Below are 72,089 nucleotides of genomic sequence, written 5' to 3'. Positions count from 1 at the left end.
ATGCACATTAATACAAATTTTTACCTGGGGTGCCCAAACTTCCGATCACCACTGTATATTACCAACATTAAATATTACCTAGTTGCCGACTGCCCATTGCAGATATACCGCGGCAGGCTAGCTCGGCTGCGCGAACCGCCGTACTTGTACGGCGGTTCACGGCAGCGCTCCTGGGGGCGCGCACGTGCCGACGGAGGCACGCTCGCACTCCCATTAGCCAACGTGAAAGCTGATTGCGATCGTGCCCCATGGAGAAAGAACGATGGTCTGTTGTTGTAAACACAGCAGACCGTTGTTCTCTCAGGAATCAGCACAGAGCTTCTGTGATTCTCCTATTTAGGATCACAGGTCCCTGTGTTGATTCCACAAGACCATCTCCCTCACAGTTAGAAAACACCCTCTAGGCATACACTTAACCCTTTGATTGCCCCTGAGTTAACCCCTTCCCTGCCAGTGTCATTATTACAGTAACAGTGCATATTTTTAGCACTGATTATTGTAGTAATGTCAATGGTCCCTCCAAAAATGTAAAAAATGTCAGTTAGGGGTCCGATCTGTCCGCCGCAATGTCGCAGTCCCGCTAAAAATTGCTGATCGCCGCCATTACTAGTTAAAAAAAATTAAATTAATAAAAATGACATAAATCTTTTCCCTAGTTTGCAGACGCAAACCAATCAAAATACGCCTATTGGGATTTTTTTTTACCAAAAATATGTAGCAGAATACATATTGGCCTAAAATGATGAAAAACTTGATTTTTACATTTTTTTTATTGGGAATGTTATATAGCAGAATGTGAAAAATATTGGGTTTTTTTTTTTTTTTTTTCAGAATTGTCGATCTTTTTTTGTTTATAGTGTAAAAAATAAAAATCGCAGAGGTGATCAAATACCACCAAAAGAAAGCTCTATTTGTGGGGAAAAAGGGGACATCAATTGTATTTGGGTACAGCATCGCACGACCGTGCAATTGTTTGTTAAAATAACGCATTGCCGAATTACAAAAAATGGCCTGGTCATTAAGGGGGTAAAACCTTCTGGGGCTGAAGTGGTTAAGAAAATATATAAGAAAAGCATTTTTCTTATTTTTTTTTTTTTCTCTTTTAGTAGCTTACTAGATGCCCCTTACGTATGTGTTAGTGCAATACATGTTTACATTTTATTGTGCTATGCACGCAAGGCCGTTGTTCTCCGGTGGAAATCTCCCATGGCACCATCAATTCATTTTTGGAAGAATTTGGTCAATTTGGCTCTGCCACTGTATAAGGCCACTTATCTATCTAGCGGCTGTGCCAAAAGATTCCATAAAGTGTGGGACACATATGGGTGGAAGCCTCTTCTAGAAATGCAGATGCATTAGAGCAGTGATGGCAGATATTGGCACTCCAGATGTTTTGGAACTATATTTCCCATGATGCCTAACTGCAGTGCAGAGTGCATGAGCATGATGGGAAATGTAGTTCCAAAACATCTGGGGTGCCAAGGTTCACCATCACTGCTATAGAGGAATAACCAGTACAATGTCCTATATTTGAATACAAGTGTAATAATGGCTTTGTTCCTATATACTCTGGTAGGAGGTAATCCCCTAGGTGCCCGGGTCCTGGGAGAATGTGTATTTCATCATTTTCTTGTGCTTCAGCCCTAAGCATTCCTTGCATTATCCTTATGAGCCGACCTGCCTATGTGGTCTGAGCGTACCGACATATAGGTTGTTTTCTTTTTAGTTACGGTATTTTATTTTATTTATTTATTTATTTTTTTGGTGTTTGATTTCTGTTTTGTGTACAAGCCTGGGTATGTCCGATAGGCTCTGTTTTGTACTTCCTTTTGAAAAACGACAATCAATAAAAACAATAATAATAATAATAATAATCGTTTTATTATTATTACAGGCTCTGGATGGAATTGTGTTGCCAACTTAGAAATGGCCAGCAGAGTAGTGTTAAGGCCCCTTTCACACTTGTGCGACCTAAAAGTCGCGCAATTTTACCACTATTTTTTTGCCGCGACTTTGACGCGGCTTGAAACAATGCCTATGTCTTTGGATCTCAAAACGCATTAAAATCGGCCAAAGGTAGTGCAGGGACTGCTTTGAAGTTGTTGCGACTTGAAGTCGTACAGATATGAACGGTAGTCATTGGAAATCATGGAGAACGACTTGTCATGCGACTTTGCATTCCCAAATCGCAGAACAAGTCGCACAAGTGTGAAAGGGGCCTAATTTTGATGTCAATGTTTCAATTTAGTTTTAGTCATAGTCTTTTGAATAAAATGTAATTTTAGTTTTATTCGTGTTTTAGTCTTATGACTAAAATGCTTTTTTTTTTAGTTTTAGTCGTATTTTAGTCATCTGAATTGTTTTAGTTTTAATCATATTTTAGTCGACTAAAACGTCCAGTACATTTTAGTTAACTAAAATCTCATACATTTTAGTCAACTACAAATGGAATGGGTTTAGGTTAATTGTAATGCATTATTTAAACCTTTCCCTAGAATTTCCAAACTAATTATAGACTCCTGGAGTAAAAATCTAATAACCTACTATTATTTATGGCATTAAGGGTTGAACACGCACTACAGACACTGATTTAGTCATTGTGATATATAACGTCTTTAGAAATAAAACCAAGTTTCATAAACAAAAAAAAATAATGCTTTAAGAGCCCGTTCACACTGGGGCGAGTCGCCTGACAGGTCGCCGTAGGTCGCCTGCCATAGAGTAGCTGTGGACCCGTTCTAATAGGAGCGACACAAGTCGCTCCAACATAGAAAAAGGGTCCGGAGCTTCTTTGGGGCGACCCGGAGTGACCTGCATTGACTTCAATGTTATGTAGTCCGTGCCGGCCGCTCTGAGGTCGCGGTGCGAGCTGCGCACCGCGACCTGTGAGGTCGCCCCGGCAAGTAGCGTCCCCCCAGTGTGAACGGGGTCTTAGACAAACAGAAGTGCAACTTTAAAATACAAAAAAAAAAAAAACAATAAACTGTAATCTCTATTGGCTGTAATGTCATTGCACAGATTACCTGAATATATTGCCAATATTAAATATTATAAAAAATATATAAGAAAAGCCTTTTTTTTTTTTTTTTTTTTTCAGCAGCTTAGTAGATGCCCCCTACTATGCTTTTGCAGTAGTGCAATACATGTTTAAACTTTATTGTGCTATTATTACAGGCTCTGGATGGAATTGATGACCAGGGACCATCTGGCTCTTGGTCAGCTCTATGGTAAACTTCCGCCACCGGCAGATTCCTTCTCCGGCTCTCCGATTGCAAGAGCAAGCCGTTAGAAGCATCGGGAGGGGGGAGAACCTTCCCTCCTGCCACCTGTAAAAACAATCAAGTGGCTGAACAGCCGCTATGATTGATTTTAATCTGCAGGGAATTGTCAGCAGAAAAAAAAAAGATATCTGAATGGTGCCTGCATCTGTGGGCATCATTGAGATATCTCCACTGAAAGCCCAGGACGTCATATGACGTTCAGCGATATGGAAGTGGTTAAGATGCCTTCCAAAAAGACTTTTAAAACTATCAATACTCCCCGCTGACACCACCGATTGTGGAAGAGAGTTCCACATCCTTATCGCCCTGACAGTGAAAAACCTCTACATAGCTTAAAGTTTACCTAAAGGCGAAGCTATTTTTTTAGTTTTGGATAGAGTGAAGAGGGATTAGAGGGATTAGAATTTTTCTTGCTGTCTGTGATTAACCCTCTCCATTTGTCCTGCTCATCATTATCATTGAAAGTCAAAATAAAAGAAAACCACAAATTTTGTGTTTCCCCAAAAAAGTAATAGAAGGGAAATATTCCAAAGGACACTAGTTCTGGTGACCTGGGGGTCCCCAAGGAATTCCCCTAATTTGCAGAGATTTCCGCTCAGTTCCTGTTTGGCTATGGGACAGGAAGTGAAGGGAAATCTCCCCAATGGGAAGCAGATGGCTAAAAAAAAATCTGACAAGCGTTAAACCCCTCTTTTGCTCTATCCAAACTGAAAAAAAAGCCTATAGAACTACTTTAAGGTTAAACCACTTCTCCTCCTATCTCTGTGGCCCTGTGTCCTCTTACACTCCCTGAGACTGAAACGTTTTCTTCCTACGCTGGGATCACCATTGAGATATTTGTATAACGCTATCATATCTCCTCTCAGGCGTCTCTTCTCCAGGGAGAATAAATTTAGTGCCTGTAGTCGTTCCTCTTAATTGAGGTCCTCCAGTTCCCTTTTTAATTTAGTTGTCATTCTCTGGACTCTCTCCAGCTCAAGCATATCCTTCTTGAGGATTGATGACCAGAACTGGACGGAGTACTCCAGATGTGGCTGAACCAGAGTTTTATAAAGTTTATAAATCCCCTTTTTTTATGCATGCCAATATTCTGCCAGCTTTTCTTAGTGCAGCTTGGCATTGCCTGCTATTGCTCAGTTTTCTACTAGGACCCCCAGATCTTTCTCCATCCTTGATTTCCCCAGAGGTTCCCCCCCTAGTGAGTAGTTTGCGTTTATGTTTTTAGCCCCCGAGTGCATTACTTTACATTTCTCCACATTAAACCTCATTTGCCATGTAGTTGCCCACCCCATTATTTTATTTAGGTCCTACTGTAAAATTTCTATATCCTGATGTAAAATTATTCACCTGCTTATTTATGTGTCCTCCACAAAAACTGAGATTGAGCTATTTATCCCATCCTCTATATCATTTATGAATAAATTAAACAGAATTGGTCTCAAAACAGAGCCTTGGGGTATCCCACTTACCACTACAGACCAGTCTGAGTACAGATTGTTTATCACCACTCTTTGGACACGCAGTGCCATCTTAAGAGCATTATAGGCCCCCGGGCAATGCGGTGCACTGGGGCCCCACCTACACAATCACCCTCGAGAATAAAAATGCAAATTATCGATAAGGCGATTTTTATTGGTACAGCAGTGCAAGGCTAATGACAGCTTCCAAGTTCGGCGGCTGGGTCCGGTGAACACACAAACGGATGGGAGTCAGACTCAACTGTCCTATGAGTGCCTGTTCCTGTGGAGGCGGATAGGCAGGCATTCCTACAGTTGTGGGCTCCAAGTGGCCTGACAGCAGCGCAGGGCCGACAGGCGCTTGCCCACCTGCTGAGTTTGGCGTCGGGATGCACACGGGAATCGGACTAATGCTTGGCTGGGGCTGGGTCGCGGGGCAGGTGGGGCCCCCTGGGCAAGTGGGGCCCCCGGGCAACTGCCCAGTGTGCCCATTCGGTAAGATGGCCCAGTGGACACGCCTCTGTAACCAGTTTTCTATCCAAGATGAGATATTTTGGTCCATGCCTTTAGACCTCAGTTTGTAGATTAGGCTTTTTTTGGACACAGGGTGACTTACACATAAGAGGGGCCGAGGGAGCTGAAACAGGGATTTCCCAACCTCTCTAAGATAAGCTGGGTTCCATGGGCCCCCCCCAACCAGGGGACATGTGTTAGTATAATTGTACATTGCATCCCAACTACTTTGTATTTATACCGCATTATTTTCAGGGCTTTCATTTAGTGGTAAATGGTAATGGATATCTCCTGATTTTTTTTAATATCAAAGGAAAAACTGGCTTAAAATAGTAAAAAAATATATATTGTTTTAAATTTAGCTGTATATTTCATGCTACTACCATAACTTTTCACCAAAGAACAACCCAAAATAAATTCTCCTGCTCCTGACAATCGTGGTGATACCACATACTGTATGTATATGTTAGTTTTTGTCTGTACCCGTAGTACAGCCAAGAAACAATAGTGCACATTTTGCTTTCTTTTTATCCTACCTAAAACACGCTGACACTGATACTAATTTGAAAATAAAAAACCCTGCCCCAAAAAATACTGACCCTGACCTTGACCCAAACACTAATCCTAGCACTGACCTAGATCAAACCTTGATATAGTTTTATTTTTTATTATTATTATTATTTAAAAAAAAAAATTTTAACAATTTTTCTTTGTTCTTTCTGCAAGGAGAGATAGAGATAAGATGTATCTCTCTCCTCCATTCAGAGAGAGAAATCACGGGGAAGGCCAATCAGAGGCTATCACACTGATCAGGAGTTCCGGGTCTTGATTGTTAGTATAGGGCCTGGGGCTCTCGGTAAGAACCCAGCTTCTGTGCTGGGAGCGCTCCCAGCACAAACACAGGTGCGCAAATATGCGGCACCACGAAAAAAAGCCCTGTACAGTGAGGCCACATACATATTTGCGTACGCTCAGTGCTTAGGGGTTAACATGCTATTGGCAGCTGGGCTGAACGGTGCGCCTATACTTTCTCTCTCCACATGAAAACAGTGTGATCTCATACATCGGGGCCTAATGTCCAGAGTGCATGAGGCTTTAATGAATATCTTGTGTTTACAGCCTGTGTGCAGGGGCTATTTGTTTTCTTCAAGTAGGTTTTGTATTCACATACAAATCAATTGGGGGGAGAAACCTGCTTGAAAGAGGACAACTACAGGTCAAATACACCGGGAATAAATTCTAAATGATCTCAGAAGTATCTCAAACGAATGCCATCAACACAAGCCAAAAGCTTGCTGCCATAGGCCTTTATATTGTTTCAAGCAGATGATAACCTTGTTGTCACTTACCTGATAAAGTTAAGCATCGCCTACCTTGCAATAGCTCACCTTTCCGGTGCATGGCACGTTGAAACTTTGCTCATTGTTATCCGATTCTTCCCCTAACCCCAGATTTTGTGTCCTCCCACCACTGTGGTTACCACCCGCCAACCCCTATGTGACTTCTGTGGCCTGTAATAATTAAAGTGTGTTGGTGGGGGGAACCACACCAGCCATCTTAAAGCTGAACTCCAGGTATGATCTCAATTGCATAGTTACATTGGTCCAGCTTGGCACAATGGAAGTATGTATATCTTAAACCTGAGGGATCCCTGGGAAAACTGACAATCATTGTAGTAGTCGGTGCTACTAAACTGAAAATTGCTGTTCTGTGCGTGGCTTCCCCTCTGCACACTGACCACAGGGGTTGCCTGCTTGACACTGCCACCATTTACAGAAAACCTTTTATTTTATTTTTTTAAGAAATACAAGGTGCTTTAGCCCTCTGGGATAGGTTGCGGGTCATAAAACTCTTATTTCTGAGTTAACTCTGCTGGCCCATATATTTAGTAACTTTAAATTCCCTCCAGGTCTGGATGCATGGCAATTTAAGTGGTGGCTTGGCAAAGGCATATATTGTATTGGACGCTATCTTACTCAAGTGGGACCTTTTACCATGTGACATTTCCTTACGAAACTTGATAGGCAACAATCAGAGATTTTGGGTTTTTTCTGATCCCTCGAAACCCCCATTCCTCACCCTCACAAATTATGAGAAATACTCATGTATTAATAACATGGGTCAATGAAGGAATATATCTATGATCTACAGGCTTCTTCTTAAAAAAATGACCAAATATGACGGATTGGGACAGAGACTCTTCAGTTGATCTGGATTTGGATATGTGGCATCAACACTTTTGATTTTCCTTTAGAGGAATTCTGAATGTGTCTCTGCTTGAGGTCAGCCTTAAAATATTGTTAAGATGGTACTTAGTCCTTTTTCTTTTAGCTAAAATGTATTATGACTCCTCTCCACTCTGTTTCAGGGGATGTTTACTATGTTCCATATTTGGTGGGAATGTCTCAAGATAAGGAAATTTTAGAATAGGATTTTTCCCTTTTGCCGTGTGACTGGATTGTCGATACAGCAACAACCTCAAATAGCTTTAATGAATGAACCAGTGCCCGAGATATTTTGTAGTCAACAGCGTCTAATTTTCTTTATCCTTCTTGCTGCCAAAATATCAATAGTGGGAGCATGGACAAAATCCTCTGTCTCCTTGAGAAGGTTAAACACAAAACCTCATGGATTATGCTTCATGAAAAGATAGTCAGCACAATAAAGGATAAGGTGAAGCAATTTGAGAAGACTTGGGATTCTTGGGCCAAATACTGTATATTCAAATCCGGATGACTCCTTCATTATCTACAGTTTCTGCATCTTTGGGAGATCGCTAAGTCTACTTTTCGTGTTCTCTCCCTTCTTGATTCTTCTCTTTCTCTCTCTTGCGTATTATATCTGTTCTTTCTATGCAAGATTATGCTTGAAGGGCTTTATTATGAATAGGGATGATTATTGTTGATTCTAAAGTCATCTAGTGGCGCTTTTCCACTGCATGGAACCGTACCGGTTCGGCACGCTTTTGTGCTTTTCCACTGCTGGTACCGCATGGTATAGGGTCGGAACGGTTCGGTACGGTACGGTATAGGTTTGCTTTTCCACTGCATGGAACCGAACGGTACGGCTCTGAAAAAAACAGTACCTACTCAATTGTGGTTCCAACAGGTACCAAAATGGTACCATATCCCACAATCCTTTGCATGCAGTCACTACTAGCCACTGATTGGTCAGAGAATCCCACCCACCCCATTGTTATCCCACCCACTTAACTTTAGTACTACTTTAGTGGAAAAGCAAACCTATACCGTACCGTACCGAACCGTTCCGACACTATACCATGCGGTACCAGCAGTGGAAAAGCAAACCGGGCCAAGCAGGTCCGAGTAGAGCCAAGCCGGTACGAGCCGGTACTTGCAGTGGAAAAGTGCCATAGATGTACCTGGAGCGTCAACTTAAAATATGTTTTGACATACTGTTGCATTTCTTTACAGAGTACTGAAATTCTCATTTGCCGCTTTGGTCCTGTCCTTCATATTTAGTACTTTGCTTATGGCTATATTTTAACAGTTTTGAATATTATACCCTCTATGGATACTGGAATTGTATTGTTTTGCTGGTGTGTGAAATAAAACTTTAAAGTGGTTGTAAAGACACAAGGTTTTTTATCCTAATGCATTCTATGCATTAAGATAAAAAAAAAACCTTCTGTGTGCAGTAGCCCCCCCTCAGCCCCCCTAAGACTTACGTGAGCCCCATCTTGATCCAGCAATGTTGCATGAGAGACTCGGCTGGCTGGCTCTCCCTTCTGCTTATTATTATACAGGATTTATATAGCGCCAACAGTTTGCGCAGCGCTTTACAATGTGAGGGAAGACAATACAGTTACAATACAGTTCAAAACAGGAGGAAGTAGAGGGCCCTGCTCGTTAGAGCTTACAATCTAGAAGCTGAGACAGCAGCAGAGCGCCATTGGCTTCCACTGCTATCAATCAAAGTCAGTGAGCTCTTGAGGAGAGAGAAGGGGCGGGGCCGGGCCATATCACTGTGTCTGAATGGACACACAGAGTAGCGACTCGTCTCGTGTGCCCCATAGCAAGCTGCATGCTGTGGGGGCACTCGGCAGGGAGGAAGGGCCAGAAGGGCCAAAGAGGGACCTAAGAAGAGGAGGATCTAGGCTGCTCTGTGCAAAACCACTGCACAGAGCAGGTAAGTATAATTTTTAATTTAAAAAAATGAGACACACTTTAAATGATAAAATATATTTTGTTTTTTTCACTGAACCTCTGTGGATGGTACTTTGAACCTCCTGATGTTGTTCTATCCCTTTTATTTATTATAAAACACGCTTTATGTTCTAATTGTGATCCCAATTCTGAAATCTGCTGTTACCCAAGGGGAAAAGGTGAGATGGTGACATCCAACAATGGAGCAGAGGGGAGATAAGGGACCCTGTGAGTTATTGCTATACTGTACTTGTCTATTTTTTAATTTTCTTTTTTATTGAACGAAGTGTAAAGCCCCATATTGCCACCTGCGAGAGACTGGGTATTCTCCATAAAATATAACCTATGGGGACCATTGTGTCAGTGCTTAGAGTACAGTTCCCCATATACTGTAATCCAGGGGTCTCAAACTGGTGGCCCTCCAGCTGTTGTGGAACTACAAGTCCCATCATGCCTCGGCCTATTGGGGTCATGCTTGTAACTGTCATCCTTGCAATGCCTTATGGGAATTGTAGTTCTGCAACAACTGGTAGGCCACCAGTTGAGACCCCTGCTGTAAACAATAACAAGACTTGGCAAGGTGGAGGTGAGACAAATCACATATGGCATTTAGGTATTTTGTGGCAAACCTCTTTGTTGAAAAATGTGTGGCTTAGGCAATGAAACGGGGGCCTGAGATAGGTCTAGAACAACCTTTCTCAACCATTTCCACACAGAGGAACCCTTGAAATAAATTTCTGGTCTCGGGGAACCCCTGCTAAAAATTATTCTACAACTCATGACACATTAGTGTGACAGTCAGTAGGAAGAATGCTCCTTACTCTTGTCATCATTGGGAAGAATTACCCCTTACAGACAGCTAAAAGGAACAATGGTGTCATTGGGAACTTATCTGAGAGGCAGAAATTGCCCATTGCTCAAGGAACCCCTAGCAACCTCAGGAGGAACCCTAGGGTTCCACAGAACCCTGGTTGAGAAACCGTGGTCTAGCAGGTAAACTGAGAGACTTTTGAAATATACATTTTGTAACATAACTCCCGTGAATTTAAAATAACTGCTACATGAGAATATCAACATCCAATGTAAAATGAGAAAGGCTTGCAAGACAATTCTCTTTAACTCAGATTGCGTAGTTATGTAATTACAAAACATATACTTCACCTAAAAGGTTTATAAAAACCCTTTTATTGGGGCATACATATAGGATTTTTGTACTCACTTTAAAATCTTTTTCTTGAGTCTGTTAAGGGAAACAGAAAGTTTTAACCTTTGGGATAAACTGTCGCCTAAAGAAGAACTGGAATCTGGAAAACAAAAAAACTGCAGCAGTGGAGAGATACTTCCTTGATACTGAATGGCGGGAAAGAGAGCAAGCACACGTGACACTTCACCCAGCAGATGATGTCCCACAGCATTAACCCTCTTCCCTGGCAAAACTGGTGGGAATGGGGAATGAGGGATCTTTGTGACCTAAGTAGCTGAGGTAGCTCCTGCTTTTCAGCCCAGCTGGCCTACTCACTGCGTCTTCAGAGACAGGGCAAGCACTGGGGCAATGCCAGTGGTTCAGGATCTGAAAAGCAGTCCACAGCTAACTTTTACCAGAGCAATGTCTGGAAGGCACCCCGTGCACAACCCAGTGCCCAAAGGTCACTTCCAAGACATCCATTCAACTTTCCAGTCTAGTGGGGGTCTGAGCACTGTACTCCAAAAGCTAAGCTTAGTATGACCGCATAAAGGAGCTGCAGCTGAAGAGATAAAGTTCCAGCGTAGTACAGAAGAGTCCTAACTGAAGAAATCATTTGAAGAACAAAAAAGGTGCTAGCAATTGTATCATTAATCATAAAGCTGAACTCTTCCCATGCAAGGGGGCTGTGGCTACACTGCACAGGTTAACTGTTCATTTTTTTCTAGGGGAGAGGAAAGCGGAGATATACTCACCTATTCCTCCGATCCTCCCCTCAAAAGACTGGTCTGGCATCCCTGCGCCCCAGCACTCTTGCAAAGTGGGCTTTTCCTGACGTCATCATGCACAGAGCAGATTCCATAGACCAGGAACAGTCCACCGCTGGACCGGCGGGGGCACCACTTTCTGGAGATATTATGAATTGGATAAGTATAAGCTTTTTTGTTCAAGTAGTTGACCCATGCAGTGAGGGCACATCTCCACTGCATGAGAAAACATTTTTTGCCCGGAGTTGGATTTTACCACAGCATAGCTGAAGAAAAGACATCTATCCCATTAGGACACTAGAAAAAACGGAGGCATGCTGATAGTCCAAGGGGTTATCCTGGGCTGGCCTCAGTTTTTATTTTGTTTGCCAGCATCCAATCTTCTTGTAGGCGGCAGTATAACCCAAGGTTAGGACTTGTTGTGTCTCTGAAAAACTGAGGTATGCTGATAGTCCAAGGGGTTATCCTGGGCTGGCCCACAGTTTTTTTTTTTGTTTGCCAGCATCCAATCTTCTTGTAGGTGGCAGTATAACCCAAGGTTAGGACTGACGACGTCAATTGGCTGACGAAACGCGTAGGAGGAGCCTGCGGCACGCCACGCTGAGATACACGAGGGGACGCGGCGGCCATCTTCTTGGTTAGGAACCAGGTCCTAGGATTGCTCCCTCGAGATATATGATGTAATATCTCCATCTAAATGTGAGTTGCCACCTATTTTTTGGTCTAAATAAATGTGTGACGGTACTTCACCATGGGAGTTGTCCCTTCTTTTTATTCATGTACTCACATCAAGTGGAGCCATTGAAATCTTCCTAGTGAGCTGGACTGTCATCTACTTGGTCTATCTGATTTCCAATACAAGCGGTCAATGATCTCTGTGGTGGGGATCATTGCGTTGCGGTAAGGGGCCATTTTTTCTACTTGGTGGTGGTCTCCATACACTGGATTTCAGGATGGTGAAAGTTTGATACGAGATTCGGGGAGCACTTCCTTCCTCCTTTCTTTTGACGGACCTATCCTTCCAACTATCTGTGTTTATTGTTCATATGGACTGTTGAGTTCAAAGAACTATTATACTAGCGCTACACCATATTTTGTTACATGCTATTTGACCTTATACTCTAATATAGGATCAGGTGTTGGCAGCTGTATATGATGCATATGGTCATTGTGACCTTTTCTAGTATTTTATGTATTTTGTGTATTTACAGTTCCCTGTGATTTTTCACTTTGATTGTAAGCATATCCTATGCTGATCATTTTTAGCGCAGCAATATCCCCAATTTTTTAAGGTTAGGACTTGTTGTGTCTCTGAAAAACTGAGGTATGCTGATAGTCCAAGGGGTTATCCTGGACTGGCCTACAGTTTTTTTTTTTTTTGTTTGCCAGCATCCAATCTTCTTGTAGGCGGCAGTATAACCCAAGGTTAGGACTTGTTGTGTCTCTCAATGGACAAGGAAAAAAATACACAATATAAATAATGGACAGTTAAAAACATAAATAAATACACAATTATGGAAATCCTAAATGTATTTGTTTTATTATTATTATACAGAATTTCATTAATTACAACAGTTTGTGCAGCATTTAACAAAATAAGAGAGGCAGTACAGTTATAATACAATTTATTACAAGAAGGCTCAGAGGGTCATGCTCATAAAAGGGAGGGTCAAGTGACACAAAAGGTAAAAAAAATGTGAGGGATGTGTTGATGGAGAAAATAAAAGAATAGTTTTCAATGAGATTTCAGTTTCATGATCTGAAAGGCTCAGAACACCTAACCAGGAAAGTCATTTTCTTTAAAGTGACACAATATCCATATTTTCCCAAATTAATCCATACAGATCTACTACGTAGTGGTCCTCTAATCTATTTTTTGCTAAATTGTTTCTGCCTCCTTGTAACATCCTTTTTGAGCTCCAGAATCTCTCTTTTCCCCCCCACTTCCCTTTGGTTGGAACGGGCAGTGCACACTAATTGCCATCATGTGCACTGCCCTGGACAGACTACGAAAGAGAGATGATCGCTATGTTTTACTGCTACAGGGCAGCACCTCTGCGCCAGATCATGTATATGTACGTGGTACGGCTCTTCCAGGTAGTGGGCACGAATGCATAGGGGTACTGCGGACTCGATGTCACCAGCCGATTCTTCAGGACACAGGCAGAGTGGCAATCTGCCTATGTCTCAGTAGGGAGGGCATGGATCCTGTGTTCCTGCACAGCAGGGACATGGATCAATGACTTCCCCTAGTAAAAACACCTCCCAAAGTACACAGAAACACTAGCTAGAAACACAGTTAACCCTTTGATCTCCCCTGATGTTAACCCCTTCACAGCCAGTGTCGTTGCAGTGCAGTGACAGTGCAGTGACAGTGCATATTTTTAGCACTGATCACTGTATTAGTGTCACTGGTCCCCAAAAAGTGTCAAAAGTGTCAGCTAGTGTCAGAATGTCCACCACAATATCGCAGTACCACTATAAGTCGCTGATCGCCACCATTACTAGTGAAAAAATAAAAATAAATAAAAATATCCCATAGTTTGTAGACACTATAACTTTTGCGCAAAACAATCAATATGTGCTTATTGGGATTTTCTTTACCAAAAATATGTAGCAGAATACATATTGACCCAAACTGATGAAGAAATATGATTTTTTCCATTTTTTTTTATTGGATATGGAAAGTAAAAAATGTTTTTTTTTTTTAATTAGTCGTTTTTTAGCACAAAAAATATAAAACACAGAGGTGATCAAAAACCACCAAAAGAAAGCTCTATTTGTGCGGGGGGGAAAAAAGGACATACATTTATTATATGGGTACGGTGTCGCACGACTGCGCAATTATCACTTTAAGTAACGCAGTGGGCTGTCCATGGAAATATGACAAAGTCTGGTCCCCCTGGACTTCTATTCGAGACGGCAATTTTAGTATGTTGTCTGTCGCTGTTGGGATAGGGTGTATTGGACAGGGTAGCAAGCTGGTTAATTGTTGACTCTTATTTCCTTCTTTCTAGCCCCTCCCGTTTCCCCAAATTATGGGGATTTAACTCGCTTGTGTCAATATAAGCCAGCTGGAGTATTCCACTTCCAAGGCTTCCGTGAGAAAACACTCCTTCCTGGTAAAGTGTGAGACTCCGTTCCCAGTCGATGCCTCTTGTGGGGAAATGCGTTGGGTGGAGCCGAATTCGGTGACGTCATCACGTATCAGCCTGCAGATGAGGTCCGCGGCTGTGTGTTTGTTTCTTGCCTTCTAACGTTTACCTTCATGTAAGTGCAATGAGTATTTTTTTAAAAAATGGTAATTTTACATAGTGCACTATGAAGTTTTCTCCTTCTTAAACCCCCTATGCTGGAAAATATATGTGGCAGGATGATCCGTGGAGCCGGGGATATTTGAGAGATATAATCGACTTAGTTAAGCTATATAACTCACTTAGTGCCGGTTCACACTAACATGGCATGACTTCGGGGGGGACCTGTGAAGTCGTGTGCACTGCGACTTCGGCGCGACTTGCACGGACTTCATATAATGAATGTCTATGCAAGTCGCTCCGATGTCGCCCCGAAGTAGTACAAGAACCTTTTTCTAAGTCGGAGCGACTTGAGTCGCTCCTATTAGAACGGTTCCTGTAGCACACAATGGACCGTGACTTGTCAGGCTGACCAGTCGCCTGGCAAGTCGCGGTAGTTTGTATAGAGTCTAAGTTAACTGAAGCTGACACTTTACCAGGAAGGAGTGTTTCTCACGGAAGCCTTGGAAGTGGAATACTCCAGCTGGCTTATATTGACCGGCTTATATTTGCCGGGAATCGATCCGCTGATCCCCGCTGAGCAGGCCGATGACAAGTCTGTCTCTGCTCATTGTGCAGAGACGGAGCTATGGGGGTGCGGACTGCCCCCGGTTGACACCTGCCAAAGGGTGACACCAGGCCTGGACTGACACTGGGCGCCTCATTGAGAGGGGTGCCGTGGCTCCCTCCTTCCCTTCCGGGATCTTTGCTAACCCCTCAGCTCCACGCGATATGTGGGGAGGGTGGCGGAGGAGGGAGTGAGGCAGAGACAGACAGTGTGCCCAGGGTCAGATTGTCCCACACACCCCCACAATTGCATTTCTCTTTGGCTGCAGGAGTTTCTCTTCATGCCGGCTGCACTCACTGCAGACCGGACTATAGCTGCCTTCTCCTCGCCTCTGACGTTCATGTACACAGGCCGGGAGGAAGAGGAGAAGGAGGAGGGACACAATGCACACGGCTGAGGTCTGTAATAACAGGAGAACATGGTGGGGACATGGTAATTAGGAAGGGGGGCATAGGCAGGTAACAATTGTGATGCCACAAGTGATTTCAGGGAGGGGGTGGGGGCTACGGGATATGGGCTAGGGGGTGCTTTGTTTTGGATTAGAGAGGACTTGTGCTAGAAAGAGGGGGGTGGATTTGAAATTTGACCCCCCCAGCACAATTACTCTCCCCTCCCAAAGCACCCTCCAGCCAATATCCTTTAACCACAACGCCCCTTAAATCAAAGATCCCATCTATTCCCCCGATCCCATCCCGGCTCCATCCATTCCCCGGATCCCATCATAGCTCTATCCATTCCCCAGATCCCATAGTGGCTCCATCCATTCCCCTGATTCCATCCTCCCCCTCGATCCCCCCCTGGCTCTATCCTTCCCCCAAATCCCATCCTGGCTCCATTCACCACCCTGATCCCATCTTGGCTCCATCCACCACCCCGATCCCATCCCGGCTCCATCCTTCTCTCCCAATCCCATCCTGCTCCATCCTTCCCCCTAATCCCATCCTGGCTCCATCCATTCCCTGATTCCATCCCAGCTTCATCCTTTACCTGATCCCATCCCGGCTCCATCCTTCACACTGATCCAATCCCAGCTCCATCCACCACCCTGATCCCATCCCGGGCTCCATCCATCCCCTGATACCATCATGGCTTCATTCATCCCCTGATCCAATTCCCGCTCCATCCCCCACCCCAATCCTATCCCAGCTCCATCTCCCACCCCGATTCTATCCCAGCTCCATCCACTGTGACAGGCTGGGGGGGGGGGGGGGCGTGCCAATGCCTGCTCAATGTCGTGAGGGGATGACACCATGTTTTACTGCACCAGGTGACACCAACTCTACTGACGTCAGTGGGGATTTGTCTTATGATGGTTCTTATATATGGACTCAATTATCTGTTGAATTTTTAGCATTGGTATATATAATTTTTTTGGGTTCCGCACTTATCTATTTAGTTGAGTATTTAGACTTTTATGAGTTGTAACATCTTCACATATGAATGTTTGATTTTTAGGTGAGTGCAAAATATATATCATTATATACAAAAATGTAAACTTTGCCAAAAATTAAAACCCATCCCCACGCTACAAACAAATGTTATGCAATAGGGCTGCAACTAACGATTAATTTGTCTGTCGACTAATCTATCGATTATTTTTACGATTAGTCGACTAATCTAACGATTATTTTTATTTTATTTTTTTTGCTTAATTGTTTTTTTGATTAGCTAATTAATCCTGTAATTAATACAGACCCCTCAGTAAGCCCCCTTCCCAGTACAGACCCCACAGCAAGCCCTCCCACCTAGTACAGACCACTTAGTAAGCCCCCCCTCCCAGTGCAGACCCCTCAGTAAGCCCTCCCACCATGTACAGACCACTTAGTAAGCCCCCCTCCCATTGCAGACCCCTCAGTAAGCCCTCCCACCTAGTACAGCTGGCAGACCCCATGAACCCCAATAACAGATCCTATACACCCCCAGCTGGCAGACCCATGAACCCCAATGACAGATCCCATGCACCCCAATGACAGATCCCATGCACCACCAGCTAGCAGACCCCATGAACCCCAATGACAGACCCCATGTACCCCAATGACAGATCCCATGTACCACCAGCTAGCAGACCCCATGAACCCCAATGACAGATCCCATGCACCCCAATGACAGATCCCATGTACCACCAGCTAGCAGACCCCAAGAACCCCAATGACAGACCCCATGTACCCCAATGACAGATCCCATGTACCACCAGCTAGCAGACCCCATGAACCCCAATGACAGACCCCATGAACCCCAATGACAGATCCTATACACCCCCAGCAGGCAGACTCCATGAATCCCCAACAACAGATCCCACACACCCCCCAGCTGGCAGACCCCCATGTACCCCCACTGACAGGTCCAATAGACTCTAATGACAGGTCCCATGTCCCCCCAGTATTAGATCCCATGTCTCCCATGCACCCCAATTCCAATCCCAGCATATGACTCTGGACACTCACTTAGTAAATGCCTCTCCCAGGTCTATGACCACCGCAGTCTTCTCTCCCCCCGTCTCCAGCCCCTCGTACGGCGGCATCTCCTCCTCCCCGGGTCCGGTGTTCTGCTGCTGCACACTGATTTCTCCCGGCCGGCAATACTTCAAGCGGCGCTGCGGCCGGCCAGGGGGCGTGTGACGTCACACATTGACGCTTCGACGCCTTTCACGCACGTCGACGATTTTTCGTAGTCGACGCGTCGTGGCAGCCCTATTATGCAGTTTTTGGCTGGAGCTGGGATTTACCTAAAAGAAGGTGTTACGGACAGGAGTTGGTGGATTAGCTATTGACTGAATATATGGCATACTGAGTCAATAGCTACCCCGCCAACTCCAGTGCCTAAGGGGGCAACACCTCGTATCTGGAAAGATGAGTAGTGTCAAAAGAAACTAAACTTCTTACGTCACAAGCACTGTTATTACCCAACCTGCCGGTCCCGATTATGAAAGGAACTGGCTTTTTCTTCTGAGGAAAACAGGTTTAGCACGTTGTACTTGAATCAGGAAGAGTCACAATATTCAAATGACTCAGTGCCACACGTGCTGACAATGGTCGGGTATAGCAGCAATGTAAATTATAGATAGAAGGATAATGATCCAAGTAACCACTAACTATACAAATGTAGAGGAACTGCGTGGATGTGCTCACTGGTGATTAATTCATTCTGGGAAAGCTAGAGAAAATTGGGATGATACTAAAATCAATCAACTGTATGGTTGTGATTTTACATATTCCAAAACTTATCGGCCTTTGATACTCCAACAACCCTCAAGAGATGAAAATTGTCAGGCGGTTTATACCACTGGCATCTACAAAAAAAAAAAAAAAAATATCAGTTTTAGGCCCCTTTCACACTTGTGTGACTTGTCCTACGACTTGAGATTGCAAAGTCACATGACAAGTCCTACCCCATGTTTTCCAATGAGTACCAATCATATTTGTGCGATTTCAAGTCGCAGCAACTTCAAAGTAGTCCCTGTACTACTTTGGTCCGAATTTGTTGCGAGTTGAGGTTCATAGACCTCAAGATTACACAGGCAATGCTTCAAGTCGCGTCAAAGTCGCGCCACTTTCAGGTCATACATGTGTGAAATGGACTTTGGATAAACTGATCCTTAACCACTTGACGCAAACTGACGTACCCCTACGTCAGCTCACTTTAAGTGGTTGTACCGGGATGATGCCTCTAGCTAAAGGCATCATCCCAGTACCGTTGTTTAGAGGCGGCGGTCGGCTTTCCGGCAGTAACGACCGATGCGGCTCGGGAGCCGCTCGAACGTTACCCCGGCGAGCGGGAGGGGACTAGCCCCCTCCCGCCGCATTCCGCGGCTCTGCCCAGGTCTCCCGTCCCACCGGGAGACCTGAGCAACCAGCCGGCGCCTCCGCCGGCTGGATGGAGTCCCGATCTAAGCCGGATGTGGCTTAGATCGGGTCTGCGATGACGTAACCCGGAGGCGGCGTCCATGACATCACATCCGGGTTACTCGGCTGCTAAAGGCGGCAGATTCAAAAAGTAACTGTATTCAAAAATGCAGTTTTTGGCGTTTTGAATACATGGAAGTGTAGTGGAGGGGTCTGGGGTCTTTTAGACCCTCGATCCCTCCATAAAGAGTACCTGTCACTGCATATTGGTGTCACAAGGGATGTTTACATTGCTTGTGACAGCAATAAAAGTGACCAGATTTTTTTTTTTTTCCAAAAACCTGTGTTAAAATTAAAAAAATAAATAAATAAATAGGAAAAAAATAAAAAATTTTAGCCGCCCCTGTCGCCGTTAAAACGTATATGGAAGTCGCGCCTCGAATGAATTTGCTGTTCAAACCACACATGTGAGGTATCGCCGTGATTGCCAGAGCATGAGCAATAATTTAGAAAAAAGAGCTACACTCTAACTCTAAACTGGTAACTGTTAAAAAATTTTAAAGCGTCGCCTCTGGAGATTTTTATTGACCGTAGTTTGTCGCCATTCCAGGGGTGTGCGCAATTTTAAACTGTAACATGCTGGGTATCTATTTACTCAGCGTGACATCATGTGCGCACGCCTATGGGCAGTTTATTGGTAAAAGTGAACTATCGTTTTAAGGCCTCTTTCACACAGGTGTACCTATCTGTACATCCGTGCAAAGGCCCATATTAACCTGTATAGGATGACGCAGACAGACTGCATTCTGATCCGTTCCTCAGACCAGCATGAATGTACACTCCAGCATACGCTTGGAGATCCATGCATGTCGTGCAGCCGGCTGCCTGTCATTGATCTGAGCATGCTGCCGCTGCCTGCATAGGTCTGCACAGAACACCAGTGCATGCTGTGCGGGTAAAGAAAGCCCTTTGCATGGGTGTAAGGATAGGCAGTGCTTTATGTCTCAGAGTATAGGTGTAGGAACTCCCCCCTTCTAAGTCACTTTGTGTCCCCACCCCCCTACCCACCTCCGAGCATCAAACCTTGGTTCCACCCCCTATCCAGCTCCCAATACAGCCCCTTTTAGAGAATATAGAGCCAAGTATAATTTTGTAGTGATACTGGAAGTAATTTGTATGGAATTGAGCATTGATGACAAGAAAAGCAATGAAATAGATCCCTCGCAGCCAGCAACAATAGACCCCCAGCAACAACAGATCCCCCAGAAGCCAGAATCAATAGACCTCTCCCTAAACAGTAGATCCCTTCCAGCAACAATTGACCCTCCAGTAACAAAAGATCCCCCACCAGCAACAATAGATCACGACGCAATAATGGATCTCCTCCAGCAACAATAGATCCCTCAGCAGCCAGTATCAAAAAACTCTCCAGCAGCCAGCAACAGCAGACCTCCCCCTAAACAGTAGATCCCTTCCAGCAACAATTGACCCTCCAGTAACAAAATATCCCCCACCAGCAACAATTGATCACCACGCACAAATAGATCCTCTCCAGCAACAATAGATTGTCCAGCAGCCAGCAACAGTACACCTCTCTCTATACAGTAGATCTCTTCCATCAACAATTGATCCTACAGTAACAAAAGAGTCCCCCACCAGCAACAATAGATCACCACACAAAAATAGATTCCCTCCAGTAACAATAGATCCTCTAGCAGCCAGGATAATAGACTCTCCTGCAGCCAGCAACAGTAGACATCTCCCTAAGTGGGAGATCCCTTCCAGCAACAATTGACCCTCCAGTAACAAAATATCCCCCACCAGCAACAATTGATCACCACGCAAAAATAGATTCCCTCCAGTAACAATAGATCCTCCAGCAGCCAGCATCAATAGACTCTCCAGCAGCCAGTAACAGTAGATCTCTCCCTAAACAGTAGATGCATTCCAGCAACAATTGACCCTTCAGTAACAAAATATCCCCCACCAGCAACAATAGATCACCATGCAAAAATAGTTCCCCTCCAGCAACAATAGATCCTCTAGCAGCCAGCATCAATAGACTCTCCAGCAGCCAGTAACAGTAGACCTCTCCCTAAATGTGAGATCCCTTCCAGCAACAATTGACTCTCCTTTAACAAAATATCCCCCACCAGCAACAATAGATCACCACGCAAAAATAGATCCTCCAGCAGCAAGCATCCGTAGACCCTCCACCATACCCCAGCACCCCTTGCCATTGCATACATTCAGTGCTGGAGGTGTCAGAACTGTGTCCCCCCACGTTCCTGCTGAAAAAAGTCCTGAGGATAGGTATGTCCATGTGAATCAAGCCTTACACTTACAGTGACTTGAAAAAGTATTCATACCCCTTGAAATTTTACACATTTTGTCATGTTACACTCAAAATCATAAATGTATTTTATTGGGATTTATGTGATAGACCAAAACAAAGTGGCACATAATTGTGAAGTGGAAGGAAAATGATAAATGGTTTTCAAAATCTTATACAAATAAATATGTGAAAAGTGTGGTGTGCATTTGTATTCAGCCCCCCTGAGTCAATACTTTGTAGAACCGCCATCAGTTACAATTACAGCTGCGAGTCTTTTTGGGGATGTCTCTGCCAGCTTTGCACATCTAGACAGTGACATTTTTGCCCATTTTTCTTTGCAAAATAGCTCTCCAATAATTTATAAGAGGGTTATTGTCAGAGCATTACCTTCCTATGCATTGTAGAGGATCGCACCACACAGCAAAGCACTAAATTACACAGTAGAGGAAAAGAACAGAAGAAAAAAGCCAGCATTGGAATGTGTTATAAGAATGCATTTCAGAACATGGCAATTCCCAATCATACAGCTATTTCTTAAAGCAGAGTTCCGGGCACAGAAGTCATTTTTTAATAAACATACCCCCGGGACAGTCAGGGCTAGCACATTCCACAATGGCTAGCCTCTGATCTGTCCCGGTTCGCACTTACCTTTTAGAAGAAATACTTACTTATAAAATTTCTTCCACAGCGTTTCCATCTCTCTTGTGGGCAGCTGAAGCCGGCGCGGTCCTCTTCTGCGTCTTCTTCCGCGTCTTCTTGTCCCAGAATGCGCCTGCACCGGCCCCTGAAGCTGTTTAGCAGGGAATGCGGCGTCACCCCGGAAGTGACGAGCGGGGCCGGTGCAGTCGCATTGATTCCTGGGAGCGATGACGTTCAGCTCCCAGGAATCATAGCGAGACAGGAAGTGACAGCTGAGCCGCGGCTCCGAGGGAGGAAGTACTCTGAGGTATTTACAATCTTCAATTAAAAGGTGAGTAAACAAAAAAAAAAAAAAAAAATAACTATCCAATTCCTTTTCAGGTGATCTCGAACTAGCGGAGGGGCACAAAAAAAAATATTGTTTTTGTGCCCGGACCTCCGCTTTAAGGTTTTACTCTCACCTCCTGTTCTGGCTATGGGACAGAAAGAGAAGGGAAACCTCCAAAATGGGAAACAGATGGAAAAATAAAAACCTGACAGGGGTTATAATCTTCCGTTACTCTATCCAAAATGCAAAAACATAAAGTGTTACCTATAGTTCTGCTTTAATTGTGAGTTTCTATGAGGTCTCTGTTAAGGAGAGCAGAAAGTGGAGCCATTGTGAAGGTCAAATATAATTTCCTGGGAACAAAACATCTGTTGGTGAGAAATAAAGGTTTGCAATGGTTAGGTAACTATTGCAAGAAAAATACAATGCCTCATCTTTGCAATCATTTTGTGTACAAATTGAACTCTATAATGAGAAAATGATTGAAGGATAAAACAACGCATGAAGCAAAGAATAAATAAAAAAATCCACGCATGTTAGAAAATGAACCCTTGTTTCCTGGCATGCTGGTATATGAGGCAGCCATAAGGGAGACATGCGTTGCCAGGTGAGAGATATAAATTGTCTTGTCTTTCTCTGCTGAGATATGTAGTTCTTCAGAAGTGGGAGGGGCGAAACGCGTAAAGCTGGGAACCGATTGGTGATGTCATATCCGGTGGCTGAAAACAGCCCTTCATTGCCTGATTTTGCTTTTAATCCTGTAAGTGCCGGTTCACACTAGGGCGACCTGTGAGGCGACCTGGTCGCCTCACAGGTCGCCGCAGGTCGCCTCCCATAGGGAAGCTGCGGACCCGTTCTAATAGGAGCAACACAAGTCGCTCCGACCTAGAAAAAGGGTCCGGAGCTTCTTTGGGGCGACCCGGAGGCGACCGCCATAGACTTCAATGTTATGAAGTCCGTGGCGGCCGCTCCAAGGTCGCGGCGCGCTGCTCGCACCGCGACCTCGGAGGTCCCGGTGCGAAGTAGCGTCGCTGCAATGTGAACCGGCGCTAAGTGTAATTGATTTTAAATTTTAAATAAACAGAACGGTTTTTACACTATGAGAATTCTCTTCTCATTTCCACTATACATGCTGCTGAGAGCCGAATAATGGAGAAAAGAGGAGCGTTACTCTAATCAAATACCTTATTATGTGAAACGGCACTATTTTCTTTACTGCACAATCAAGCCCAGGAATAAAAAGGAGGAGGAGGATTATTTCCACCATCTGCAGCGCTTATATAGCACTGTATGCTGGTTTTTCTCATACTGTTGGTGAGTAGGGACCCAAGGGGGAGCACTGAGTGATTCACCTATATATCTATCAAGCACTGGCACTTTTAAAGCACGGAAGGACTATTTATTTATTCATGAATTCAAGCACTGTCACTTTATAACCACAAAGGACTATCTAACACATTGCACTTTCATTGCTGATGAATTGATTGTATAATATTTATTTATTGCACTTTAGGATATATTGTTTAACCACTTAAGCCCCGGAGGATTTGGTTGCTCAAAGACCAGGCCCTATTTTGCGATTCGGCACTGTGTGAATTTAACGGACAATTGCGCGGTCGTGCGATGCTGTACCCAAATGAAATTGACGTCCTGGTTGCGAGTGGCCGGCGGACATCGGAGCCACCGGTCACATGCGCGGAGATGTCAGGGTACGAGCAGGGGCGGGAGCTTGCCTCCGGCGGTGCGTGCTTGCCCCCTACAGGCTCCTGGATGAGCGACGTAGGTCTACGTCGCTTTGCCCAGGAGCCGCTGACTGCCGCAGCAAATAGTCGTGCGGCGGTCGGCAAGTGGTTAAGTATTGGTTTATTGAGATTATCTCCAGAATAAGCAGCGCTGATACGGAATATCATATCAACTATTTGCGAGGCCCATACCTCTGTAATCAGCAGCAGCTATCTCAAATATTCACCTGCGTATTAACACCTTTAATACCGCCCGCCGCAGTAAATCTGGCTCTCCTGCGCCAACCGACGTAGCCCTACGTCGGTCGAGCTCGTGGTGCTGGGGGGGGGGGGCGAGCACGCGCCGCTCGTACTAGGGGGCGATCCACGGGGCGGGCGGGCGGCCGTGATTTCCGCAGGGCACCCGCAATCGCTCCCCGCTGAGAGAGGAGAACGGTCAGCTGTTGTAAACACAACCGTGCGTTCTTCTCTCTGAAATGATCACAGAGCGCCTGTGATCCTTCTAAATAGGATCACAGGTCTCTGTGGTCATTTCACAAGCCCATCCACCATACAGTTAGAAAACAATCCCCTAGGCGCACACTTAACCCTTTGATCACCCTTAGGTGAACCCCTTCCCTGCCAATGTCATTATTACAGTAACAGGAAGAGAAGAAGAGAAAAAGGGTGGGACTTTAAATGCGGGGGACCACTGGCACCTGTAGTGACACAGATTCATAAGTAAACAGAGTAATATATAAGGACAGATATTTATTCAATCTCCACAATGATATACAAAAAGAAAACAGATGCATCATGGTAAAATCATGTCACATAAACCTTCATTTTATTTCTTATTACAGTAACAGTACATATTTTTAGCACTGATTACTGTAGTAATGTCACTGGTCCCCACAAAAGTGTCAAAAATGTCAGTTAGGGATCCGATCTGTCCGCCGCAATGTCGTAGTCCTGCTAAAAATTGCAGATCACCGCCATTACTAGTAAAAAAAAATGAATAATAAATAAGTAAAAATTACATAAATCTTTTCCCTAGTTTGTAGATGCGATAACTTTTGCGCAAACCAATCAATTACGCTTATAGGGATTTTTTTTTTTTTTTTACCCAAAAATATGTAGCAGAATACAAATTGCCCTACAAGGATGAAAAAAAAAATTTATTTTTAAATTATTATTTTTTTTTTGGGAATGTTAAATAGCAGAATGTGAAAAATATTGTTTTGTTTTTGTTTTTAAATTGTCGCTCTTTTTTTGTTTATAGTGCAAAAAAATAAAAATCGCACAGGTGATCAAATACCAGCAAAAGAAAACTCTATTTGTGGGGAAAAAAAGGACATCAATTTAATTTGGGTAAAGCGTTGCATGACCGCGCAATTTTTCATTAAAATAACGCAGTGCCGAATCGCAAAAAATGGCCTGGTCATTAAGCGGGCAAATCCTTCCGGTCCAGAAGTGGTTAATACTGATATTGAGAAGTTATTCCTAAGTACGGGTACACACACATTCAATACATTGCCAGGTGAGAGATATACATTGTCTAGTCTTTCTATGCTGAGACAGTGGCGTAACTAGAACCTTCAGGGCCCCGGTGCAAGAAACCATGAAGGGCCCCCCAGACCCCTGGCCCAGGGCCCTTCTCTTCAAGCCTGGGGCTCTTCCCACTGATCCCGGGGGGCCCTTTACTCTCATTACAGGGCCCTTTATTGCGGTCCCACAGCGGGACCCTTTCACAAGTTCTGCAGTGGGCCCCCTTCCTGCCATCTTGGTGGTGGAATGCCAGGGCCCGGTTGCAAGTGTGACCTTTGTGATCCTGGAAGTTCACCCACTGGTGTCAGTTTTTATTTTTTGGTATTTTAAAAATTGTATTATTTATCATTTTTATTTATTTATTTTTTTTACAATGTCACTGACTATGACTCTGTCCATTCAGAAAAGGAAGGAGCTGGTAAATTACATATTTACTGACCCCTTACTGGTTCTCTATTGTGACACATCCCCTGCTGCAGCCGGCAGTAGAGGGAAGGGAGCACAGTGGGGGGGGGGGGGACCAGGGGAGCACCCAGGGGCCCAGGGACAGCAGAACACAAGTGAACTGGATAGGAGGAGTGGCGGGGGCAGCATACAGATGAACCAATCTCCTCCATTTTCCTCCTGCAGCTACAGGAGGAGAGTTATTTCTCTACATGCTGCCCCTCCTATCCAGGTGTACAGGGGAGACACACAGGCCCCCTGGAGCATGGGACCCGGTTGCGATTGCAACCCCTGCAACCCCTGTAGTTACGCCCCTGTGCTGAGATATGTAGTTCTACAGCACCTGGGAACCTCCCCAGAAGGAGAGAAGTTAACCTTTTTTTTAGACTGGGTTGTTGGGATATTAAGTCCTACAGCAACAGAAAAGAATGTCAATAAGAGATATACTGTACATTGCTGGCTATGCTGGGATATGTAGTTCTACAACAGCAGGATATCGACAGGCTGCAAAATAGGAGACATATGTTGTATCTAAAGGCTGTTCTGGAATATGTAGTTCTTCAGCAGCTAGAAAGGTATATGGAAATAAACAGGTTGCTTTTTCTGAACATGCTGGGATGTGTAGTTCTACAGCACTTGGAGACTAATCATCTCTAGTGGGAGAAAAGTAAAACTTATTTAAACTGGATTGCTGGGATATGTAGTTCTACTGCACCAGGAAAAGCAAAGATTGCTAACTAGAATCTATATTGATTAGTCTGGTTATGCTGGGATATATAGTTCTACAGAAGCCAGAAATCCATGGGTTGCCTAATAAAATATATATGTTGTCTAAAAAGGTTATTCTTGGATATGTAGTTCTACAGCACTGGGAAAGGAATAGGCCGACTACTAAGGGAAATATGTGGCTTGTAAAGCCTGTTCTTCTGGGCTAGATAGTTCTACAGAAGTTTGGGAGATTTATTTTCCCAAGGAGACCTTAGCTTCCTAGTCTGATCATGCTGGGTTATGTAGTTACATCATTTGTCTAGCCTGTATGTGCTGGGATGTGTAGTTCTACAGCCCTAGGAAAGGCATAGGCTGACTATTAAGAGAAACTCATGGCTTGTAAAGGCTGCTCTTCTGGGATATGTAGTTCAGGAAGAGCATGTCTTTTAAAATACATGAATATTCTAGCCTGGATGTGCTGAGATATGTGGTTATACAGCAACAGACAAGGCATGGCTTGACTACTATAAGAAATACATTGCTCATAAAGACCATTCTTCTGGGATATGTAGTTCTTTTAGAACCTGAAGTTTAATTTTCCTAGTGAGACCTATTTTTGTTTAACTCACAGTGGGTGCACAAAAACTAAACACCAGTAAGTGAACCAAAGTCTCTGGTAAGTTTCCTAGTCTGATCATGCTGGGCTATGCAGTTACATTGATTACTAGCTTGGGTGACTATTAGGAGAAGCCCATGGCTTGTATAGGCTGTTCTTCTGGGATATGTAGTTCTTTTACCTGGAGTTCTAAATAGTAAGACCTAAGTTTTCTAGTCTGATCATGCTGGCTTATGCAGTTACATCAATCGCCTAGCCTGGATGTGCTGGGATATGTAGTTCTACAGCACCAGGAAAGCCATAGGCTGACTAATAAGAGAAGCCCATGGCTTGTATAGGCTGTTCTTCTGGGATTTGTAGTTCTTTTAGAACCTGGACGTTTGATTCATCTAGTGCAGGGATACTCAAACTACGGCCCTCCAGCTGTTACGGAACTACACATCCCATGAGGCATTGTAAAACTCTGATATTCACAGACTTGACTAGGCATGATGGGAATTGTAGTTCCTGGACAGCTGGGGGGGCCATAGTTTGAAGACCCTTGATCTAGTGAGACCTATGTTTCCTAGTCTGATCATTCTGGGTTAAGCAGTTAAATCGATTGCCTAGCCTGGATGTGCTGGGATATGTAGTTCTACAGCACCAGGAAAGGCAAAGGCTGACTAATAAGAGAAGCCCAGGCTGCTCTTCTGGGATTTGTAGTTCTTTTAGAACCTGGACGTTTGATTCATAGTGAGACCTATGTTTCATAGTCTAATCATATTGGGTTATGCAGTTAAATCGATTGCCTAGCCTGGATGTGCTGGGATATGTAGTTCTACAACACCAGGAAAGGCATAGGCTGACTATTAGGAGCAACACATGGCTTGTATAGGCTGTTCTTCTGGGCTATGTAGTTCTACAGAAGTCTGAGAGATGTAATTTTCCTAGTGAGACCTAGCTTTCCTAGTCTGATCATGCTGGGTTATTTGGTCACATAATTTGCCTAGCCTGGATGTGCTGGGATATGTAGTTCTACAGCATCAGGAAAGGCAAAGGCCGACTATTAGGAGAAACCCGTGGCTTGTATAGGCTGTTCTCCTGGGATATGTAATTCTTTTACCTGGAGTTCTAAATAGTAAGACCTAAGTTTTCTAGTCTGATCATGCTAGCTTATGCAGTTACATCGATTGTCTAGGGTGGATGTGCTGGGATATGTAGTTCTACAGCACCAGGAAAGGCAAAGGCTGACTAAGAAGAGAAGCCCATGGTTTGTATAGGTTGCTTTTCTGGGATTTGTAGTTCTTTTAGAACATGGACGTTTTAAATAGAAAGACCTATGTTTCCTAGTCTGATCATGCTAGCTTATGCAGTTACATCGATTGCCTAGCCTGGATGTGCTGGGATATGTAGTTCTACAGCACCAGAATAGGCACAAACTACTAGGAGAAACCAATGGGTTGTACAATTGTTCTTCTGGAACATGTAGTCCTTTAAGAACCTGGAGAGGTTTGATTTCCCCAGAGACCTCAGTTTCCTAGTCTGATCCTGCTGGCTGGGCTCTGTAGTCCCTCTCTAGGCTGGGCTATGCCTATCTCCGTGCACGGATTCCGGTTGCCTGGCTGCGATCTTTATTCATCATGCAATCAGTCAATGAGCAGTGAGAACCTGTCACCATCCTGAAGGAGGGACCGCCCCCTGCCATTCCTCTGCTAACTTTGAAGCGACCTCTGGCTGTGACAGTTCCTCAGGGCTCCTCCCAGGGGGCGGGCTCCTACCTGGGGACAGGTGCAGGGAGCAGACAGGAGGAAATCCCATCCAGATCTTCATCCAGCAGCTGCCTCCTCCTGCCATGTCCCATCCAGACTCAGTGCCCCAACTCTGGGTGATCACAGGCTCCAACTCCTGGACTGGCACAGGACAGATGGGCAGCCTGCACCATACAGACAAGGACACCAAGTCCCCATTTGCTGTGGAATGGATCCCTGAGGAGCAGGTGGCCACCTTATCCCTGGACTCCTCTGGGGCAGAAGAGACCATTGATCTAGGAGAGAACGCCTTTGGAGAGCCACCACCACCCTACAAGCTGCAGGTGCCAAGAGAAAAGTCCTCCAGTGCCCAGTCCTCCATGTCAGACACCTGCAGGGACCATGGGGACCAGCTGAGCCTCTTCTGCTGCCAGGAACACAAGCTGATCTGCCAGGAGTGCAAGTCCCATGGCAGCTGTCAATCACACAAGACCAAGTCAGTGGAGGAGAGGGCAGGACAGCTCAGGGTGAGTGCAGATCTGCATTGCATTGGGGGGTCCATCAGCATAGTGGGGTTACCCTGGCCTTTAAAGGGTTAAAGCATAGAACCCCCCCTCTGGACTGGAGGGAGGGTGCTGGAGCAGTGCAGCAAAGATCAGACTGCAGGGAAATCTCACTGACTCACTGCAGCAGAGAGAGGGAGAAATAAATATATCTCCTATGCATCATCATTCAAGTGTGCCAGGTTTCATTTCATTATGAGAGGCGAGGGGAGGGGGTGCCAGTCGGGGAGGGGGTGTTGATGAAGTGTGCACAATGTCTGACAAGTGGGTGTGTTTGGTACAAGCACTTTTTACCTTGTTCCGCAGATAATTGCCTTACCAGAAACGTCACACGCCTGAATGCAAACACTCAAACACGTCACTTCACCAGGAAATAGTGGCTTTGCTGTTGTCATTGGTGAACACTCGTGGTAACAGCGTTTGCCGATGTCCCTGTCTTACTGCTTGTCAATGGCTTTGAGAGCCAGGGTGCTGGCACCGCTGTGGGTGAGGATTTCGCACTGCGCTGAACCACAGGATAGGATAGAAGTACTATGAAAAGGGTCCATAAGTGATTGCGGTTAAAAGCTAAAGTGGAAATCCAGCCAATTTTTTTTCTTTTTTTTTTTGGTCTTAGAGTGTGGAGGGGTTTGAACCTTTTTTGGGTTTTGGGGAGATTTCCCTCTGTGGAGACACAAACGAAGTGAGACAAAGTCCCACCTTGACAGCTGTCACAGGAACAGGTCCGCTGATAAGGGAGTATGACCGGTCCTCTTGTTCTGAGCTCAGGACTCGTCAGCTAAACAGGGGGGCCCAAGGCAGCTTTATTGTTAATATCTGCCTAAAAGAATACAATGATTTTACTTGACCACCCCCCCCCCCTCCTCCACTTCTACTTGCTTACCAGAGCTTAAAGCATTTGTTACCCCAACACTTCATATTCCTGATAGAAATCTTGGGGCCCCTCCCCGGATCTGACCACCAATATTCCCCAGGGCCCACCTACTAAGTCATCATCCTCCAGTCCCATCCAATGTCCTCCTTCTCCTCCAGTCCCATGTCCTCCTTCATCCCATGTCCTCCTTCTCCTCCAGTTCCAGGGCCATCTTACCGAATGGGCATGCTAAGCATTTTTTTCCGATACCCTTGTGCATACTGCCGCCAAACTTAGCAAGTGCGCTGCTGTCAGGCCACTTGGGCCGTGGAGGGGGAGCCCACAACTGCAGGAATGCCTGTCCGCTTCCACGGGAACAGGCACACACAGGACAGTAGAGTCTGACTCCCGTCCGTGTGTTCACCGGGAACCAGCCACCGAACTTGGAAGCAGTCATTAGCCTGGCACTGCTGTACCAATAAATATCGCCTTATCGATAATTTGCATTTTGTGGGTGATTGTGTAGGTGGGGCCCCAGTGCACTGCATTGCCCAGGGCCTTTAATGCTCTTAAGATGGCACTGTCCAGTTCCATGTTCTCCTTCATCCCATGTCCTCCTTCTCCTCCAGTCCCATGTCCTCCTTCATCTCATATCCTCCTTCTCCTCCAGTCCCGTGTACTCCTTCATCCAATGTCTCCCTTCTTGTCCAGTCCCATGTTCTCCATCTGATGTTCTCCTCCAGTCCCATGTCCTCCTTCATCCCATGTCCTTCTTCTCCTCCAGTCCCATGTCCTCCTTCATCCAATGTCCTTCTCCTCCAGTCCCGTGTCCTCCTTCTCCTCCAGTCCTATGTCCTCCTTCATCCAATGTCTCCCTTCTCATCCAGTCCCATGTTCTCCTTCATCTGATGTTCTCCTTCTCCTCCAGTCCCATGTCCTCCTTCATCCCATGTCCTCCTTCTCCTCCAGTCCCATGTCCTCCTTCATCCCATGTCCTCCTTCTCCTCCAGTCCCATGTCCTCCTTCTCCTCCAGTCCCATGTCCTCCTTCATCCAATGTCTCCCTTCTCATCCAGTCCCATGTTCTCCTTCATCTGATGTTCTCCTTCTCCTCCAGTCCCATGTCCTCCTTCATCTCATATCCTCCTTCTCCTCCAGTCCCATGTCCTCCTTCTCCTCCAGTCCCATGTCCTCCTTCTCCTCCAGTCCTATGTCCTCCTTCTCCTCCAGTCCTATGTCCTCCTTCATCCCATGTCCTCCTTCTCCTCCAGTCCCATGTCCTCCTTCATCCCATGTCCTTCTTCTCCTCCATTCCCATGTCCTCCTTCATCCAATGTCTCCCTTCTCATCCAGTCCCATGTTCTCCTTCATCTGATGTTCTCCTTCTCCTCCAGTCCCATGTCCTCCTTCATCCCATGTCCTCCTTCCCCCATGTCCCATGTCCTCCTTCATCCCATGTCCTCCTTCTCCTCCAGTCCCATGTCCTCCTTCTCCTCCAGTCCCATGTCCTCCTTCTCCTCCAGTCCCATGTCCTCCTTCTCCTCCAGTCCCATGTCCTCTTTCTCCTCCAGTCCTATGTCCTCCTTATCCTCCAGTCCTATGTCCTCCTTCATCCCATGTCCTCCTTCTCCTCCAGTCCCATGTCCTCCTTCATCCCGTGTCCTCCTCCTCCAGTCCCATGTCCTCCTTCATCTCATATCCTCCTTCTCCTCCAGTCCCATGTCCTCCTTCATCCAATGTCTCCCTTCTCATCCAGTCCCATGTTCTCCTTCATCTGATGTTCTCCTTCTCATCCAGTCCCATGTTCTCCTTCATCTGATGTCCTCCTTCTCCTCCAGTCCCATGTCCTCCTTCATCCCATGTCCTTCTTCTCCTCCAGTCCCATGTCCTCCTTCATCTCATATCCTCCTTCTCCTCCAGTCCCATGTCCCCCTTCATCCAATGTCTCCCTTCTCATCCAGTCCCATGTTCTCCTTCATCTGATGTTCTCCTTCTCCTCCAGTCCCATGTCCTCCTTCATCTCATGTCCTCCTTCTCCTCCAGTCCCATGTCCTCCTTCTCCTCCAGTCCTATGTCCTTCCTCATCCCATGTCCTCCTTCTCCTCCAGTCCCATGTCCTCCTTCATCCCGTGTCCTCCTCCTTCAGTCCCATGTCCTCCTTCATCCCGTGTCCTCCTCCTCCAGTCCCATGTCCTCCTTCATCCCATGTCCTCCTCCTGTCCAGGCGTGAACAGCAAGAGAACGGGGGGGGGGGGGGGTCTAAAGCTGTGTGGTGGGGCTAGTGAGGGGCAGGACCCCCCACATAGTGCCAGTCTGCAAGGAAACAGTGGAGCTTACAATTGAATAGTATTGCAAGGACAGGTGGCAACCCTACCCTGTTTGCTGTTTGGGTCCCCTCAGGACGCCTGGGCCCCCTACATGCGTATGGGCTGTACCCCCCTGATGGTGGCCTTGCATTAACTTGTATGAGAAAGTCTCCTGTTCTCTTTGTATTGCTTCCCTTGTGTGAAATCCCTGTTGTTCCTGCCAGTCCCTCTCCTTTTCTATTAAAAACTGACCACACTAAGCAGGAGAACACATCATGGTCAGTTCTCTAGCTGTGCTGGGAACTCAGTATGCTCTCCTCCAATGATAAGACTTGTCCTGACCCCAGCTGCACAGCCATTCACTGGGAAGATCGGTGTAATACTGTTTCTCCTCCCCCAGCTCTTATGCAGCTGAGAACAGAAGGAATGTGATCACTTATAAAAAAAAAAAGGGTATTTATAATGTCTATTTTATATCTATACAAAAGTGTTTTGCCTTTCATTTCTATTTTAAACTGAATGGGTTGTCTTTTACAATCACTTTAAATTACATTTTCCTAAGCCCCAACACGTCAACAGAGGGGCCCAGGAGGTGAGAGCAGAGGAGGGACTTTTTTTTTTTCTATTTTTGGGGCGTAGGTGGATAAAGTCAGTGCTTCTGTTCCGCTATGCCTCAGGGGTGGAGGGGGGGGGGGGAGTTGGGGGGCCCTGTAAGAAAGGCTGTATGGGGCTCCATGATTTCTAAGAGTAGCCCTGGGTATCCTCATGTGGGGTAGCACAAGTGTCAAATACACGTTTTTGATCCATGTCCAGTCTATGGAACCAAAAAAACAAGAAAAAAGTCCCTGGTCCTTTCCATAAAATGCACAGATGTGAACATTTACATGGACTGTAGTGTGTTTCTGCAAAACACACTAATAAATGCATAGGTGTGAACCAGGCCTAAGTGGTTAGCACTTCCGCCTAGCAGCACTAGGGTCGCCAGTTTGAATCTCATCCACAGCACTACCAGCTTGGAGTTTGCATGTTCTCCCTGTACCTGCATGGGTTTCCTCCAGGTACTCTGGTTTCCTCCCACACTCCAAAGACATGCTGGTAGGTTAAGGCCTGGTTCATACCTATGCAGGTTGCAGTTTTCAATACATGTTTTTGATCCATGAAAGTCTATGGAACCAAAGTGTGTCAAAAAAAATATCCCCCACATCATTACAGCCTGAACCGTTGAAACAAGGCAGGATGGATCCATGTTTTCATGTTGTTTAGCCAAATTCTGACCCTACCATCTGAATGTCGCAGCTGAAATCGAGACCCCCTCAGACCAGGAAACGTTTTTCAAATCTTCTCTTGTCTAATTTTGGTGAGCCTGTGCAAATTGTACCCCCAGTTTCTTGTTCTTAGCTGACAGGAGTGGCACCTGGTGGCCCCAGGGCTGGCACAAGACATTGTGCTGCCTGGGTCCAAGAATGAAATGCTGCCCCCCACCCCCCCCCCCCCCAAAACAAAATAACAGAGGGGTGTGAGTGTGTATGGAGTGACAGCAGGAGCAGGACAGAGCAGTAGACACTGGACAGATGAGCGCACCAGGCTCTCTCCTGTCTATAGTGCAACATTGCCCTGCAGTGCTGCGAGCATGGTACAGGAGAATGCAGTGCTGTGGGCATAATACAGAAGAATGCGGGGCGGCGGACATGGTACAGGAGAGTGCGGGGCTGCGGGCATGGTACAAGAGAATGCGGGGGCTGTGGGCATGGTACAGGAGAATGCGGGGCTGTGGGAATGATACAGGAGAATGCAGGGCTGTGGGCATGGTACAGGAGAATGCGGGGCTGCGGGCATGGTACAGGAGAATGCGGGGCTGCGGGCATGGTACAGGAGAATGTGGCGGTGGGCATGGTACAGGTGAATGCGGCGGCCGGCATGGTACAGGAGAATGCGGGACTGCGGGCATGGTACAGGAGAATGCGGGACTGCGGGCATGGTACAGGAGAATGTGGCGGCGGGCATGGTACAGGTGAATGCGGCGGCGGGCATGGTACAGGAGAATGCAGTGCTGTGGGCATAATACAAAAGAATGCGGGACATGGTGCAGGAGAATGCGGGGCTGCGGGCATGGTACAGGAGAATGTGGCGGTGGGCATGGTACAGGTGAATGCGGCGGCCGGCATGGTACAGGAGAATGCGGGACTGCGGGCATGGTACAGGAGAATGCGGGACTGCGGGCATGGTACAGGAGAATGTGGCGGCGGGCATGGTACAGGTGAATGCGGCGGCGGGCATGGTACAGGAGAATGCAGTGCTGTGGGCATAATACAGAAGAATGCGGGACTGCGGGCATGGTACAGGAGAATGTGGCGGCGGGCATGGTACAGGAGAATGCGGTGGCGGGCATGGTACAGGAGAATGTGGCGACGGGCATGGTACAGGAGAATGCGGCAGCGGGCATGGTACAGGAGAATGCGGCGGCGGGCATGGTACAGGAGAATGCGGCGGCGGGCATGGTACAGGAGAATGCAGGGCTGCAGGCATACTTCAGGAGATGCAGTGCTGCGGGCATGGTACATGACACTGCATCTTCTGTAGTATGCCCGCAGCCCTGCATAATGGCAGGTAGTGTGGCTGTGGAGGAGTGTCACTTACCTGTTCCTGAGGCTTTAGATCTGAAAATGGCGCCGCTCGGCGCCAACACGTCACCGCTCATGCGCCGCCGCCGCTCGGGAAAGCCCGCCCATGTTCGGCTATTCCCGGAAATAGCCGAACATGTATGAGTTTTTCCGAGCCGCAGATCCTTTTTTTTTTTACTTGAGCCGAAGAAGAGAAGAGGCGGCCGGGGGCGGCCCCTCTCTATGTGCCGCCTGGGACCCATGGTAGGGTCGGCCCTGAGTGACCCCCATTGGAAGATTTTTCCTCTATTACTTTTCTGGGGACAACCCATTAGGGATCGACCGATTATCAGCAAAGCCGATATATCGAGGGCCGATATGCACTTTCCCCGATATATCGGAATCGGCCCCTTAGGTTACCGATATTGCCGATATTTGGGGAAAGTGCTGTACCTGAATGATGCCTGCAGCTAGAGGCATCACCCCGGTACTGGAGTCCATAGCCGACGGTCGGCTGTCTTGTAATGACAACCAATGCAGCTGAGAAGCCGCTCGGCTGTCATTACAAGGACCGGGGGGTTACCACCCTCCCCCCCCCTCCCGCTGCCTTCCGTGGCTCACTCGGGGCTCCCGTCCCACCAGGAGACCCGGGCAACCAGCCTGCACGGCCGCCGAAGAAAAAGACCCGATCAAAGCCGCATTCGGCTCTGATTGGGTCTCCATGTAAAAACCCCGAAGTGATGTCATGACGTCACTTCTGGGTGCTCAGCGCCAAATTCAAAAAAATGACAGCATTCAAAACAGCCAAACTTGGCGTTTTAAATGCTTTTAAGTGCCGAGGAGGGGTTTGGGGTCTTTTAGACCCCCCTATCCATCCACAAGAGTACCTGTAAAAAAAATAAAATACATTTTAAAAAAAATGTTTTTTTAATGTACGAAAATATCGTCCGAAACCGATATGTGATGACCGAAATATCGGTATCGGCAATAAAAAAACGATATCGGTCAATCACCTCATCCCATAATTTGGGGTTTTCTTTTACTTTCAGTTTCAATGATAATGGTAAAACAGGACAAATAGAGAGGGAAATCTCTGTAATGGGAGCACAGACAGCAATAAAAACTGACAGGGGTTCTAATCCCTATTCATTCTACCCTAAATGAAATGGAGTTTTGACTTTAGTTACACTTTAATACTTTTGATAGTCACTCCAGTTCTTCCTTTTTCCCCCGCTCACTCTATATATGGAGGAATAGTGTGCTGGGAATGGATCTCATCTACCCACGTGAAGTATAGCAGGTGTTGTGTTTGTATGGGTGTCCACGTGCAATGACACGCATGTAATTGACACATATGGATGTGTATTTCCTTTCTGTTCCTGTACAACATCTTCCTTCATCATGTAGTAATTACACTATAACACAACTTCATTACCATTCATATGGATGTGATGTACTGAATGTAAACCCCCCCCCCCCCATTTTTAGCATTAACCACTTCCAGACTGGAAGGTTTTACCCCCTTAATGACCAGACCATTTTTTGCGATACGGCACTGCATTACTTTAACTGACAATTGCGCGGTCGTGCGACGCTGTACCCTATTAAAATTGATGTCCTTTGTTTCCCACAAATAGTGCTTTATTTTGGTGGTATTTGATCACCTCTGCGATTTTTATTTTTTTGCGCTATAAACAGAAAATTAGCGACAATTCTGAAAAAAAGAAAAAAATATATATTTTTTTACTTTCTGCTATATAACATTCCCAAAAAAAAATAAAAATAAATAAAAATCTAATTTCTTCATCATTTTAAGCCAATTTGTATTCTGCTACATATTTTTGGTAAAAAAAAAATCCCAATTAGTGAATATTGATTGGTTTGCGCAAAAGTTATCGCGTCTACAAACTAGGGGAAAGATTTATGTCATTTTTATTTATTTACTTATTTATTTTTACTAGTAATGGCGGCGATCAGCGATTTTTAGCAGGGCTGCGACATTGCGGCGGACAGATTGGACACCTAACTGACATTTTTGACACTTTTGGGGGGACCAGTGACATTATTACAGTAATCAGTGCTAAAAATATGCACTTTCACTGTACGAATGACACTGACAGGAAAGGGGTTAACACCAGGGGCGATCAAAGGGTTAAATGTGTCCCTAGGGGGTGCTTTCTAACTGTGTGGAGGATGGGCTTGCTGCATGAACACAGAGATCTGTGTTCCTAAATAAGAGGAACACAGGATACCTGTGTTCATTACTGACAGAACAGCCATCTGCTGTGTTTACAACGGCAGACTGTCGTTCTGTCTCCACCGGGAGCAATCGCGGGTGCCTCGCGGACATCGCGGCCCCCGGACCCACTGATTGGCTCCCCCTCTGGCCAATCGGTGCCTGCACGCGCCTCAGGCAACGCGTGCGGGCCCCCAGTATTGGTCCTCTGAAGCAATGTACAGGTACGTTGTTATGCGGGATAGAACCGACCTGCCACAGTAAAACTACTGGGGCTGGTCCGCAAGCGGTTAAAGTGACACTAAACTGCTTTTAAAAACTATAATTCAAGTATGTATTCTTAATTCAAAAAGTTCCTTCCTCCAAATCTCCATATTCCTTTTTTTTTTTTGGTGCTGTGATCTGACTTCCTGTTACAGGGTGGCTACGTTCATTCTCCATGTTCCTCTGTATGCAGGAACGTAGCCACCCTCACTTTGCGCACTCCTGAGATGGTCTAGCAGTTAGGGACTATGGAATTTCTAGTGCATAGAGCAGTGTACATGACCGCAACCAATAAACACTGCTCGTTCCAAACAAACCAACATGAGGGGGAAAAGGAGAGGTTCTGGGGCTTATGTAGGAGACAGAAAACACATGAAAAATAGATTACAGGTTCATTAAGTAGTGGAGGCAGGGCCGCTGATAAGGCAGTACAGCCAGCCCTCCTATATTGGGCGCAGGCACCATCAGTTCAAAAGGGGGGTCCAGGCCCCTGCTGAGCAGGAGGGTCGACTGTACTGTCTCATTGCAGCCACCAATCCTCTTCTGCCTCTGCCTGCAGCGCTGCCAGCTTCTTCCCCTCTTTCTCCCTCTGGCACATGTCCTTCCATCTGCTGCCTGGGCCCCCAGCTTGCCCCTTTTCCCCTGCAGCATTTCTGGCTTCCCTCCTCTCCCGTCTGCAGCTACTGTGGTCACAAAGGGAGCTGTTTCAGGATAGAGAGCGGGGAAAGGGGCCGGCAAATATGTCATTTCCTGAATGAACACAGTAAGTGATCAGTACCAATCACTACTGTGTCCATTCTTCACCCTGTGTTTATTATGCTTCAGTTTGTGAATGAGCAGGAAGCCTCAGAGCGTTTCCTATTTATTATTCTGTGCTGCTGAGGCTGCAAAGAAAGGCACTGATAAATGTCCTCAGTCACTTTTGGCCAGGAAGGGGGGGGGGGGGGGGCTGGCATGTAGGCTGTATGGGGCCCCGTGATTTCTAACAGCAGCCCTAAGTGGAGGTAAATCAGAAGTAGAATTTCATCCGACAAACGATCAGCCGATTTTTGGATTGTTAGTATGGTGCTTTCCACAGCCAATTACGAGTTTTCAGACGACAAAAATCGAATGCTCAGGCTATAAAACTTTTAGTGTACGAGAACACAACGTCCAATTTTCGTGTAATTAGTACAGTTTTCGTCCGAAAAAAATCGTAAGAGGAAGACTAGGCATGCTCAGAAATTAAAGAATACATAGAAAACAATTCAACACATGACATCACTTCTGAAGTTGAATTCTGTCGTATGAGAATTTTCGTATGTTGCATTTTCACTTTCGATTGGAGACTAGCATGCAAAAAAAAAAAAAAAACGGATGAAAATGTGTCTGATAATCTGATCATGTGCTATTCGGCGCTGCCCTACTTTAACTGGTAATTGTGCGGTCATGCAATGTTGTACCCAGCATTGTGTGAAACAAAATTTTATCTTTTTTTTTTTTACACAAATAGAGCTTTCTTTTGTTGGCATTTGATCACCACTGGGTTTTTCATTTTTTGCAATATAAACGAAAAAATTATTAAAAAAATCTAATTTCATAAATTTCAGCAAAAATGTATTTTGCTTCATGTCTTTAATAAAAAAAAAAATCCCAATAGGTGAATATTGATTGGTTTGCATGAAAGTTATAGCACCTACAATCTATGGTATATATACTGGAATTTTTATGTATTTATTTATTTTTATTTTTTTAACTACTAATGGCGTCGATCTTTACACAGTCTTTTACCAATTGCTTATTACAGTGATCATTAAAAAAAAAAAAAAAAAAATCCAGATCAACCATCCCCCCCCCCCCCCCATAGATAAGTGCAGTATCACTATGGTAACACTGCACTGCTCTGGTGACAGGTTACAAAAAAAAAAAAGCCTAAAGGATAAGTCCACCCTAAAACTAAAATCCCTGCATCTATAGACCCCCACGATCTAACACTAACCTATCTAGCCCTGTAAAGAAGAAATCAGTATACATACCTTTTTCTGAAGCCGATACGACCGATCTCCAGCGGGGAAGCTCTGTAGAGGGCACAGCTGACAACGGCTGTGAAATGAATGGGGAGTGACGTCACCCATAGACTTACTATGAGGCTTCCGTTGACGGATGTGTCCTCTGCACCCGCTTTCACAGCGAAGCCGCGGCTAACAGCTCAGCGTGGGATCAGGTCGGATCGGCTTCAAAAAGGTACGTTTACTGATTTCTTCTTTACAGGGCTAGAGAGGTTAGTTTAAGGTGCACACTGCAAGGCCTAGTTTACACAAGCGTACTACAGTGCACACCCATGCAAGGGCCATGTTTACCCGCACGGGGATGCACAGGTGTTCTATTCATCCCGTACAGGCAGTCCCATTGATTTCTATTGGGACACAGAGGCTGCACGGACACAGCCGCTGCTCCCCATGTGACATCTGTGCAGGTACGGGTTCACTGCCCCAAATACAGACATTGGGCTTCATTCACAGATCCAGATCACATGGGGTATTTAGGTGTTTTCCCAAATACTCATGCAAACCTGCAAATGTCAATTCATTACTGCTTTATGCGGTATTTACCGCATAAAGCAAAAACGCTTGGTAAATACAGCATAAAACAGGAGTGAAAGTCAATTCACAAAAAAAAAAAAATGAGGTAAATAAGCAGTGGTCCCGGCATGCGATATTTGAAGAACCGGCAACCGCCAGCATCATTAACAACATGGTTGTTAAGGAGAGGGTGACTGCCATGTCCCTAACAACCAATGAGTCATCAGCTGTCTGCGGGGTTGTCGCTGTTTTGAAAGACAATTGCCGACACTTCAAAAGTTGGGGAAAAGCGGCGTATGATTCCCCCCACCCCCCACCCCCAATCCATACCAAGTCCTTAAGGTCTGGCATGGATTTTGAAGGGAACCCCCCATGCCAAAATCTAAGAAAGAAATGGCGTGGGGCCCCCCAGAAATCCATACCAGACCGTTATCCGAGCATGCAGCCTGGCAGGTCAGGCAAGGAAGGAGACCCTGCCCCATTGTGACATCATTGGCCAGGGGCATGCTGGGTTGATGATGTCAGAAAAGGGCTGGGTCACCCGGTGATGTCACAGCGGCTTTGTTCCTGCAGTGACTGTATCCCAATAGACATCAATGGGACTTTCTTCATGGGGATGCACAGAACACCTGTATATCCCTGTGCAGGTAAACATGGCCCCCGCATGGGTGTACACTGTAGAATGCCCATGTGAACAAGGCCTAATTAGAACCCAAACTAGGTGTCTGGTGAGAATACACTCTAATTTCCCATTATTGCCCGTTGCATACATGGAGCAGCAGAGATTTTGGTTTCACCTGTGAATGGTGTGCATGTCTCAGAGGAGACTTGATATTTCATTTTGGAATGTCGAAAGGATCCTGTCCAACCAGATAAACACTCAGCATGGAGGAAAAAGGTTCTGGATTGTAGAGGAAGATCACAATACAGCATTCTCTACCACTGGGCCGTGCACAATACTCTCTTTATAACCTCCCGACATTCTTGGCTCCCATTGTTCATACCAAGGAGTACTTAGGGAGTTAGGTTACTGTAGAAGCCTCTCCTTGGTGGTTTGGTGGGTATCTATTTCATGTAATAAACTACAAAAAAGAGAACATTTCTGTCATTTCAAAGTTCAAAGGTTGATGTTAATAAGAGTCCAGAGTGATTATTTGGTTGACCAGTTCCACAAATACTGATTTACTGACAATCTCGTTATAATGTGTAAATATTCAACTGACAGCAAATGAAAATCTCACGCTAGAGATGCAACAAATCATATTTTGCTTGTTTGAAAGAAATTACATATTGCATACAGTATCTCACAAAAATGAGTACACCCCTCACATTTTTGTAAATATTTTATTATATCTTTTCATGTGACAACACTGAAGAAATGACACTTTGCTACAATGTAAAGTAGTGAGTGTACAGCTTGTATAACAGTGTAAATTAGCTGTCCCCTTTAAAATAACACACAGCCATTAATGTCTAAACTGCTGGCAACAAAAGTGAGTACACCCCTAAGTGAAAATGTCCAAATTGGGCCCAATTAGCCATTTTCCCACCCCGGTGTCAGGCGACTCGTTAGTGTTACAAGGTCTCAGGTGTGAATGCGGAGTAGGTGTGTTAAATTTGGTGTTATTGCTTTTACTCTCTCTAATACTGATCACTGGAAGTTCAACATGGCACCTTATGGCAAAACTATCTGAGGATCTGAAAAAAATAATTGTTACTCTACATAAAGATGACCTAGGCTATAAATAGATTGCCAAGACCCTGAAACTGAGCTGCAGCACGGTGGTCAAGACCATACAGCAGTTTAACAGGACAGGTTTCACTCAGAACAGGCATCGCCAAGGTCAACCAAAGAGGTTGAGTTCACGTACTCAGCTTCATATCTAGAGGTTGTCTTTGAGAAATAGACATATGAGTGCTGCCAGCGTTGCTGCAGAGGTTGAAGGGGTGGGGGGTCAGCCTATCAGTGCTCAGACCATACGCCGCACACTACATCAAATTGGTCTGCATGGCTGTCATTCCAGAAGGAAGCCTCTTCTAAAGATGATGCCCAAGAAAGCCCACAAACAGTTTTCTGAAGACAATCAGACTAAGGACATGGATTACTAGAACCATGTCCTGTGATCTGATGAGACCAAGATAAACTTATTTGGTTCAGATGGTGTCAAGCATGTGTGGCGGCAACCAGGTAAGGAGTACAAAGACAAGTGTGTCTTGCCTACAGTCAAGCATGGTGGTGGGAGTGTCATGGTCTGGAGCTGCATGAGTGCTGCAGGCACTGGGGAGCTACAGTTCATTGAGGGAACCATGAATGTCAACATATAATGTGACATACTGAGGCAGAGCATGATTCCCTTCTTGTGGAGACTGGGCCGCAGGGCAGTATTCCAACATGATAATGACCCCAAACTCACCTCCAAGACCACCACTTCCTTGCTAAAGAAGCTGAGGGTAAAGGTGATGAACTGGCCAAGCATGTCTCCAGACCTAAACTCTATTGAGCATCTATGGAGCATCCTCAAACAGAGGGTGGAGGAGCGCAAGGTCTCTAACATCCACCAGCTCCGTGATGTCGTCATGGAGGAGTGGAAAAGGACTCCAGTGGCAACCTGTGAAGCTCTTGTGAACTCCATGCCTAAGAGGATCAAGGCAGTGCTGGAAAATAATGGTGGCCACACAAAATATTGACACTTTGGGCACAATTTCGACATTTTCACTTAGGGGTGTACTCACTTTTGTTGCCAGCGGATTAGACATTAATGGCTGTGTGTTGAGTTATTTTGAGGGGACAGCAAATTTACACTGTTATACAAGCTGTACACTCACTACTTTACATTGTAGCAAAGTGTAATTTCTTCAGTGTTGTCACATAAAAGATATAATAAAATATTTACAAAAATGTGGGGGGTGTACTAACTTTTGTGAGATACCATATGTGCAATTTTTTTTCTATGTCGCAAACATGTAAAAATCCTAATTTTTAGCAATACAGTCACATAAACCCCCAAAACATTCTATATTTTCTAAAAGCAAAGGTCCTGTAGAATAAAAAGGTCGATGGTTGCACATTTTTGTTTTACGTGATATTTGCGCAACTGTTTATTAAATGAAATTTAGAAATTCCAGAAAAAATATAATAAAATGAACTATAGTGCGAAATCACGCCATATAATACCCATTTTTGGTTACAATTTAAAAGATGAGGTTGCATCAAGTAAATAGATACCTAACATTCCATGTTTTAAAATTGTGTGCGCCTGCAATATAGACAAAAATGATTTACATACATGTACGCTACCTGGGCTTGCATTTGCGTTTGCACAGGTGTGCGGGGCAACGGGGTTTTTTTTTTTTTATTTTATTATTTTATTATGTTTATTTTTTTTTTTTTACCTTATTTATTTTCTTTTATTATTACATGATTGCTATCACATGGGGTTAATAAACCCCTATGTGATAGCATTGGGCAGGTGACAGATACTCTTTATGGAGACATTAGGGGTCTAATAGACCCCCAATGTCTCCCCTGCCCCTTCACGCCATGTAACCAAGCACAGATGTGTCCCCTGGCTGTACTGGCCAGGAAATGGTGCATATGAAACCGAAGTGACATCACTTCCGGTTTCAATGTTTGCATGTGAGATTAAGGCATGGATTTACCTCGGTCTAACTGCAGTCTCTCTCCCCGCTGGCGTATGTGTTCCCCGGGCATCATTAAACACAGGACATCCCGGGAACCACAGAAGGAGGGTGGGCCACCGGCAGAAGAAGAGGGGGGGGGTTACTGTGCGACCGGCTGTATGATCTTGTGATCAGCTCGTGATCAAAGGTTCACTTTTTGAATGTACATAGTACGCCCATAGAGCTGAACTGGTTAAGTTTCCTTTTTTCTATACTGTATATACATTATGAACGTCATATCCCTGGAAAAGGGCACTTTCGGAGGTAGATCTGTCATCATTTGCATACATGCTGTGCATATGTGTAAATTATCACAAAAGTCCACCCAGCATAATGCTTTACTTCAAGAACAACATGGGAAGAGCAAAAGGTTTTAAGTCACAAAGCTTTAACACCGGGATTTGAAGGAGTCGTTATTTTAGCCATGTGTCTGTAATTCTCATTGGACTTGGTTAGAAATAATTGTTGCTCATTTGAAAATGAGATCCTTATCCACAGTATTGTCACATGCTGTGCAAAGATTATATGTAAACAATTATACCTGTAGGTTTTTAAGCGGAACTAAAGGGAAGATACTCATCTCCCACGCTCCCACGCTCCTAACGCTCCAATCTACAAACTGGGGATCGCTGTGAGCAGGCAGATAGGTATGTTTTATTGCACGTCTCCCCAACCAAAAAATGCCTACCTGCTCACATCTATCATAGAGGAACTGTAGTCCTGATTAAAATTGGCCATACATGTTAAGATTTCTCTTGTTCAACCCCCAGGCTAATCAGTGCAGATGGCAGAATCTCCCCTGACAGCTGTTTTATTAGGAAAGTCAGCACCGTTGGCTCTCAGAATACCAGATTGGGTGCAAGTGCTATTTAATTGACAATTTTCCACCCAGCTCCTTCAGCAAAAGTAGATTAAAAAAAAATAAAGAACGTCTCTGATCGAGGCAAATTATAAAATTTTTCTGCTGTGATATTTAGTACCAGCCCGTTGGGCATCCTCTGTCCCGGGGGCCTCCTCCAGTTTCGTGGCTGCAGTCAGGAGAGAACAGTCCTCCATACCTGGTGGACATGCAGCCAAATGAGGCGGTTTTGGATCCACACATTTATGTTTATCTATTCCCTCACCCAACTGAATCTAACCAAGATCCCACAGCAGGCCCTTCTGGGGAAACCGGTGTAGGGCATTCCGGGACAAGTGAAACTCCTGATCACATTTATTTCAACCACAGCCAGGATTTCTATTGCATGAACCTGGAAGTCCCTCACAATCCCCTTTGACCTTTTGAAAGCCAAATTGATGTGAATCATGATCAATGAGCAAATGGTGGCCATTCTCCAGGATAAGCTAGCCTATTTCAAGAAAACATGGGATCCCTGGATAAAATACCTTTCAGGACACCTTCTAATCTGGGCGGAGGGTTTTTGGTATAACACATAGTGGGTGTACTTACTCCTTTTCTTTGGCTTTGTTCTCCACCCCCCCCCCCCCCTCCACCACACTTTTCTTCTTTTCCTGTTCTATTTGCTTTCTACTATTTCTGTCTGAGATACTGGTGTTACTTTTAGGCCACTGTTGGTCTGATGTACTTCTTCCCCAGTTACATTGGTGTAGGGTTAGAAGAGGTCCACAAAGTTAAACAGGTTGCTGTAAATTACCTGCTAACACATACACAAACATGGCTTTGTCCTTATTTGAGTTTTCCCTTTAGAGTTCCTTCTATTATGTTATAAATAGGTATATATATATATATATATATAAGTTACTCACACCCTGCTTAGGACGCATGTAACTGTTATGGCTTAGCTATCTGTCCCCATAATAGGTTGCTCATGGGTTATACAGTATGCTATTGACAGATACAGTTCCTTCAGTTGTAACCAGTATTGTTTGCTGAGATTGACCAAAATTTTCATGCTCTTTTTAATAAATGTAATAATTAATCATTTTTGGAAAGAAACAGATTAAAGAAAATGATCTGCACAGAGCTATATCCCTTTCCAGTAATGACAAACCTAGATAACACGGTGGAATTGTCACAACTTACAAAATGACCCTGTCCAACACATTATACAGGTTTTGTACGAATAGAAAGGATTTCCAAAAAAAACAAAGGAGAAAAAAAAGCAGAGTGGCCAGAATAACTAGCCTGGTGAGAATATGGAGAAGACATGAAACCAGAGGGATGAGATAAACTGGATGCGAGGGAATGAGAGATGGAGCAAGGAAAAAAAAGTCTGAAAGGGGGTGGATACGTTTATGTCAGAAATTGCTTTCCTTTTTCCATTTTAGTTTCCTTTCCTCTTTCCATTCCTTTTTACTTTCTGTTTTCCTTCCTTCCTCTCTTCCTCTTTTCTTTCCTTTCCTATCTCCTTTTTTTCTTTCCTCTTCACCTTCATTTTTCTTTCCTCTTTCTTTTCCTTTTCTTTTCTCCTTTACTTTTTTTATCTCCTTTCCTATTATTTCTTCTTTCCCTCATTTTTCTTTCCTCTTTCTCTCCATTTTCCTTTCCTCTTTCTTCACCTTTCCTCTTTCCATTACTCTTTCTCTTCCTCTTTTTCTTTTCTTTTTCCCTTTCTCAATATCATCCTCTTTCCCTTCCTCTTTCCGTTCCTCTTTATTTCCCTTTTCCTATCCTCTTTCCATTCCTGTATATCTCCCTCTTTTCTTTTCTCTTTCTCGATATCATCCTCTTTCCCTTCCTCTTTCCATTCCTCTTTACTTTCCTTTTTCCCTTTCCCCTTTCTCTTTCCGTTCCTCTTTACTTTCCTTTTCCCTTTTCCTATACTGTTTCCATTCCTGTATCTCTCCCTCTTTTCTTTTCTTTCCCTTTCTCAATTTCATCCTCTTTTCCTTCTTCTTTCCATTCCTCCTTACTTTCCTTTTCCCTTTCCCCTTTCTCTTTTCATTCCTGTATCTCTTCCTCTTTTCTTTCCTTTCCTACCTACTTTCTTTTTTCTTTCCTCTTCCCCTTCACTTTTCTTTTCTCTTTCTCTTCCTTTACCTCTCGTCTTTTTTCTTTTCCTCTTTCCTTTTCTCATTCCCTTTTAATTTACTTTCTCTTCCTTTTCTCTTTTGTTTTCCTTTTACTCCTTTTTATTACACTATCTCTTCTTCTTTTCTTTCCTCTTTCCCTTTCTCACTTTCATCCTATTTGTTTTCCTCTTTCCCTTCCACTTTACTTTTCTTCCCTCTTCCCCTTTTTTCTTTCCTCTTTTTCTTCCTCTTTCCTTTCCACTTCCCTTTTTTTTCCTTCTCTCCTTTTTTCTTTCACAGTTTCTCTCCTTTTTCCATTGATATTTCTGTTCCTTATGCCTCCTGCAATGGAAGATCAAGAATACTACCATCTTTGCTATCTCAAATGGCAAAAAAATCTTGTGCAGTCAACGCATTTTCGGATGTCTTTCTCCCCTGCTGCTCTCTTTGGTTCAATCAGAAGTCCACTAAGTCACTACAGGAAACAGAAGTGATAAACTGTCCCAACAAAAAAAGCACAAAGCGCAATGGGCGACCAGGCAACCGACACACCTGGAAGTGTATCTGATGCAGAAGATTCTTTAAAGCGGTGTTAAACCCAAAAAAAAGAATGTATAATATTGCAGCTTACCAATCCTTATATGTGGAGGCTGTATTCGTCTTCTTTTTTTTACTTTTGTTTTTTTATTTTATTTTACATAGTTACATAGATAGTGAGATTGTAAAAAGACACCAGTCCATCCAGTTCAAGCTATGATAAATATGTGTGTGCTGTCAATAGTACATTGTATATCCCTGTTTGTTGTGGTTGTTAAGGTTTCCATCTAATAGTTTTTTTAAATGATCTATGCTACCTGCTGATACCACTGCTTGTGGAAGAGAATTCCTCATCCTTACCGCTCTGACAGTATAGAACCCTTTACGCAGTTTAAGGTTAAACTGCTTCTCTTCTAATTTTAATGAATGGCTGCAAGTCCTTTTTTATTCCCTTTCCCTAAAAATTTTAGTATCTATGCTAGGGTCGCCAGTATGGTATTTGTGCATTGATATCATATCCCCTCTCAAGCATCTCCTCTCCAGAGAGAATAAGTTCAATGATTATAGTCTTTCCTCATAGGTGAAGTCCTCCGTTCCCTTTATTAGCTTTGTTGCCCTTCTCTAGCCTCTCTCCAGTTCCAGCACATCCTTCCTGAGGACCGATGCCCAGAACTGGACGGCATACTCGAGATGCAGCTGGACCAGAGTCTTGTAGAGGGAGCATTATAGTTTTATCTCTGGAGTGAATCTCCTTTTTTATACATGCCAATATTCTGTTGGCTTTGCTTGCAGCAGCTTGGCATTGCATGCCATTGCTGAGCTTGTCGTCTACTAGGACCCCCAGGTCCTTTTCCATTTTAGATTCCCCCAAAGGCTCTCCCCCTACTGAGTAACTTGCGTTCATATTTCTGGCACCCAAATGCATTACCTTACATTTTCCAACAGTAAACCTAATTTTCCATGTGAATGCCCACCCCATTATTTTGTTCAGGTCTTCTTGTAAGGTTTCCACATCCTACGTAGAAGTTATTGCCCTCCTTAATTTACTATTGTCTGCAAATACAGAGATTGAGCTGTTTATCCCATCCTCTAGGTCGTTTATGAATAAATTAAACAGGATTGGTCCCAGGACAGATCCATGGGGGACCCCACTTTCCAACCCAGACCCTTCCGCGTACTCCCCATTTATCACCACCCTTTGGACTTGCCCCTGAAGCCAGCTTTTAATCCAGGTACTCACCCTATGGTCCATACCTACGTACCTTAGTTTGTACAGTAAACGTTTGTGGGGAACTGTATCAAATGCCTTTGCAAATTCCAGATATATCATATCCACAGGCCTTCCTTTATCTAGATGGCAGCTCACTTCTTCATAAAAGGTTAATAGATTGGTTCGTCAAGAGCGATTTTTTATGAATCCATGCTGATTACTACTAATAATAACATTTTCATTACTAAAGTATTGTAAATAGTCCCTTGTCATCCCCTCCAATATGTTGCACACTATTGATGTTAGACTAACCGGCCTGTAATTCCCAGGGATATACTGTATCTCGGCCCTTTTTTAAATATTGGTACCACGTTGGCTTTTCTCCAATCAGCTGGTACCTTTCCCGTCAGTAAACTATCCAAAAAAAATTAGGAACTATGGTCTAGCTATCACCTAGCTGAGTTTTTTTAAGGACCCTCGGGTGTAAGCCATCTGGTCCCAGTGACTTATTTATGTCAAGTTTTTCAAGTCTAGTTCTGAGTCTTCTGTTAACCATAAGGGTGCTTCCTGTGACATGTTATTTATTTTAACATTACAGTCTAGGTTACTGTATCCCCCCAATTCTTTTGTGAAGACTAAGGAGAAGAATTTATTTAGAACCTTCGCTTCTCTTTGTCCTTTATAGCCAGATTCCCTCTGTCGTCCCTTATGGGGCCAATATGTTCTGGCCTCACTTTGTTACTATTTACTGTATATACTTAAAGAATCTCTTGGGGTTTTCTCACTCTCTTCTGCTATGGGCCTTTTGTGTTCTATCTTAGCCGCCTTGATTTCGCTCTTACATTTCTTATTGCATTCTTTGTAATGTTGGATTGCTGCCAAGTTTTTCTTTTTATATGCATGTTTAAATTGGAGTTTAGCCACCCAGGGTTTATTTTAGCTCTTTTAAATGTTTTCCCTGTTGGAATGCACTAGCCAATACCTTTAACCTGTTGATCCATCCAGTCAGTTATTTTTAAACTTCCACTTTTGCTAAAACAAGCTGCTTAGCAAAAATGGCAGTTAGGTAGTGAAACCATTTGCCACTGACAGGGGTGTTTATAAAAAATACCTTTTATAAATTTATGTAAAACCTTTATTTAAAAAAAAAATACTGTTTGCAGTAACTGCTTATAAAAAAATGTTACCTGGAGTTCAGCTTCAATTTATAAGTCCAGTCCATCTAAATTTAGTAGTACATCCAACACTACCCTCTCCCCACACTGACACTGCTGCTGTTTAAAGGTGTCTGCTTTATTACCTCATCCAGAGTGCAGAAACCATAAGACAGAAAGTGTTACTGGCAAGATCAGCAGTAGACATGGGCCGAACACCCCTCTGTTCGGTTCGCAGCAGAACTCATGAACGACGGACCCCACTGAAGTCTATAGGAGCGGAACAAGAAAAATCAAAAGTCCCCATTTTGCAGGCTTATATGCAAGTAATTGGCCATAAAAGGGGTATGGGGGTCCGGGTACTGCCCTGGGGGACATGTACCAATGCAAACATTTTTTTTAAAAACGTTCGTGTTTTCAGGAGCAGTGATTTTAACCACCGGAGGATTTTCCTGCTTAACGTCCAGGCCACTTTTTTCAACTTGGAGTAAGAAGGCTCTTTACAGTTGAGAAAAACATGAAACCATCTTTTCTTTGAGTTAGTGGTCAGTACAGGCTGGAAATACATTTTTCATAAAAAACAGACCATATGCTGCCTCCAAAAAAAAACATAACTTGTACAAATGGCATGTCTTTATGAAACTGGCTTTATTGACTAGGGAAGCATGATGCCTATATAAATCTTCACTACAGCATTACTAAAGATTTTTTTTTTTTTTTAGAACAAGATTGTCGACCAGTGTGAGAAGCTGCAGCTGCAGACAGCTGGGATCGAGAAGTATCTCGCAGACGCCTTGCCATCAAAGATACCACGTGTGTCGGTAATAATGTTTTTTTTTTTTTTGCAGAATGAGTCCCCATTTATATGTTTATATACAAAGTTAAAATCCTTTTTTTCTGCTTGGATAGACCAGGGAAGGGTTGAACATCTGTCAGGTTTTGGGTATCCGTTTGGAAGATATACCTTCCCTTTTTGTCCTGGTGAACACCGAAATCTGTCTACTGTCACCAGAATAGAGAGGAAAATCTCCCATTAGAGACACTCCAATGACATCAATCTAATATGGAAAGTCTCACTTTAGGATGGTTTCCTTTCACTTCCTGCTGTGTCTCTGGAACAGGAAGTGAGGAAAAAAATGTCCTGAGTGAGGACACTGGCAGAGAATCTAACCACCCCCTGCTCTATCCTGAACTAGGGAAAAGTTTTGATTGGGCTTTCATCTTTCTTAATTCTGTACATGTACAGTGAGGGAAAAAAGTATTTGATCCCGTGCCGATTTAGTACATTTGACAAAGAAATGACCAGTCTATAATTTAAATAGTAGGTTTATTTTAACAGTGAGAGACAGAATAACAAAAATATCCAGAAAAACACATTTCAAAAAAGTTAGCTTTGTTAGTGGGCAAATGAACAAAATGAGCAGGAGATCAAATGCTTTTTAGTTCTGCTTTAACCATTTGCCACCTGCTGTATGCAGAATGACGGCTGCAGGGTGGATCTATTATCTTGACTGGGCGTCATATAACATCCAGCAGGATAAGCCACAAGGGCGTGCAGTGCAACGATCGGTAGTGTGGTGTGTTGCTCTGAAACACTGCATCTCTGATTCAGGTAAAGAGCCTATGACATAGGCTCTTTATCATGTTATTAGCTGTGTCCAATCACAGCTGGTCACATCGTAACCAGGAAGTGCCTTTTATCTGCTTTTCCTCTATTCACACTGACAAGGTGCGAGTGGAGGAGTGCCGATCAGCGGCTCTCCTGACGGAGGGGGGGGGGGTGTCTGCGCTGATAATCATAGCATTGATTATCAGTGCAGACCCATCAAGGATGCCAACCCGTAACCACCAGGGATGCCAACCCATGCCCACTAGGGATGCCAATCAGTGGCTATCAAGCATGCCAATCAGTGCCCATTAGGAATGCCAATCAGTGCCACCCATCAGTACCGCTTATCAGTGCCTATCAATGCCACCTATAACTGCCCATCAGTGCTGCCTATCAGTATCCATCGGTGCTGCATATTAGTGCCTCATCATCAGTGCCACTTCATTAGTGCCCGTCAGTGTAGCCTTATCATTGCTCGTCAGTGAAGGAGAAAGCGTCTTTATTTACAAAATTTTATAACAGAAAATAAGAAAAACCTTTTTTTTTTTTTTTTTTTTCAAAATTTGCGGTCTTTCTTTTATTTGTTTAGTAAAAAATAAAAAACCCAGTGGTGATCAAATACCACCAAAAGAAATCTCTATTTGTAGGGGAAAAAAATGATAAAAATTTCCTTTAAGTACAGTGTTGCATGACCACGCAATTGTCAAAGTGTGACAGTGCTTAAAGCTGAAAATTCGCCTGGGCAGGAAGGGGGTGAAAGTGCCCTGTATTGAAGTGGTTACGATATCTTACATTCTGTCTTACTCTTCTATAGACCAAAGCCCGGGCCTCCCGTGAAATGATCATCCAGCGCCTGATGTTTATCCGCAATGTGTGTGAGAACGAGGAGCAGCGCCTGCTGGAGGAGGTCCACGCGGAGGAGGAGCGAGTACAGCAGGGTATTCTCACCCAGAAAGCCCACTGGACCGAGTCTTCAAAAAAACTGTCCAGCATCAGGAACTATCTGGTGGATATGCTGACCAAGATGGACGACCTCAGTCTGATTGTGAGTGGAGGTGTTTTCTATGGTGGGAAAGCCGCTTGCCTTCTTTTGTATACTGGGAATTTAGGTTTTATACACATGGGTGCAGAGTTGTATAAAGTACTCGAAACCCATACTTGAGTAAAAGTACAAGTGCTCGATCAAAAAGTGACTTGAGTAGAAGTGGAAGTGCTCAATCAAAAAGTCACTTGAGTAGAAGTACTAAAGTATTCAACATTTTTTGTACTTAAGTATTGCAAGTAGTTTTTTAAAAATTTTGCTACTCAAGTACTGAAAGTAAAAGTACCAGTAGTTTTGAAAAACAAATTGCTACTCAAGTACTGAAAGCAAAAGTACAAGTACTGTATTATGTAGTTATTAAAGAAAGAAGTCAAAAGTTTGAACATCATATTGTTTTTTATTATTTCAAATGCAGCTTTTATTTATACATACAGTAGCATTTATTTTCATATGCGCTGATAATACACATGTTTTGAGCTTCATGAAATCTGCCATCTACTGTTCTGGCAGTGGTAATTTTTATAATTGTAACGAGTAACTATGCAGCACAAAAAAAAAAAATAGGAGTAGAAGTATTGAAATCATCGGAAAAATGTAGTGAAGTAAAAGTGGAAGTAGGAGAAAAAAATTCTACTCTAGGAAAGTACAGATACCGCCTTTCGGTACTTAAGTACAGAGTAGTGAAGTAGTTCTACTTAGTTACTATACATCTCTGCATGGGTGTCAACAGGGCTGCTGTTAGAAATCATTGGGCCCCGTACAGCCTACCTTTTTGGGGCCCCTTCCATCCGCCCTTGACCCCACCCCTGGCCCCTCCCCTGTCCTGGCTTTTAACATGTAATAGAATGAGCCATGGCGGGTCCTCTTTATAGAGAGATCTGGGGTCTATTAGACCCCATACCTCTCCTCTAGCCTCCAAATTATTTGATCATAGTGAGATTTCTGCTCCTACAGGGTGTTAGAAAGCCCTGTTTGTTATTTTGCAGAAATTAACTAAAAAGATGCCCAGGCCCCCCTGTTAAGCCGATAGGGCCGGGCCCTGTACAAGAGGACTGGCTGTACTACCCAGTGGCCCTGGGTGTCAAAACAAGAAGCTCCTGGGAGCTTTCGCAATGCCTGCTCATGACTCACAGAAGCTCCAAGCTGTGAGAATGTATCGTATTGAATGGTTCAATTACATGAATCTATAGCCAAGTTTTCACTTTGTTGCTCTGCACTGGAGTGAACTGTTCTCTAAAGGCCCGTACACACGTACCGATCGTCAGCGAACGATCGGCCGTCTTTTGTCCCTGGGCTGTCGGTGTCTGTTGAAAAGTGCAAAGACAGCACAAGAATTTTGTCCGCCGACTACAGCCGACTGCAGAAGTGATGTCATGTAATGGTTAACTTTCCCTGTGTTTTTTCTTTTCTGAGCATGCCCAGTCTTGCAAATCTGCGGTCTGTCGTCCGAATTCTGTACTGACTGGCGAACAATCGGCCGCTCTGGTGTCGGCATACAAAAAGTTTAATGCTTGCAAGACAGACTCTTGTCGGCAGAATGTGCGCTGACGGCTGTCGGAGGCATCATACTAACAAGCGTACAATCGGCAGATCTTTCGTCCGCCGACGTTTGTATGCCGACGATCGGTACGTGTGTACGGGCCTTTAGCTCTAACTTTAGATATAAGAAGGCTCTGCTGCGTTTCTCACTGAGTAAACATTTTTGTAACTGTTCTGTCTGCCTTTATGTTGTAAAGCACTGCACAAACTGTCGGCGCTATATAAATCCTGTATAATAATAATAATAGAGGGCATTTTGGTTACTTTAACCACTTGACCTCCAGAAGATTTACCCCCCTTACCGACACCAGGCTGTTTTCTATACGGCACTGCATTACTTTACTGACAACTGCACGGTCATGCAAAGCTCTACATCATGGGTGTCCAACCTTTTGGCTTCTCTGGGCCACATTGAGTGTAGAGAAATTTTCTCGGGCTGCATATAAAATATATACTATAGTTAAGGTATATAAGTAATAAAACACCGCCGCGCCCTTCCCGCGCTGCTGCCCCCCCCAGCACTAATTTAACACAACTAGAGGATGATCCCTTCCGAGGCAGCCTCTGCTTACAGTTAGTTGGAAGCCGCTGTGGCCATGCCCCCGACTTTCTTCCTCCCCAGCAAAAAAAATAAAAATTGACAGGGGGCAGTGGGCCGCATTGCCTGCGGTTCTGGGCCGCATGCGGCCCCCGGGCCGCAGGTTGGACATGCCTGCTCTACATAAATGAAACATTATTTTTGCCGCGCAAAATTGTTTTTTTTTTTTTTTATCGGTCTTTTTTCGCTTATAGGGCAAAAAATAAATGACCCAGTGGTGATCAAATACCACCAAAAGAGTGCAATAGTTTTTACATTTACACTCGCGATCGTTCTCCGCTGAGAGAGAACGGTCAGCAGTTGTAATCACAGCTGACCATTGTTCTCTCTGAAATGATCACAGAGTGCCTGTGACCCTTCTATATAGGATCACAGGTCTCTATAATCATTTCACAAGTCCCTCCCCCCACAGTTAGAAAACACTCCCCTAGGCTCCCGAGCCGCATCGGTCGTTACCGACGGAAAGCCGACCATCGGCTTCAAACCACGGTACCGGGATGGTGTCTCTAGCTAGAAACATCATCCCGGTATAACCCCGCAAAGTCAGCCGACGTACCGGTACGTTGATATGCGGTAAGTGGTTAAAGCGGAGTTCCGGCCTCAAAATCTAAAAAATCGATTTTGGGCCATCCGCTTGCTGAGGGCAACCTTAAAGAAAAATGGATACTGGCGATTTTTTTTTTTTTTTGGTCACTTACCTTATAGAAGAAAATATACTCACCTTCCTTCCACTTCCTCCCTCTGCGGCCGCAGCCCGCGCCGTCTCTTCCGGTTTGCGATGATTCCTGGGAGCTGAACATCATCGCTCCCAGGAGTCAATGCGCCTGCACCGGCCCCGCTCGTCACTTCTGGTGCAGGCGCGGCATTCACTGCTGAACAGCTTCTGGGCATGCCCAGAATCTGTGCAGGGATGACGCGCCTGCACCGGAAGTGACGAGCGGGGCCGGTGCAGTGCATTGTGGGACTCCAACGTCATCGAAGAGGACACGAAGAGGGACGCTGCGGCTTCAGCTGCCCACAACTGAGATGGCAGCGCTGGAGAAGAAATTTTCAAGGTAAGTATTTCTTCTTACAGGTAAGTGCGACCCGGGACAGTTCAGAGGCTATCCATTGTGGAATGTACTAGCCCTGACTGTCCCGGGGGTATTTTTAGCTCAAAATGACCCAGTGAGCCATTGATGTTATCTGAATGTTCTAAACTGACCTTCCCTGTTGGGATGAGTAGTGACAGCTATAAAAGGCACTTGTGACCAGATTATTGATTTATTGCATGTGTGTGAGAGATCAGCAGGTTGTGTCTGCTGCTACATGACAAGGCAATTGAAGGGAGACTGTCATAGTGAGTTATAATATGAAAACCTATATTCCGCTGGAGAGGCACCCTTATGTTTAAGGTTACTTTCAGGATGGATTTGAATAAAATCAAGTTGATTTAAATCATGATTTAAATCACTAGTAAAAAGGCTCTTCCCCTGACCCGCCGTTGACTCACCGACAGTCCCATTCACTTTAATTTGACGGCTGGAGATGTTGCAGTGACACAACAATGTGAGGGACGTGGTGGCAGCAGGTGAGTGGATACCCGCTAACAGGCGCTGCCATGATGGATCTGAAATGACAGGTGCTCTTTAAGGCCTCTTTCACACATGCGGACTGTTTATTTCATCAGTTCAGTCACATTAGGGTCCTTTCACACTGGCTTTCCGATCAGGTCCACCTGTCAGTTTTTCAGGCGGACCTGATTGGACGCTCCATTCACCTCTGTGGAGCGGGCGGATGTCAGCGGTGACATGTCCGCTGCTATCCGACAGGTGGTCCGTTATCATCTGATCTCCCATAGAGGGGAGCGGGGATCTGAAAGGTCCATCTCAGCACAGACGTTGCTGTCATCTGCCTGCTCAGTGGGGATCGGCGGATTGATCCCTGCTGACCAAAACGGAGTCCGCCGGGCGGAAAGCCCGTGTGAAAGGATGCGTGATAGGCAATCATTTTAGGCACTATTAAAGATATAGATAGTATATAAAGCCCCCACCTACACCACTCGGTTTTCTCCACCAGTTGAAGCCATGATGGATGTGGCGTAACGCGTAGAGGTACCAAGCGGTGGGCAGGTTTGACGCTATTCATGTGATCAATGTCGGAATTGTTTTTTTAAGCTTTATTTTAATTTAATAAATGTAAGTTTAATACTTGAAGCTGGGATCTCTCTTATTGCTTCCTAAACCTTTGGGTACTGCACCATTGGAGATTGTCTTTTTTTGTTTCCACATGTGCTAATTTGGAGTATTGCCAAGGACTGTGGAGTTATCTAGTGAGTGGATGGCAGTGATTATCTGTCTTAATATTGCCATAGACCCCTAGTGGGTTAATTATGGAGGTGAGCCGACACTTCACCTGGAGATTGCAGCACAAGATTTAAAGTGGAGTTCCGCCTCCCCCCCAAAAAAATTAAAAGTCAGCAGCTACAGTATATACTGTAGCTGCTGACTTTTAATATTAGGACACTTACCTGTCCTGGAGTGCAGCAATGTCGGCACCGCAGCCAATGTTTCCACCGCCATTGCGGGAACCCGGCAGTGAAGCCTTGCGTCTTCACGGGCAGGTCCGTACTGCGCATGCGTGCTGCGCATTCCTTTTGGCTCGGCGGCGGAGGAGGGGCCTGGACTTCCGAGGGATGGTGCCGTATCCCGGAAGTGGGGAATGGGTACCTGTCAAAAACAGGTACTCGTTCCCCCCTCCCTCCTGAAAGGTGCCAAATGTGGCACCCGAGGGGGGGGGGAGGAAACAAAAGAGCGGCAGTTCCACTTTAAGGAGTGGACGCACATGGAATGATTGACATATTGCACTTTTTATAGAGACTGCTTTGGACTATTATTTGCATATTTGCACATAGGAGTGCCTTTTTCTTTTTTATTCTAGAAGTTCAGGATTTATTGTTTTATTTGCACTTTATATAACCAAAGACGGTGTTCCTGCACTATTATTGCACTTTAGGAGGTGCTTATTCACCAGCACAACTATTTTTATTTTTTTGTTGTTATATTATATGTCATGTTATCATTTGTTTAAGCACTGTTAATCAAAAATTAATGAATATTGGTATAATTTAGCAGGGCTACCACATAGGTTTACCAATGGGCTGCATTCAGATCAGTAAATAAATAAATAAATAAAATGCCTGAACATCTAAAAAATGTGGTGTTTTTGGAACTCCTGTGCAAGAACCCTTAAGGCTCCATTCACACCTATGTGTATTGCTTTTGAGTGTTTCTGTAGTGCTTTTTGCTGTGCTTTCCATGTTTTTTAACCGCGGTTTTGCCACGATTTTACCATGATTTGCGTTTTGCATATTTTTTGCTTTTTTTTGGGGGGGAAATTTGGTGTTGGACAGATTTAAAAAAAAAAAGGAAAATCACTGTAAAAACGCACTACATACTTTTCTGCAGCTACTCCATTGAAGTCTTTTGAACCGAAGAAGCTAAAAAAAAGCAGCGTTTTGCGTTTAAAAATGTCCCTGACCCTTTCCAAAAATGCAGAGGCACAAAAATGCATTGATGTGAACGTGTTCCATAGGAACCCATGGAGTGGCGGCTGGTGCTCCATGGGCCGGGGGGGGGGGGCGGCAGACGGACCGCACCATAACCCCCCCCCCCCCCCCAGCTCACTCACCCACCCATCTGCAGCAGGCGAACGGCAGCAGCTTTTTTCCCATCTTCTGCGTCTCCTCCTCCCTCCTCCTCCATGCCCAATGACATGGCTTCTCCTTTCGGCCGATCGGGAAGCGGGTCTCAGAACTGATCCTCCTCCTGATTGGCCAGGAGGAGGATCAGTCGGACAATAGCAAATTTTCATTCACTATTGTCACACAACTGGGTGGGCTCGGGGCGCAGTGCTCTGCGCCCCGAGCCCACCCTTTTTTTTAGCCTAATAGAGCCTCTGGCTCTAGTCACATGGCTAAAAAAAAAAAAAAAAGCCCCATATAAGTCCATGCGTCCAGCGCCCCGCATGTAGATTAGGGGGCCGGACGCATGGACGGGGGGGGGGGGGGGGGTGGTCGGCGCCCCATATGCACCAGCCGCCACTGTACCCATGTTAAAAAAATGTCCTGCATTTCTGCAAAAAGCATGAAAAAATGCATTGGTGGGAATGGAGCCTAATATAGAAATCCACACATATAGCCATACAAGTATAAAGTCAAATTTTAATGCTTTGGTTGTCCAAAGCTTTCTAGACCACAGATTGATCACAGAAATTAGGTAATACCTATATAGACATAGATAATCAAATTCAGGAGATAAGATTTCCCAGCTCACCCAAATTATATCCAGGGTAAAAAATCCAGTGGTGAAATTGTGAGCTCTCCATACAGGTGCTGATTATTAGCATCATAATTGTTAGAAAAACAAGATTTTTTACGGTAGCCACACACGTATTGATATGAAAAATCGCAAACCAAAGATCTTTCATTCAGTCAATTTGATGTGTTTTTGATCAAGTTTGAATCTGCCTGGATAATTGGCTATTATGTTGCTTGCCTCAGATTGATAAAACAAATATCTGTGTGTTAGAGAAACAGTCATTATTTAGGGTGAATAAATGATCATTTTTAATTGTTTCAATTTATAACTGATTATTCATATTTCCAGGCAATACTTTCAGTTGATTGTAAAGTGCAGCAATAAAAGAGGCTCTTTCACAGGCACCAGAGGCTATCACCCTCTGAAAAGTGATCTGTGGTGGGTCACTTTTCAGAGGGCAGTTTAGCAGGGGTTGCCAGGCATTCAGGAGGCGATCCTGTTTATGATTGCTTGTACCTAAATCAACTGCAAACCGCAACATGTATGGCAATGTTTAGGCCATCCGGATACTAGCACTTTGGGATTCATTGTCCTACATTCCAAGCACTTTTATTTTGTCTGTATGCTAACTCTTCTCTTTCCTTTCTTTTCCCCAGAACTCTGAAAGTGAGATGGATGAAAGGTGAGTTTTCTCTACAGTAGTTTATAATGCATCAGGGATAGGGATATGCAGTGAGGGAAAAAAGTATTTGATCCCCTGCTGATTTTGTACATTTGCCCACTGACAAAGAAATGATCAGTCTATAATTTCAATGGTAGGTTTATTTTAACAGCGAGAGACAGAATAACAACAAAAATATCTAGAAAAACGCATTTCAAAAGTTATAAATTGATTTGCATTTTAATGAGTGAAATAAGTATTTGACCCCTTTGCAAAACATAACTTGGTGGCAAAACCCTTGGTGGCAATCACAGAGGTCAGACGTTTCTTGTAGTTGGCCACCAAGTTTGCACACATCTCAGGAGGGATTTTGTCAAACTCCTCTTTGCAGATCCTCTCCAAGTCCTTAAGGTTTCGAGGCTGACATTTGGTTACTCCAGCCTTTAGCTCCCTCCACATATTTTCTATGGGATTAGGGTCTGGAGACTGGCTAGGCCACTCCAGGACCTTAATGTACTTCTTCTTGAGCCACTGCTTTGTTGCCTTGGCCATGTGGTTTGGGTCATTGTCATGCTGGAATACCCATCCATGACCCATTTTCAATACCCTGGCTGAGGGAAGGAGGTTCTCACCCAAGATATGACGGTACATAGTCCCTTTGATGCGGTGAAGTTGTCCTGTCCCCCCAGTAGAAAACACCTTCAAAGCATTATGTTTCCACCTTCATGTTTGACGGTGTGGATGGTGTTCTTAGGTCATAGGCAGCATTCCTCCTCTTCCAAACACGGAGAGTTGAGTTGATGCCAAAGAGCTTGATTTTGTTCTCATCTGACCACAACACTTTCACCCAGTTCTCCTCTGAATCATTCAGATGTTCATTAGCAAACTTCAGAGGTGCTTGTACATGTGCTTTCTTGAGCAGAGGGACCTTGCGAGCACTGCAGGATTTCACTCCTTCACAGCGTAGTGTGTTGCCAATTGTATTCTTGTTGACTATGGTCCCAGCTGCCTTGAGATCATTGACACGATTCTCCTGTGTAGTTCTGGGCTGATTTCTCACTTTTCTCCTGATCATTTAAACTCCACAAGGTGAGATCTTGAATGGAGCCTCAGACCAAGGGAGACTGACAGGTATTTTGTGCTTCTTCCATTTGCAAATAATCGCACCAACTGTTGTCACCCTCTCACCAAGCTGCTTGGTGATGGTCTTATAGCCCATTCCAGCCTTGTTGGTCTACAATCTTGTCCCTGACATCCTTGGACATCTCTTTGGTCTTGGCCATGGTGGAGAGATTAGAATCTGATTGATTGGTTGCTTCTGTGGACAGGTGTCTTTTATACAGGTAACAAGCTGAGATTAGGAGCACTCCCTTTAAGAGAGTGCTCCTAATATCAGCTCGTTACCTGTATAGAAGACAACTGGAAACCAGAAATCTTGCTGATTGATAGGGGATAAAATACTTATTTCCCTCATTAAAATGCAAATCAATTGGTAACTTTTTTGAAATGCGCTTTTCTGGATATTTTTGTTGTTATTCTGTCTCTCCCTGTCAAAATAAACCTGCCATTAAAATGATATACTGATCATTTCTTTGTCAGTGGACAAAAGTACAAAATCAGCAGGGGATCGAATACTTTTTTTCGCTCACTTTAGGTAGAACTGGTAAGAGACACTACTTTAACTTAGATTTAGAGAATATTGAAATATGTACCAGTCGTTCCAGTCAAGGGGAGCACAGGGCTACTGATGACCATAGATGGATCAAAATGTGACCATTTCAGCATCAACCGGCCGCTTTGCGATCCATCTGTGGTCATTCCTGTTTGTGAGAAGTTGATCTAATGATTGACCCTTCACAAACGGGCTTGTTAGAAAAGTTTTATTTGATCAACGCTGCAGCCAATTAACTGCAGCGCTGATCAGTGTATTCTGACAGTAGAGGGATCTTACTGTCAGAATACAATAGCACAGAAGGGAGGGTTCCCCATCCACCTCACTTGTATGAATGGGGGAGTCCATTCAGTTTTTTTTTTAATCAGCCCTCTGGGTGATTGAAAATAACTGAGCCATGTATCCCCAGCTTAACTCTCAAATCAGGGGGAGAGTGCATGGAGTGTATGGAGAGTGCAGCAATTAAGTGTGCCCGTTGTTGTGCCCTGCAGTAGAAACATGTAAGGAATAATAAAGGCTGCCATTACCACCCTTCACTTCTGAAAATGATAGTTCCCTGGCTTTTATTTTGATTATTCTGAGTCCAACGCTGCCAGGCAGCTAGCATTTTTCAAGAGGAGGTCGACAATTTCCCTTTAGGCCTGGTTCACACCTGTGCATTTTTTTAGTGCGTTTTCAGTTTTGCAGAAACACACTACAGTCCATTTAACATGGTTTCCTATGGGTCATGTTCACATCTGTGCATTTTATGAAAAAGGGCCAGGGACTTTTTTCTGGTTTTTGGTTCAATAGACTTCAATGTTATAAAAACGTGTATTGAAAAACGCAAAATGCCCCTGGAATATGCAAACTGCATCCTGCATAGGTGTGAAGCAGGCCTTAAGCAGATCCTGGAACTGAATATATTATGGTGATAACACTGTTATTCCTTTTTCCCTTTAGAACAGAAGAAGCTGAAGGCATTCTTGAACCTGAAGAGTCAGAAAAGTTAAACTTTAACATTGACCGTGTACAGAGTCCGCTACTAAACAGATTATGGGCTTCCTCAGTCCTCTGCTCCACCACTGGTTAGTATTGTTTAGAAGGAGATCAGTAAATGCAGGACTCCTGATACAAGAAAAACACCCAAATCCAAAGGGTAAAGCCCCAGCGGTTATGTAAATGGCATTACTAAGAAAGTATTTGGATTCGTTTTACTATCAGGTAACTACAATCATTCTACACACTTATGTTCCCCATCAGAAAATATGGATAAAATATGTTGCCTGCACACCAACAAGCTTGTTTGAAAGTGCTTAACTATTTACTATTATACAATCATTATTATTCTTGTACAGGGTTCACCATACGTTATGTATTATTATACAGGATGCATCAAACATACTAGGAGGAGAACAGCTGGGGGAGTCCATGGTGGAGAAGGATCTGGGTGTTCTGGTAGATCAGAAGCTTAATAATAGCATGCCATGCCAAGCTGTGGTTTCAAAAGCGAGCAAAATCCTAAAATGTATCATCACTGTAAGAGCTTCTTCACAGTAAGAGCTGTGAAAGTGTGGAATGGACTCCAGGGAATATCTGATTGCCTCTTGGGGGATCAAGAAGGAATTGTTTTCCCTGCTGGAGCAAATTGGACCATGCTTTATTGTTTTTTTTTTTTTTTACTTTCCCTGGATCAACTGTGGGTACAGGGTTGTATGTATATATATATGTGTGTGTGTGTATGTATATGTGTGTGTGTGTGTATATATATATATATATATACATACAGTATCTCACAAAAGTGAGTACACCCCTCACATTTTTGAAAATATTTTATTATACCTTTTCATGTGACAACACTGAAGTAATGACACTTTACTACAATGTAAAGTAGTGAGTGTACAGCTTGTATAACAGTGTAAATTTGCTGTCCCCTCTAAATAACTCAACACACAGCAATTAATGTCTAAACCGCTGGCAAAAAAAGTGAGTACCCCCTTAAGTTAAAATTTCCAAATTGGGCCCAAAGTGTCAATTGTTTTGTGTAGCCACCATTTTTTTCCAGCACTGCCTTAACCCTCTTGGGCATGGAGTTCACCAGAGCTTTACAGGTTACCACTGGAGTCCTCTTCCCCTCCTCCATGACGACATCACGGAGCTGGTGGATGTTGGAGACCTTGTGCTCCTCCACCTTCCATTTGAGGAAGCCCCACACATGCTCAATAGGGTTTAGGTCTGGGGACATGCTTGGCCAGTCCATCACCTTTACCCTCAGCTTCTTTGGCAAGGCAGTGGTTGTCTTGAAGCTGTGTTTGGGGTCGTTATCATGTTGGAATACTGTCCTGTGGCCCAGTCTCCAAAGGGAGGGGATCATGCTCTGCTTCAGTATGTCACAGTACATGTTGGCATTCATGGTTCCCTCATGAAACTGTAGCTCCACAGTGCTGGCAGCACTCATGAAGCCTCAGACCCTCACACTCCCATCACCATGCTTGACTGTAGGCAAGACACACTTGTCTTTGTACTCCTCACCTGGTTGCCGCCGCACATGCTTGACACCATCTGGGCCAAATACGTTTATCTTGGTCTCATCAGACCACAGGACATGGTTCCAGTAATCCATGGCCTTAGTCTGCTTGTCTTCAGCAAACTGTTTGCGGGCTTTCTTGTGCATCATCTTTAGAAGAGGCTTCCTTCTGGGGCGACAGCCATGCAGACTACTTTGATGCAGTGTGCAGCGTATGGTCTGAGCACTGACAGGTTAACCCCCCCACCCCTTCAACCCCTGCAGTAATGCTGGCAGCACTCATATGGCTATTTCCCAGAGACAACCTCTGAATATGACACTGAGCACGTGCACTCAACACCTTTGGTCGACGAGGCCTGTTCTGAGTGGAACCTGTCCTGTTAAACCACTGTATGCTCTTGGCCACTGTGCTGCAGCTCAGTTTCAGGGTCTTGGCAATATTTTTATAGCCTATGCCATCTTTATGTAGAGCAACAATTTTTTTTTCCAGATCCTCAGAGAGTTATTTGCCATAAGGTGCCATATTGAACTTCCAGTGACCAGTATGAGAGAGTGAGAGCGATACCACCAAATTTACACACCTGCTCCCCATTCACACCTGAGACCTTGTAACACTAATGGGTCACATGACACCGGGGAGGAAAAATGGTTAATTGGGCCCAATTTGGATATTTTAACCCAGGGGTGTACTCACTTTTGTTGCCAGTGGTTTAGACATTAATGGCTGTGTTTTGAGTTATTTTGGGGGGGACAGCAAATTTACACTGTTATACAAGCTGTACATTCACTACTTTACATTGTAGCAAAGTGTCATTTCTTCAGTGTTGTCACTTGAAAAGATATAATAAAATATTTACAAAAATGTCAGGGGTGTACTCACTTTTGTGAAATACTGTATATCCCACCACTATGACTATACATCACACTATATATATATATATATATATATATATATATATATATATATATATATATACATATATATATATATTCCTCTATTGGTTGAGCTAGATGGACTTATGTCTTTTTTCAGCCAGACAAACTATGTAACGAAGTGCCAACAGTTTGTGCAGCGCTTTACAATAAAAAGGGAGACCGTACAATTCACAATTACAACACAGTTCAATACAAAAGGAATAGGGAGGCCCTTGCACATGGAGATTACATTCTAAAAGGATGATAGAAAAGTGTTTTGGGACCAAGCAGGGACCATTTCTTGGGTATATAGTACATTGATCACATTCCTGAGGAAGGGTCCCTGTGTGGTCCTGAAACACTGGCCTTCAATGTGATCACACAAGAATAAAGAGCTTTGCACTTTTAAAAAAGCTTGCTAGTGTGCTGGCGACATATTTTATCCATGTTGTACACCGTAACCAGTAGGGAGTCATTGCAGCACCCTTTGCCACATGCTAATTTTCAGTATGGTGTGCGGGAGAAAGTAGGCTGTGGCTGCTTTCTAAACAAAACAACCGTGCACTGAATTAAACTGAAAACTTAGTTCAGCTTTAAAAGAACAACAGTACCCTTGTGGAGTTATCCTATAATAAGTTGCCCCCACCCCCCCCCCAGAGTGCTGACCACTAGGTCATATGCTTATCTTCAGCCCTGATCCAGCGATCTTCCCTATGTGATCTTCTTCCAAAAATCCCCACTTTATACAGTGCATGTACGCTGTGTCCCCATTCATTCTAACTGGAAAGCCGCACACATGGCAGTCGTAAGCGGTTGCTTGGGGTAAGGCTTTTCCATGGGAACGAAAGGCTGTGTGGCTCAGTTTGAGGCTGAACAGTAACGATTGATGGATCCAGGGTGACGGTAAATATAAGATCTAGTGGGCAGCACCCGGGGTGGTGGAGCCAACTTATTGTAAGACAACTGCCCTGGTGAGAACTTATTAAAGTAAAACTATACAAAGGTACATTCATATTTGAAGACTGCCTAACGTACATATAAATTACGGCTTTTTTGAAAAAGCCATCCAAGAGGCTAATTAGCCGCTGGATTGCTTTTACAGGTCCCCCCCCCCCCTCCCGCCAATGCCTCTCTGTTCCACCAGACAACCTGGAACTGAAGCTGGTGCTTCCACCAGCTTGCCACAGAGCCCATGGAAGGGCAGAAGGTCTCTGATGAGCTCTATGGTATAGGAAACCATAAATGACAAGTACTGACATCTCTTCCAGTTTCCATGGAAGTAAACAGCGCCGTTTTTAAATCTTGAAAACATTTGATCACACTGATCTTGGTGTGATCAGATGCGTTTAAAGCAGAGTAGACATCTGGGGTCCAATAGACCCCAGATCTCTCCATAAAGAGTACCTGTCACTGCCTGCTGCTGTTGCAAGTGATGTTTACATTTCTTGTGACAGCAATATAAGTGATCAAATTTTTTTTAATGAAACAGTGTAAAAATAAATAAAATAAAAAATCATTTTAAAGCGCCCTCTTGCTTGCGTGCAAACCGACTTTGGTCCCACACGCATATGGAAACACCGATTGCACCACACCTGTGAGGTATTGTGGCGAACATCAGAGAGAGAGAGCAATAACTCTAAACTGGTATCCTGTAAAGGCTTATAAATTGGCGCCTATGGAGATTTTAAATACCGTAGTTTAGTGCTGTTCCACAAGCTTTTAAGCTGCGCTGGTGTGAACCAGCACTAAGTGATTCATGTCACTTTTCCACTGCAAGTAACGGCTCGGCTCTACTCGGCTCTGCTTGGCCCAGTTTGCTTTTCCACTGCTGGTACCGCATGGTAAGGTGTTGGAATGGTTCGGTACGTTACGGTATGGTTTGCTTTTCCACTAAAGTAGTACTAAAGTTAAGTGGGTGGGATAACAACGATTCTCTGACCAATCAGTGGCTAGTAGTGACTGCATGCAAAGGATTGTGGGATATGGTACCAGTATGGTACCTCTTGGAACCACAATCGAGGTGGTACTGTTTTTGAGAGCCGTACCGTTCGGTTCCATGCAGTGGAAAAGCCCCGCCGTACCGTACCCTACCGAACCGTTCCTACACCGTACCATGCGGTACCAGCAGTGGAAAAGCACAAAAGCGAGCCGAACCGTTCGGTTCCATGCAGTGGAAAAGTGCCATAAGATACCTCTTCCCACATACACATTAAATAATGAAGTCCACTCAATATTAGTAATTTAATGATATCTTTTATTTTTAGCATGTGAAGAGCTGACCTTTGATGAGAAGTCCATGAGCCCCTTGTTGGCCTTATCAGAAAACAACACCCTGAAGTTCCTCCAGAAGAAAGCCAAGACCTATCCAGATGGGCCTGAGCGCTTTGACCACTGGCCTAACTGTCTGGCCAGTGAATCGTTCCAGAAGGGCATCCATTGTTGGAAGGTCAATGTGGAGAAGAGCTGTGCCTACAAGCTCGGCATTACCTACAGAAGCATCGCGCGCAAGGGCTCGGGCAACGATGCCAGGCTAGGATTTAACTCTGTGTCTTGGATTTTTTCACGCTATGACAAAGACTTCCGCTTTTCCCATGACTCTGAGCATGAAGTTGTGGAACTGTTAAAAAGCCCCAAACATGTTGGTGTTTTGGTGGATATCGATGGAGGAGAACTGGTCTTTTTTGACCCTGGTTCTTGCGTCATTCTTCACAGCCACCAGACCAAGTTCACAGCCCCCATCAGTCCCGTGTTTGCAGTCGCTGATGAGGGCATCAGCCTTGAGAAGTGAACTACTGAAATAGAATTATAGATGTTTATATTTATAAAGACTCGTTTATATATAGGAGGTTATATTTTTCCTTGAATATAACAAAATATTAAGCTTGTGGCATGTTACAAGTACATATATGGATAAGCAACTCAAGGAAGTTAACAGAAAGGAAGAACTTTTTTTAAGAGGTTATTTAAAGAGGACCTACTACTGAGGACTCTAGGTTTTTATATGAAGAAACGTTCTCCAAAATGAGGCTTTGGTTGGCCTTCAGTAAATATGATATTGTTTTGGTTTATCCCTGTCAATGTCGATCATTTCAATACTATAAAACTACCGTAGATTTGGGTCAAATCTGGCTTAGGAACACACAAAGGTGGGTCGGAAACACCCAAAACTCCCAGGTAGGAGGAATACAACTGGGATTAGGCCAGGGAGTTATTACTACTGTGTCATATGTCTCCAAGGGGCATATTTATTTAAAAAAAAGTCCATAGTTTGTTGTCCAGGGAAGGTGATCTGGTAATTCATTCTGTGCGAATACGGCAAAATCGAATGCTCTTCTATTTCCTCTACAGGTTGAATTTTAAAATACTGAATTATGGCCACTAGATAGAGCTGAAGATCATAGGAAACAAATTGTTATTTTCTATGATCTTTAGCTCCATTTAGTGGTCGTAATGCTGTATTTTCCCAAACCGCCTATTTGTTTATGAATGATAAACATTCAACCTGTAGAGGAAATAGAGGGGGAACATTAAAATTCTTCACACAGAATGAATGCACCAGTAGCTTCTCTGGACGAATAGCTATGTAATTATTTTATCAATACTACCCCACCAGTGTCTCTACACCAAGTTTCAGGGTGCTTTTGCTATGGAACTCAAATAGTTAGGGTTCCATTCTTCTGAGACCCAAGTTCCAGCTAGTCCATAAAATATTTTTGTTTTCACTTGATATGCAGACTACATAACAAGTAAAGGATATGGCTTTTTTTTTATGAAAGTGGTTGTAAAGTAACATCAGTTATATACTTTTATCCTTTCTGTTTCAGGAACATATTCAGTAGAGTGTGTGTATTTCTTCAAAATTATAAAGCTAAATACCTTCTTTGGTGAAACAAAAAATTCAAACTGCGCTAACATATACAACTGCAAAAAAGCTGCTAGCACATCAACTGACAAAAAGTTGCTCCAAAATGGTATATAAATAAAGTGCAGCGCTAAAAAAGCAAACAAACAGTCCAATGAAGGTGATAGAAATTAAATGTGGAATTAATGAATATTGGTAAGTCCCAAGTGAAGAGATGAAGTTGACGATCCAAAGTGATATGAGTGATCAAGGAAGCAGATAGATCCCCACACCATCGGGATATAAATTAAATGCGCTCATCAGAAGTTGTAGACCCAAAATACCATACAGTAAATGGGTCATAAAGGCTTAGATATTATCCATAGGTCACCCAGGCACTGGATGTTCCAATAAATGACCGTGTAGTCTTGAGCAAGGATGGCCGGATCTCCCAATCAGACACTCACATGTGGGGATAAGCCAAACGACACAGACATAGTGTAAAACCGCTAACGGACAATTTATTAAAAGATGGCATATACACTTACAGACATCCGATGACAACAGCACAAACAATGGGAATGAAATTAGGTAGCATATGGTATGGGTCTGACGCATTTCGTCACACCTGATTTTCTCAAAGGATCTTGTCCTTTATTATAAAGCTAAATACCTTCTTTGCCCAGCTCTGCTGTGTGGTCACATTTCTTCCCTCTGCTCTCCTTCTCAATCTAAGGAGTACAGTGGGAGAGGCTGAGATTCCCCTATGACATATATAAGCTAGCAGAGGAAGGAAATGTGACCACACAGCAGAGCTGGGCAAAATAGCTAATTACCTTTATAATTTTGAAGAAATGCACACACTGTACTCAATATGTTCCTGAAACAGATAGGATAAAAGTATATACCAGATGTTACTTTACAACCACTTTACTAAAGTGGAGTCTCAGTCAAGGTAGGAGGAGGAGATGGGCTTCACACAGACTACAGAATAGAAAGAGAGAGAGGGAGGGGGGAAATGCAGAGGTGCTGAGGAGAGAGCTGGATGATGGAGGGACGTAATCTGACCACGCTATCAGAGATCAGCAGCCATCATAAGTGTGGTCAGTACACACAAGGGAACACAGGAACAGGCAAGATCAACCAGGTATTGTAAAACATAGAAAGGGACAATTGACATGACAAAAGCACTGTGCTATATCTCGTGCCTTAAAGAGTCAGGAGCATGTTTTTTTAGGGTTACAACTACTGTGTGTGTGCTTACTCATGTAAAAGCTGCCTGCATCAGCAGCACACTGGAGATCCGAATCTCTCTATCAATTCTTGTTATCCTGTGTCCTACACTTCTTGTTCACAACACTCCAACCAACAATGTGCTGTCTCTAGGGAGTAGGCTCTGATGCTTTAACAGTGACCTACCTGTGCATTAACACAGAAAATTGTATCAAATACTTACCGTACCATAATTTTCCTTTCCTGGTGCCAATCCATGGTAGCATACATGTAGTAGTATGCTGCCACGTTGGTCACAGGAAAACATAAAACTGTGTCAAATACTTACCGTAATTTCCTTTCCTGACGCCAATCCATGTCAGCATACTACCACATATATACTGCCATGTTGGCACCAGGAAAGCATATTTGTTTACTTTTGGATAGAGTTGGGAATGGTTAAAATCCCTGTCCGGCTGATATTGAGGTCTGTGTCCCTGCTGGGGAGGATCACCCTCTCTGTTAGTCTTGGTAAAGATTGTCTCCTGGCCAGAAAGAGATGGAAAATCCGTGTGAAACTGGGATTGGTTTGGTCAGAACTGAAAATTGGGAAAGAAACCTAAGGGCACATTAACACTGGAATGCAGTGTGGGAGAGCCACGTTCCCGCACCATAATCCAATCGCAATGCCCTTGCGATCTGCTGCGGGGGTCAGTTCGATGTAACAACACAGGTAGAAGACGGATTGCGTTTGCCCGCACCGGATCGCATGGTACAAAGGTACCATACAATGCAGTTGCCGCATGTTTCAAAAAGTAGTGCATGCACTTCTTTTGGTGTGGTGCAATTTCAGCCCATTGAAAATGAATAGGGCTGAAATCGCACTGCACAGAACCGAATGTGAAGCGCACAGGAACCACACAGTGTTCTTGTGTGATCCACACAGTTCTAGTGTGAATGGGCCCTTAAAAAACAGTATGAGCCGATTCACACCTTAGCATTTTACTGTGTATGCACATGTGCGCTGCATTAGGGCAGCCCATTTATTATGACCATTTGTTTAACAATATAACGCAGAGAAATGTGGATACACAGGCAGGTCTTTATTAATTATTTTCTTCTTAAGCGGCTTGTGTGTGTCAGCAATGGCGGGGGGGGGGGGGGGGGGTAGTCCTCCTGTAGCCCAGTGGCATAAGTGCGCACATCAGAGTGACCCTTACGATATCTGGCACGGAGAAAAATCTACCCTAATAGGGAATAATAAAGGGATAACCAACACACGGGACAAGTTCATTCTTCATAAAGCAGAATGATTATTACTAAAATGGAACATCAAAACCTTTGACTAACTAAAGACAGTGGCGGCTGGTGCTCCATCAGTCGGGAGGGAGGGAGGGGGGCGGCAACGGACCCCCCCTCCCAATCACTCCAGCCCGCACCACCATATCCCCCCCCATGCCAGTTTACATACCCTGCTCCGCGGGATGGACAGGCAGTGGTGGCGGCTTCCCCCTCAGTCTCCATGTTCCCTCTCGGCGGCCGTCTCCTCTCTCCTTCTTTGCCAATAGGATGCCTTCTCCTTTCGGCCAATCAGGAAACAGGTCTCAGGACCCGCTTCCTGATTGGCTGGGAGGAGAATCAGTGCGGCAATAGCAAATATTAATTCGCTATTGTCAAACAACTGGGTGGGCTCAGGGCGCAGTGCTCTGTGCCCTGAGCCCACCCTTTTTTGAAGCCTATTAGAGCCTCTGGCTCTAATCACGTGCTTCAAGAAAAAAAAAAAAATCCCCCATTGGAATCCATGCGTCCGACGCCCTGTAAGTAGATTAGGGGGCTGTATGCATGGATGGGGGGACGGCACCCCTGCGCCCCCAATGGACGGGCTGTCACTGCTAAACACGAAACTTATTTTTGGTTTTGGATAGAGCGGAGAGGTCATTTTTTTTAATGCTGTCTGTGACACCTTGAGATTCACACTCTCTATTTGTCATGTTTACTATTATCATCAAAAGTGAAAGTAAAAGAAAATCCCAAATTTTGGGTTGTCCCCAGAAAAGCAATAGAGGTGAAATCTTCCAATGGGGACACTAGTTCTGGTGACCTGGGGTCCCAAGAAATTCCCT

The 72,089-nt window shown here is 44.4% G+C and overlaps 1 protein-coding gene across 1 annotated transcript; it reads left to right on the top strand.

Annotated features, from left to right (window-relative positions):
- The first annotated feature begins 29,129 nt into the window (after nt 1-29,129).
- On the top strand, nt 29,130-67,813 carry BSPRY (B-box and SPRY domain containing). Its single transcript, XM_082264020.1, has 6 exons — nt 29,130-29,663; nt 50,796-50,894; nt 52,497-52,727; nt 59,816-59,841; nt 62,435-62,559; nt 67,178-67,813. The coding sequence occupies exons 1-6, from the start codon at nt 29,241-29,243 to the stop codon at nt 67,699-67,701; spliced, it is 1,428 nt and encodes a 475-aa protein (XP_082120146.1). The 5' UTR covers nt 29,130-29,240; the 3' UTR covers nt 67,702-67,813.
- The last annotated feature ends 4,276 nt before the right edge of the window (nt 67,814-72,089 follow it).

The sequence above is a fragment of the Pelophylax lessonae genome, assembly GCF_965119305.1.
Source record: "Pelophylax lessonae genome assembly, chromosome: 7".
Taxonomy (NCBI): Eukaryota; Metazoa; Chordata; class Amphibia; order Anura; family Ranidae; genus Pelophylax; species Pelophylax lessonae.
The sequence above is the reverse complement of the archived record's forward strand: the minus strand, read 5'-3'. Positions and strand labels throughout refer to the sequence as shown.

What these genes read in the sequence shown, in the direction of transcription:
- BSPRY (XM_082264020.1), top strand. Translation starts at nt 29,241, where the DNA reads ATGTCCCATCCAGACTCAGTGCCCCAACTCTGGGTGATCACAGGCTCC. An exon ending in AGAGGGCAGGACAGCTCAGG is followed by an intron (nt 29,664 to 50,795) that starts GTGAGTGCAGAT and finishes TTTTTTTTTTAG; the next exon opens with AACAAGATTGTCGACCAGTG. An exon ending in GAAAGTGAGATGGATGAAAG is followed by an intron (nt 59,842 to 62,434) that starts GTGAGTTTTCTC and finishes TTTTCCCTTTAG; the next exon opens with AACAGAAGAAGCTGAAGGCA.